Source organism: Urocitellus parryii, chromosome 11 (genome assembly GCF_045843805.1).
Source record: "Urocitellus parryii isolate mUroPar1 chromosome 11, mUroPar1.hap1, whole genome shotgun sequence".
Lineage (NCBI taxonomy): Eukaryota > Metazoa > Chordata > Mammalia > Rodentia > Sciuridae > Urocitellus > Urocitellus parryii.
Genome location: NC_135541.1, coordinates 8,009,824 through 8,081,474, shown reverse-complemented (window position 1 = coordinate 8,081,474; position 71,651 = coordinate 8,009,824). Strand labels below are relative to the sequence as shown.

Below are 71,651 nucleotides of genomic sequence, written 5' to 3'. Positions count from 1 at the left end.
CTCTGGTTATGGAAGGGGAGGCAGGGGGCTCTCTGCTGTCCCCATATGCCCCCTATTCCCCAATACTAGACTGGCTCCTCCTCCAGATCTCAGTTGGCATCACCTCAGAGGCCCTCCCTGAACACCCCGTCGACCACACCAAGGTTGTTCCATAGAAGGAGTGGATCACAGTTGGCCACATTGCACATTCTTGCTTCTTATAAGTTGCTAGCCCCAGAGACAGGGACTCACCTGCCATCTTCATCCATGTGGACCCTACCTGACCCCTGTCTAGCCACACAGGTGCTTAATACATAGTGTTATGACTGAGCTACATCCCAGTCCTTATTTTTTTTTTGAAACAGGGTCTCAAGTTGCTAAGGCTGGCCTGCAACCTGTGATCCTCGTGCCTCAGCCTCCTGAGTTGCTGGGTTTACAGCTATGTACCACAGTGCCCTCTGGTCTTCTCTGTATGTGGCCTGTTGCCCACCAGGGCCTCCCCCTGTTGGGTGCACTTATCAGCCTGGTGGTCTCAGGAGGGCTGAGCTTCCTACATGACAGTGGCTCCCAAAGGGCAAGAAGCACAGCCTGCAGGGATGTTAGGCTCCTCTCCAGGGCCCAGTTCAGCAGCACTCTGGCATATTCATATTCTATTCCTCAGAGCAGGGCTGGGGATGTAATTCATTGGCAAATGCCCCAGTCTCACTCCCTTATACCAGGCTGAATCCCTTATAAATAAATAAATAAATAAATAATAAGGAGCAGTGGGTGTGGTTGCACATGCCTGTAATCCTAATGACTGCTGAGGCTGAGACAGGAGGATCTCAAGTTCATGGCCAGCCCCAGCTATTAGCAAGGCCTTAAGCAACTTAGGGAGATCTTATCTCATTAAAAATTAAAAGGCCTGGAGACATGGCTCAGTGGTAGAGAACCCCTGGGTTCAATCCCCATTACAAAAAATGAAAAAAAAAGTCAATTTCCTGTGGATGCCAGGGAACCACTGTGAAGCTTCCTGCCTGTCCCATCCAGAGCCCTTGGACTGGCTGTGTCTCACTGGGCACATGACTTCCCGTGTGAGCACCAGTGTCCACGAGGGAAAAGCAGCTAGTAGGACCACTCTGGCGTGGAGATTTGAAAACCAGGGAAAGTACTTGGCCTGTGCTAGGAGCTCACCAGGTCACCGGGTCACCGGGTCATCGTCAGCCTGACTCTCTTCATCCTCCATTGTTTCCAAGGTTGGAAAGACCCCAGGGCACATCTGTAGTCAGTTTCCTTGAAGAAGCACAGGGTCCAAAGCCATCTGGGTGACACAAGTGCAGAGACCAGGATCTTACGCCCACTCCATGTGGACTTGTAACACTGGGCCCAGGGACTCTGCTGCCTTGCAACCTAAGGCTGGGGGTGTTCTTGGAGGAATCTGAACTCATGGCTGATCACTAGTGACTACCCCCCTCTCCTGGGGAAACTCAGCCCACTCACTTCCAATGGTTAGAAATACCTAGAATTAGTCTGCCCCACCTTGTGAGTGGGGAGGGGGAAGGGGCTGGAGATGGAGCCTGGGCCTTATGCAGGCTAGGCAGGTGCAACACCCCTGAACTCCGCCTGCAGACCGGAGCCCTCATTTGCTACTTTTGGTTCTATTCTAATTTGTCTTCTGTGTCAATATGTCTTTTTCTTTTTTTTTTTTCTTTTGAGGTGCTGGGGCATACATGTCGCTGCTGGACTCTCTGTGTGTGTGTGTGTGTGTGTGTGTGTGTGTGTGTAGTACCAGGGATTATGTACCTGGGGCACTTTACTACTTAGCTACACCCCAACACCTTTTATATTTTTATTTGAGACAGGGTCTGACTATGTTGCCCTGACTGGCTTGGAATCTCTGATCTTCCTGCCTCAGCCTCCCAAGTTACTGGGATTGTAAGTGTGCACCTCGGTACCTGGCCTTAGAGCATTTAAATCCCTCAAGAGATTACATTGCACCGGGAGCAAGTGACATAACTAAAAGGAGAATGATAGCCTCAGACTGCAAAATTCCTCTGGATGAATGTTATACCAATACCGAGACCCTCAAATAACTCTCAGACCACACATTGCCATTCCAATTAAGCCTTTATTGCTGGCCAGCAGCAGACACTCTACTGTCTAAAAGCAAGATGGTCAGAGTAGCACACCACCTTCAGTGATGCCTCATATTTAAGCCAAAAACCACAAAAGGGAGATTTGGGGTCTAGCCAATGTAAGCAAGCACATTGGGTATGAAAAGAAGAGCAAGGCACTATAATTTTATTGATGTTTTTATACTAACCAAGTTTTAGACTCTGTAAGGTGGAACAATGCTCTAAAATAACAGTTGCTGTTTCACCAGAGATGTCCAAACCTTCATTTGTCCAGTTAGTTGCTCTAGAGAGTAAAACTTAACAGACACAATGTAATTAATATTTTAAGAAGTGTTTGTCATTTTAATATGTAAATAAACTTTGGTTTATATCAGCACATTAATATTTGCTCTTAGGGAATAACCATGAGTACTTTTAACCATTTGTGTTACATATATAAACAACTTAGTTATAAAGAAACATTTTAATATTTAACCTTTATTTATAGATGTTTATATTCCTTACTTAGACCCTATTGTTTACTTAGATGTATTATAATTATATTTTACCACACAAAGACTTTCTTACCTGGAAACATGATTTTTAATAAATATATTTTTATATTTAGAATCTTTTAATAATTTTTAATCCATGGATCCCTCTTTTTGTTTATGCCTTAAAATAACCCTTATCAATTTCTGGATTTAGATAAATTAATCCATTTTAATAAGAAGAAATGTATTTACAGTACTCTAATTGAAATGAGTTGAAACCTCTTTACTTTTTGTATATAGAATTATCCCCGCTGGGACTTTTAACTTTTAGTAACCTTGTTTTTGTGATAACATAAAGTAATTTTAAATTTTTAAAATTTATCAATATATGAAAACACCAACAGTGCTTAAATATTTTACCTTATGGAATTTAATGAGTTAAGATTACTTGATATTATATTTAACAGTTGACATTTAAACTTTGTAAACCAATCAGATGTCTCTAACAAACACATTCATGATTAATTTCATGTAGGTCGGATCTAATTTACATTTTTTTAAAAAAAAGGTATAAGACAAGGGCATTGAATAGCATTTGTAATTTTTTAGAATTGAAGAAAAACCCAAGAGATAATAAATATTAGTACTTTGTAGACATTAACATTTTATTAAGAACTGTTTGACGACTTAGAAACAAATCTGTGCATTAGTAACTTTAAAGACACTTTTACTTTTATTTACTTACCCAATTTCAATTGGATGTTTTAAAACATATGAAGCAAATGTATTTGGATCCATTTTTTAAATTTTAATTTATGAGCTCATAGGTCAATTTTTAGTACCAAATATGTGTAGACACTGAGACACTGAGTGACTCCATTTTTGAAAATAAATAAATAACAGCAGCTTCTACCTCAAGGCCTGCCCAAGGAAGGGGGCATGACCCTTGTCCTTGGAAAGACCCACAGAGCACTCCTAGGCACATACCCACAATGCTGAGTTGTTTCTCTGCAAATAACAGGAGAGATCTGAGGCACCAGGTGTCCCTGACTCAGTTAGGCTAGGTGAGGACCCATAGCAACCCCCTAGAAACCTCCAATCAGCATGAGACAGGGAAAATACCTGGGATGCCAGATGACCCCCCAGTAGTTTATGGGGGTTGATAACATGTTGGGAAACCATGTAGTTCAGCACGTTCAACCCTCACAACTTAATCCAATCAATTTAAAGGAATCCTGCAAACCCACCTTTCTTCTCAAATGTGGCTCAATGGGCTTCAACAAATATTCCTACTCATCCATTAATTCCCTCCAGGGGGATGGGACCAAGCAGAACAGGTCCAATCTGGCACTGAGATCCAATCAACCCACAGGAAAGAATGGTTGATCCCTGATGCTTCAGGAGAAAAGATCTTCATCAGAACTGGGATATATAAATGGTGTCCAAATCAACAGGCAGTAACTTGTGTCAAATCCTGATGAAGGGGAGCCAGGGGGCCATGGGGGGAAGGTCCCTGGGCAGCACTGCCTGGCAGCAGGAACGATGACAAGTGAGTCAGCCACAACCTCAGCTGTGCATAAAATCTACCCCAACCTGTACCCCCATGTTTTCTAGGAGCACACCTGGCCAGTCGCTGCCTGTTGTCCTTGAACTCAGGCCACCCTTGGTACTGAATCTGTGGAGCCAGTGGTAATTGACTCAAAGCTGCCTTTGACACCCTGTCTCCCTTTGCCTCCTGGATGGGGCTCTGACTCATCTTTCTTTGGGAGTCCTGCATTCCTGCCCTATTATGTCTGACTACACTTGTTCTTTGGAGAGCCACTGTCTGTTGTGACTTAGGTTGACAGAAACATCTACCTGCCTCCTGCACCAAGTCAAGGGTGGTAAGAGAAGGCAGGGCTGTGGCGTGAAGTCACCCTTTCAGCTGGCTACACACAGACAAATGGCAGAGAAATTTAGAATTCAGTCAGAGACTAGATTTCAATTGTTGTGGAGCCTAAAAAGCAATGAGTTCTCTGAAATGGCCTTAGCCCTACTTCACTGCACACATAGGAGATTAAATGTGGGTCATTTGTGGTAAGTCATTATGTGAAACAGAATCCAAAGATAACCTCAGCCAATTGTAAATATCCAACTAACAAGCGATTATGAGATGCAAGCAGGGATATTTTCCAACAAGATATGCAAGAAGACCATAATGGTTACATGCTGTGTCTCCCAACAGCTCACCTGTGAGACAATGGTTTTGGAGGAGACATGATTGGTTTATAGCCTTAACCTTGTCAGTAAATTAATTCCCAATGGGACTAACTGAGTAATTCCAGGAGACAGGTGGGGTGTGGCTGGAGGAAGCTGATCATTGTGGGTGTGAATATGGTGTGTATATTTTGTATCTGGCAAGGTGTCATCTCCCTCTCTGTTCTCTAATAATGTGAGCACCTTTCTTCTGCCACAATCTCCCACCATAATGGTCAGCCTCACCTTGAAGTGAGGGTCCAAGGAATGGAATCTGTTGTGTGTGCATTGAGACCTCTGAAACCATGAGTCCGAAAATAAACGTTTCCTCCTCTGTAGTTGTTGGGGTTGGGTATTTTAGTCACAGCATGAAAAAGCTTACACAAAAACAGAACAACAAAGCAGAAATGCAGTTCTGTAACTGCTGCCAATCAAACCATTCCTTCTACATTTGCCCTGTAAGTCCTCCCCTCAGATGGCTCATCATCCAAGCACTCCTTCTCTCTCTGTCCCTCCTTCCTCAATTCCTGAATTACTTTATACTCAGGCTCTTCAAATTTTCCTTTTCCTGTGAACTTCTCACACTCTAAAGAGCCCTGGAAACTGCCTGGAGCAAAAGTGGCCTGGGAAATATGCAATTGGGTCCCTGATTCTTCGGGAAGACTCTCCAATTGGTGGCCAACCTGATGTCAGGAACACCTGCTGTCCAACCCTGTGTCTTTCTCTCCCATTCCCAAGTTGCCCACAGTTTTCACCCTTGGTGGATTTCAGACTTTTCCAAGTCCCCATCAGGGGCATGTTGGCCCATGCCTGTAATCACAGCAACTCAGGAGACTGAGGCAGGAGGATGGCAAATTTGAGGCCAGCCTCAGCAACTTAGTGAGGACCTAAGCAATTTAGAGAGAAACTATCTCCAAATAAAAGCAAAAAATAAAAAGGACAGGAGATGTGATTCAGTGGTAGAGAACCAATGGGTTCAATCCCCAGTACAGACAGACAAACAGGAGAAGTCTTGCCCTAAGTCTCGAAGACTGATTCCACCCTCCTTGTCTGCTCTTCCTCTCTGAGTGTGCCCAGATTTGCTGCAAGGTAACTTGACATTTGTGTGACTGTTGTTAACATGGTTCCCATTCTGTGGTCTTCGTGGATGACACTACTGTCTTCAAAAAGCTCTTTTTACTATGGAATTTTTGGAAAAAAAAATTGAAATAATTTTGATATGGCCAAAGACCCCTTTGAAAGATATTTTCAAGTGTTGTTTTTTCTTAGGGATTCAGTGCTTTTCTGTCTCATGGGAGGAACAGGAGGGTCACATATGGACAAAATTGAGTCCATGGTGTGGAGTGCATGGAGGGACGCATCCCTGACTGTCACACTCTCCCGGATTCTGCGCACTTTCATGAGATGGGATTCAATCAACCAATCTGGAGGAAGAAAATCGGATCAGGATTAAATGGGTGGAGACTGGAGAACCTGATCAGATACTGCTTTCTGATTGGATGGCAGCCAATTAGATGGAGGTGGGGGCGTGGTCAGAGAGGTCCATAAAAGCTTCTGTGGAGCCAGAGGAGAAACACAGAGTCCTGGAGCCCAAGGAGAACCAGCCTGGCCTGCTGAGGCTCCGAGAACCCTGCACACCTGGACCGATCCCGTAAGTCCCTCACCGCCCTGAGCACCACCCCGTTCCCGCCTCACCTGTGCAGATTCAGGAACAGTTTTTTCCAGACTTTTCTCATGAACCAATTTAGAACGTCGATTTTGCCTCTCAGTGTAGTTTTACCTTGACCCTGAACACTGGGATTTCCACTTTGGTTTATGTCACTTTCAATTTTCTTTCTTTTTTTCTTTGGTTCGAACTATTGAACCTGGGGGCACTCAACCACTGAGCCATATCCCCACATCTAAATATAGAGACAAGGTCTCACTTAGTTGCTTAGCGCCTGTTCTTGCTGAGGCTGACTGATCCCATGATCCTCCTGTCTCAGGCTCAGGAGACCCTGGGATTACAGGCTTGTACACGCACGCCCGGCACTTTTTCTTTTTTTCAATTCTTGTTTTTTTTAAAGTTTATATGGACAATATAATTTATTTATTTTTTCATTTATTTATTTGGTGATATGGTGATTGACCCAGTCTTATGCATGGGAGGCAAGCACTCTATCAACAGAGGTATGTCCTCAGCCCATCATTTAATAATTTTTACCTGCTGCTGAGGATCAAGCCCAGTGCCTCACATGTCCGAGGAAAGTGCTCTTCCACTGAGCTCCAGGCAAAGCCAATTTAAAATTATTTAACCAAGGAAGTAGATTGCAATCCTATTTCATTCTAATTGATTGGAATACTATTTTCTGATAATAAAAATATTTATTTTGTGTGCCCTTAAAATTATACTGTTTTGTTGGGCGTGGTGGCACACACCTGTAATCCCAACACCTCCAGAGTTTTAGGAGGCCAGAGAATTAGAGTTCAAAGCCAGCCACAGCAGCACGAGGTGATAACAAATCAGTGTGATCCTGTCTCCAACTAATATCCAAAATACGGCTGGAGCAGTGACTTACTGGTTGAGTGTCCTGAATTCAATCTTCAATATTGCCTCATCACCCAGATTATACTTTATGTCTTATGTAGTTTTGTAATTTTATTATTTGTTTCAACAAACAGCTTCAAACTATCTCATGCAACAGTTCACAGACTCTGTTCTGATCTGTTTGTTCTCTTCAACTCCCACTAAGGTGGCAGAATCTCACATGGGTAACAGATATCCATGAGACTCTGTTGTAATTTCCAAGTGTTTTATAATATGGGCACATGCTTTATAATTGCTCATTTAATTTTTTGATATTAAAAATACCATCCTCCATGTGAGAGCAACTCCTCTCTGAGCCTCTGTAGTTACTGAAATAGAGGAACATACTGCATTAAGTCACATGACACCCCAATTCCCATTTTATATGGACAAAGTAATAAGCAAAGGCTTTCCCCCATTAAGGTTGGGATGAGTTTTGACTCCCCAGTACCCCCTTCCCAATGGCTGGCAATGGATGGGATAGTGGCCTTTTCTCTGGACCATTTTCCAGGATCCTTCTTCTTTCAGACTCCCCAGGATGAGCATCCAGTCCCCACCCACGCTACTGGAGCTGGCAGGGCGCAGCCTGCTGAGCAACCAGTCCAGGGCCAACCTGGATCTGGAGGACCTGCCCATAGAGCTCTTCCCACCACTCTTTGTGGAGGCCTTCAGCAGGGGACACACTGAGGTCCTGAAGAAAATGGTGCAGGCCTGGCCCTTCACCTGCCTGCCCCTGGGGGCCCTGATGAGGCAGCCACAGCCTGAGATGCTCCGAGTGGCACTGGATGGGCTGGACATGCTGCTTGCCCAGCAGGATCGCCCCAGGTGAGGGGGACCCAGGTGGCCTGGAAGGGAGCACCCTCGGTGCCAGGGAAGGGATGGGTATAGGCAGGGAGAGTGGGTGCTGAAGTGTGCTCCACAGGCTTCCTGTGCTGCCAGCAAGGAGGGTTGGAGAGACCTTGGCCATGCTGAGCCCCATCTGGGAAAGGCTTCCAGATGTGAAGGTGCTTGTGGCAGCTGTGCTGACCCCTGAATGAGGCTGTACCTGCCCCTGCCTCAGACTGTACAAGTTGGGCCCAAGGCTGGATTGGAGGGAGGTAGCTGGAGAATACTGAGACAGAAGGAAGAGGTGGATCAGGGAGCAGCAGCTGAGAGGGGAAGGAAGGGGCCTCAGGGCTGAGACTCTTCTGTGGTCTCCGCAGGAGGTGGAAACTGCAGGTGCTGGATTTGCGGAGGGCTCCACGGAACTTCTGGAGGACGTGGTCTGGATCCGTGGTGGATGCCTGCTCACCAGAGGGCATTAAGAAGAATCAAACATTGAAACTTGGTCCAGCAACAGCAGCTAAGCCCTTGAAGATATTCATAGACTTGTGCCTCACAGAAGGGCCCCTGAATGAATTCCTGACTCTCTTGTTCCTGTGGGTCACACAGAGAAGGGACAGGCTGCACCTCTGTTGCAAGAAGCTGAAGATCTTTGGGGAACCCACCAACCAAACCAGGAAATTCCTGAGACTCCTACAGCTGGACTCTGTCCAGAAGGTGGAAGTGAACTGCACCTGGGTGCCCTCCACCTTGGTTGCTTGTGCTCCTTTCTTGGGCCAGATGAGGAACCTGAGGAAGCTGCTTGTCTCCAAGTTCTGCGTGCCTGCCCACACCTCCCCAGAGGAGCAGAAGCGGCTGCTCGCCAAACTCACCTCACAGTTCCGCAGGATGGACTGCCTGAGGAAGTTCTGTGTGGATGCTGTCCTCCTCCTCGAGGGCCACCTGGAGCAGGTGCTGGGGTGAGTAAGGGGGTGTGCATCCTTTGCAGACCAGTATCATTAAATCTGAAAGTGCACCTACTGTGTGCCAGCCAGTGACTCTCTCATGGTGAACAACACACTGGAAGGTAAATAACCCATCATCTGTTCCTATTGTATCCTGAAGCTCCATCTCCTAACCTGTGTTAGAGCAAAGGGATAAACCAGGATTCATGGTCTGGGAAGTGACATCATGCTGGGAAGTCAGCAGATGAGGACAGGAGCTAGTGAGGTGGGTGTGAGGTTCCTTCCCTGGGACCCCTGTCCAGCGACAGGGGAACAAATCAGGGTAGAGGTGAGGACTTTAAAGGAGGGAAGCCCCCACACCTGTACCTGTTCAACAAGGAAGCCCTGTTGTCCTCCCTCTGGGAGCAGAGGAGCCCACTTCTAATGCCCTCCTGGGGAAGGCAGGTCTGAGCTCCAGGTGAGGACTCAGGGGTTGTGAGTGAAGAGCAGGGAGTGAGACCTTGCTGAGGGGCAGGAAGTGAGCCCTGCAAGGGTTAACCCCAGTGTGTTTGGACACATCTTTCCTGGATTTGCCTTTGGCACATGACTCTTCCTGACTTCCTGGGGCTAGATATGTGGCTTTCTGCTTGTCATTGAGGGTGACATTCATAGAGATGGAGGACCCACCTGGTCACACAAGTAGTGGTGAAAGTCTCAGGTTGAAATGGAGTGACCCGAATGAGCAGATTCTACAAAATGTCAACCATGTTCAGATGGTCACAGTGACCTTGGGTTTGGGCCAATTCATCTTCTCCCTCAGAACTAACTGGCTGGTTCCTCCTTAGGCACCTGAAGACACCTCTGGAGACCCTCTCAATATCCAACTGTCCACTCTCAGATTCGGACTGGAATTATCTTTCCCGATGCCCAAATACCAGCCAGCTCAGACGGCTGGATCTAAGGGGCATCAAACTGACCAATTTTAGTCTGGAGCCCCTCAAAATTCTGCTGGAATCTGTTGCAGCCACCCTGAAGAGCCTGGACTTGGAAGACTGTGAGATCACAGACTCCCAGCTCCAAGCCATCCTGCCTGCCCTGAGCCGCTGCTCCCAGCTCAGGGCCTTGTGCTTTTTCCAGAATCGCATCTCCATGTCGGTACTCAGGGATCTGCTCTGTCACACTGCCACGCTGAGCAAGTTGTGCATAGAGCTATACCCTGCCCCTCTGGAAAGCTATGATACCCAGGGTGCCATCCACCCAGGGAGATGTTCCCAGCTCTGTGCTGAGCTCACAGAACTTTTGAAGGACTTTAGGCAGCCACAGGTCCTTATTTTCTATGCTTTGCCCTGTCCTCAATGTGGCCACATGTGCATCTACAACCGGGGCCTCAATCATTGTTTCTGTCCAACAGCTGCCTAGTTGGGTGTGTATAAAAACTGCCCTCTACACAATTGGATGTATAACCAGAATGTAGAGGGATCATGAAGGAAAGTCAGAGCCCAGCATTTCAGACACTGCCTGAAGTGTGGATGGGGAAAGGAATCAGATGCTGGGGGCAACATTGTAAGGAAGCCCCTGAAGATTGGACCTTCTGTATAGAGCCATATGTGTCTGTATAGAGTCATCACAAGGGACCTGGATTTTTAGAATGGGATTTAGGCTTCAAGCACATATGAAGAAACTATTCATAAACTGTGAGGATCTGTGTGCCTCACACCTCTTTATGCCACTTCCTTTCTTCTGGCTCTACATCTAAAAATAATCCGAAAAGAACAGGATCTCAAGATTAGTCCTCTGACATCTTCCATGATGGTTTTACCTAGTTTTCTGATTTTGACACTGGAATTCTCCAGGGGCGGATGGAGAAATACCACTAAGTACTTGGTGATCAATGAGGTTCATTCCCAGGAACTCAAAGCATCCAACTGAAATCAGGTCATTATCTGTGGCTACACTGTAGCATAACCCATCTAGGGGAACACAGGAGGCATGGAGCATTCTAAGTGGACAGTAAAATTTCAAAAAAGCCCTTCTCCGGTGACCTCAGTGCCACCCAGACAGTCAAGGTTCGCCCATCCTTGTGGGTCTCCACATAGACCTAGAAACTTGGTGTCTTGGTCTTTGGATGCAATGAGAATAAAATAGGGTCTCTAGGCCTCACAAAACCTTGCCCATCATGCTGCTACAAAGTCTTTCCTGAAACATGTAATCATGGCCAATGAAACCATCCAAATTAGCTTTCATCAAAATAGTAGAATTATATAGGTAGATCCCACTTGCAAATGTGTCTAAATTAAACTTTATAAATTACCATGTTCCGGTGGGGGAGAAGGCTGCCCATAACTGACAGATCTTCCACTAACACTTCCCATCTCTCCCTACCCAGGGACACAAGATTTTCAATCATCAGATGATCAGAGGATGAGGAAGGATGAGGTGGCTGTGGGCAAAAGGGTGGCCCAGCCTGTGCTGCCTGGTCCTAGACCAAGATCCCCTAAATGAGGACTCCTGCTGAGGACTAGGCTGGTGGGATTATGCAGTGACCTTAGCCTTAGCTTCCCATCCAAGGAGGAGAAGGAGGTCCACCCAATCTTCTTTTGAGTTATCCTAAAGCTGCCTGTGTACGTGTTCTCATTTGGGCCTGAAGGCTTCTCCATACACAGTGAACTAGAACCCAGTTGGATATGTAAGAATACTGCAGCTCACTCTTGGAACAGGTAGCAGAGTCCAGGTCCTACACAGCCAGCCCATCTGTCCCCCACACAGGGATCTGTGTGCCTCACCCCTCTTTATGACACTTCCTTTCCTCTGGCTCTATGTCTAACTTGCATGTGTGGTGGGTGGGGTGGGGAGTTCTGAACAGCATTCATTCTGCTCTGCTGCTGGATTCTATGATCAAATAAAGGCAAGGAAGATCTACAATATGAGATGTGTCAGCACTGGTTGTTTTAAGGGTTTTCATGACCAAAAAGGGACTTGAAGATATTCTGGTGTGTCCAGACTCCTTGGATTGTATAAGGACTGAGAGCCGCATGTGTCCCCACACAGCCCTAGGGATAAAGCACCCAGACTGCTCTTTGAATTCCTCATCTTTTGACTCTAGGTTCATTTGTGCTGTGAGACAGCCCACAACTGTAGGATGTCATGACAAACAGGACCGGGTGTGTAAGCCGGGTCAGAAGGGGACTGGGTTCCACTCTCTGGAGTGTTACTGAAAGGTGCACATTCCTTTGTGCATCTGCATCAAAAGAGTCTAGATCCCCTTCTGGAACACTGGCCAATTTCACCTGTACAATCTAGGGACTCAGAACCCATGCTTTTCTACAGAAATTAATGAACTTCATAAAAATTAACTGAGGGCCTGGGGACATAGCTCAGCTGTAGACACTTGCCTAGCATGTGGACGGACCTGGGTTCCATCCCCAGAACCACAAAAGCACGTAAACAAATAAATGAATAAATCCAATATTGATGTGACTCCAGGGGGATGTTTTAATTTGAAGAAAATTGTCTCTGTGAGGAGTACTTAACAAAGAACCAGAACCCAAATGAAAACAATTGAATACATTTTTTAATTGGTATGCACAGGCATGTAAAATTGATGTCCTTAAAGATTCTTTTTCAAAAACAACAGAAAACCCAGATTGGGAGTTAGGCAAAGTGAGGAAAGAGAGACAGATAAGCAAGTAATGAAAGACAGAGACCAGGCAGAGATACACATGAGAGTTGATTTTTCACACTTGACAAGTAAAGGCCATCTCTCTATAGGAGAGAGGGGCAGAACAGGCTTCAGTTCTGGGACTTTTATGGGGGAGGATCAGGAATCAGAGCCCAGTGAGTCCTCATGCAGATGGTTAAGTGTTGGGTTGGTATGAAGGTGTGGTGAGACTTTCTCAATGCCCTTGGGCAGGAAAGTGAAATGTTCTCCTTAATATGTCAGGTGTCATTCAGTATGGCCATCCAGGTGCTAAGCAAGGACCTTACAGTGAGAAATTGATATGACTCCATTTTTGAAATAACCAGCCTCTACTTCAGAGCAGGGCCTGTCCAAAGCAGGGTGGTGATGGGAGGGGGGAAGAATGATCCAGCATTGCTAGGCGCATAGCTACCCCTAACTGCAGTGACCAGAGAGCCTTGACTCAGCAATGCAAGACCAAAGAATGCTTGAGACCTAATTTCAAACCATTGCAACAACCAATCAGAGTGAGACAGGGAACACATCTGAAATGCCAGGTGACCCTCACAGTAGTTTTGGTGATTGATAACATGTTAGAAACCATGTAGTTTAGTGCATACATGCCTCACAGCTTAAACCAATCAGTTCAAATGTATCCACCTCTTGAACTAACCAATCACCCTTACCCAACTTGTTCCCACCAGAGAATATGGTAATCAATGTTAAGAGCTTTTGTTTTATTTTCCCATGGTGTGAAATGATTTGCTGTGTGATGTTGTGATGCATAGAGTATCCCCCAGAAAACTAAATCATCACTGAATTAAGGGCCAGGACTCACTCCCTGGGACTGCTTCATCCTAAATGGTTCTGAGTCCAGGCTCCAGCTTGTAATAAAGACTCCTGTGTGATTGCATCAGATTTGGCTCCTGGAGGTCTAGTGGGGTCCAATGAATCTGGCATTATAATAGGTACTAAAATGAAAAGAAACATTGGAAGGGAGTTGTTAGAGACACAGCAGAGACTCCCCAAACCTTATACTACCCTTGGGGACAGGGACAGAGAAGCAGGCTTTGGTTCCCCTACAAGGTAAAGGGTGTTGGGGGGGATTGGCTCAGCAAACACGCTTGAGAAGTATAAGATTCTTGCTTAGTATCTGGATGGCCATTTCAAGTGTCAGAAGCCATTTTAAGGAAGGACTTTTGCTTTCCCACCCAACCCTAACTACCCATATTAGGACCCACCTGGCTCTGATTCCTGAGCCTCCCAAGATTGGGTTCCCTGGTGTGCCTAATCTCCCCTTTGAGGTTCACTGAGTTTCCCCGGGGCCCCGATCTGGATTCCATCATGGAATCCGCTTCTCCATTCTGCCAAAGGCCCTCATTGCCCCCAACACCAGACATTTCATCTCCAGTCAACCTAAAGGACCTATAGTTCCCAGGAAGTGACGGTTGATCATCTGACACTCTATGTGGTTCGGGGGACCCCCAGGCACAACATTCACAGCTACTGCTGATCCCTCCTATTGACTCAGTGTATAAATGGTCATTTATTTGGGTCCTGGGTTTTGAGACAAAAACACCTAGGATGATTGGGAGCTGTTACTGGTGAGATGACCTCTCAACCTTGGGTTAATCTCTATGTACTTTTCCCCCATCTATGGATATCTGTAACTTATATGGGCTTTTGCGCCTACTACATTGTCCTGGCTGGGTCCCAAGTACCTCTCTAGGATCCTGGTCTTACGATTACCCAGCGGGGTTGACAACCACTTGAGCATAACCATGCTCTCAACTAGGTGATACTCGAGACTGGGGGATGGCCCACGTTTAAATTCACATCATATGTTTCATGGGTGGCTCCTCATCCATTCCATCCCAGAGTCCTCTAGGCTACCTCCTGGCTAACCCATGGTCTCTCTCACCCCAGATCTAAACCCCACAAAACTTATCTGCTTGTGCAATCAGATCTGGCTTCAATATCCTTTGAATAATGACTCTTAATTGCCACTTGAGGGCACTCTAGAGCCCAATGTTATCAGGGAACTCTTCAACTCACTCTTGTGAGTGTTCCGGAAAATGGAAAGAAATGTCATATGCTCAGACCTTCTCCTTTCCATGTCCTAATCCTTCCCTATCCAGCTCCTGCTTTTCCACACAAGTCCTCTCAGCCCTCATCTCCCATACACCTTCTTCCAAAGGGACAGAAGATTCTCCCCAGGACTCCTCCTCCTTTGACCCAGTGGGTGAGACACCCACCTTGCCACAGTTTTCTTTCTGATGAAGCTATCACAACAGCTGGCCCCTTGGCCCCTCCAGCTTCTCTCCTCCTGCACATGCTCTGAGGCTGCCACTGGTCAACCCACATCTCTGTGTCTGATACATGAGGTGGCTGGGGTAGATGGTATAACCTGGGTTCATGTGTCTTTCCTTTTTCAGATCTTTCCCAGACAGAAAAGTGGGTTGGTTCATATTTCAAGCCACACCACACATATCAAAGGGTTTCAATATCTGACTCAATCATGGTGTCCATATGATCTTGTCCATATGATCTTCCATGGTGTCCATATGATCTTGTCGAACACCTTCCTGCCTGAGAACCATTGGCGAGTTTAGGAGGTAGCTAGAAATTATGCTGATGAGGTACATCAGACCTCCCCTGCCCATCTGATTGACATTGAAGCAGTCCTGACCAAGACCCCAACTGGGATTAGAATTTTCCTGAGGAATAACTAGTAGAAGTGCATTATTTGCTGCATGACAGGTCTTAGAAAGGCAGCCCATAAGGTTATCAATTCTGAAACAATCCAAGAAGAAATCCAAGATTGCTAGGAGCCACAGCAAAATATGATGCATGGCACCTTTGGTTAAGGTGACTGCCAGCTAGCCATTGAGATGATATGATTATGTTAAGATTTACATTCATATGGAAATTTGACTCCTGCTGTTCACCTCGGCCTGCTACGGGACTCATGTTACAGGACTCCCGGAGAGTTCCCATTGGTTGGGGAAGGATAGTAGGCGGGAATTCCGGGGGAGGTCCGGGCCCCCGGTTCCGGTAGACGCACACACGTGTGTGGACCAACTTGCTAGCCGGGCACGCACGGGGTTTTGGCGGCTTTTTTAAAAAATAAAGTTTTGTTCCTGCTTGAGTGGCTTGTGATTCTGTGCCCAGCCGGATTGCGGCAAATTGGTGGCCCGGACGGGGAATGCCCAAAGCTTAGAGGTGAGTAATATCGCTCGCCCCTGAGGGAAGGCGACAGAATGGGCATTCTTGTTTTGATTTATTTTGTTTTTATTTCAAGCTCCCTAGCCCTAGAATTTTCTCAGGTGAACTGGGAAAAATGGTTGGCTCAAGGTTTGAAGTTATTCGGCCCTGAGAAAGAGAAAATTGATATAACCATTCTCTTCTCCGTTTTTGTTTCATTCTGTTTTGGCTTTGTTCTATCCTATCTTATTGGGTTACGTTACCTTTATAGTAGATTAGAATCCAGTAAAAAACAAACCGAAAGACTGTTAAGTAAATTGTTAGAGGTCCAGGCTATGGTAGAAAACATATTAGGTCAAGCAAAAGAGAAGGTCTCTCAAGCTAGTCAGACAGAGGAAGATTTGAAGAAAGCAAGCTCAGAGGAAAAACAGCTATCAGATAGGGAGGCTGCTACTAACTCCGTTCTATCACCAGAGGGCATAATTCAACCAACAGCTCCATCTGCAGCTGAGCGGCCCTCAACTTCCTTAGTTGATGGACGGAATCCTGAGGCAGGACCCCAAAAGTTAGCATGCCCTGTACTTGAGTGGGCAGAAGGGCAACGAGTTTACCGTGCTTTAGATTTCAAAACAATAAAGCAATTAAAGGAAGCTGTAACAACCTACGGTCCGCATGCACCCTACACAATAAGTATGGTTGAATCTATTACCAACTTGGACTTGACACCAGCAGATTGAGCTAACGTGTGTCAGTCTGTGCTAAATGGAGGACAATATTTGTTATGGAAGGTTGCCAATGAGGAATTTTGCATGGAGACAGCTAGGCGAAATGCAGCAGCCAGTTACCCTCAAAGAAATCTAGAAATGTTATTAGGAAAGGGACCTTATGAGGGTCAGAGACAGCAGATTGAATATGACCATGGCGTATAAGCACAAATTGCTGTAGATGCAGTTAGGGCATGGAAAACTTTGCAGGGGCAAGGAGATTTACAAGGTCAACTATCTAAGGTAATACAAGGAACTAATGAACCTTACGCTGAATTTGTAGATAGGCTTATTCAGACAGCCTCTAGAATATTTGGAAATACAGAACAGGCAATGCCATTTATAAAACAACTGGCTTATGACCAAGCAAATTGTTGCTGTAGAGAGGTCATTAGACCATGGAAACATGAAGATTTAAACACATACATTAAATTATGTAGAGACATTAACGAACAAGGGCAAGTCTTAGCAGCAGTACAATAGGCTTTAGATGCCAGGCCAAAAACATGCTATAATTGTAATCAAACAGGACATTTTAAAAGGAATTGCCCCATAGGAGGAGGGTTTAACAAAGCTAGGTATCAAAGGAATAGAATTCTGGGTATTTGCCCACGATGCCATAGAGGGAGACATTGGGCTAATGAATGCCGTTCTCAAACGACCATAGAGGGTATTCCGTTATCAAAAAATGGACAAGGACCAAGTGTTTACCCACAATATCATGGAGAAAGATATCAGGCTCCATTGCCAAAAAACGGATTGGAGGGCCCAATGCCCCGGGGCCCAAAACCACAAATATATGGGGCAATGGAGGAATCCAGCAGCACCATCAAGGTAGTGCCCAGGACGCATTATCCATTAAATCCCTCATCAGACAAACTAGAGGGAGCGCAGGGTTGGACATCTGTGCCTCTGCCAGAGCAGTATTAACTCCAGAGATGGGAGTTCAAATCATTCCCACAGGAGTAAAAGGACCTCTTCCCCAGGGAACAGTAGGCTTATTATTAGGATGCAGTTCTACTACACTAAAAGGACTTATGATAAGTCCTGGGGTAATTGATCCTGATTATGAGGGTAAAATAAAAATTACAGCTAGTTCTCCAAGAGGTATATCAGTAATTTCATCAGGAGATAGAATAGCACAGTTATTAATAATACCCAGCCTACATGATAAATTTTCCAGTCGTAATGTAGAAAGAGGTTCCAAGGGATTAGGCTCCACAGGTGTGGATTGGGCTATGCTGTCTTTTAATTTATATTCTCACCCAATGCTAAAATTAAATATTCAAGGACATGACTTTAATGGACTGCTGGACACAGGTGCTGACCTCAGCATCATATCTTGTCAAGAATGGCCAAAACATTGGCCATTACAACAAGCCACTCAAATGCTTCGAGGCCTAGGAGTGGCAACAAGTCCCCATAGAAGTGCTATGGTATTAGATTGGAGGGATCCTGAAGGATGTGAAGGAACTATACAGCCCTATGTATTAGACCATCTTCCCATAAATTTATGGGGATGAGATGTCCTAGATCAATTAGGATTGACATTAACAAATAACATCAATCCTAACGTGCCCACTACTAGGGCTAGACAAGGCTTTAGGAAAGAAAAAAGATTAAGAGAACAAGAACAAGGTATGACAGCACCAATTCAAATAGATCAAGAAATAAATAAACATGGATTGGGTTTTCAAAAAGGGACACTGAGACAATCAAAATTACTTGGAAATCAGAAAGACCAGTGTGGGTTCCTCAGTGGACCCTAACTAAAGAAAAGATACAAGTAGCCCATGACCTGGTCAAACAGCAATTAGCGGAAGGACATATACAACCTTCCGTATCTCCCCATTATACTCCCATTTTTGTCATTAAAAAGAAATATGGTAAATGGAGATTATTACAAGATTTAAGAGCCATTAATAATGAGATGGTTATTATGGGACCTGCTCAATCAGGGATTCCCCAATTGTCTGCTTTACCAAAAACCTGGTATGTTTTAGCTATAGATATTAAAGATTGTTTCTTTTCAATTCCAATTCATCCCGAGGATAGTCCACATTTTGCATTTACTATCCCTGCACTAAATCATGAAGGTCCTGATCAGAGACATGAGTGGAAAGTACTCCCTCAGGGGATGGCTAATAGTCCGACTATGTGTCAAATTTATGTTAATAAAGCAATCCAGCCACTTAGAAATTAAAATCCTGAACTACAAATATTACACTATATGGATGATGTGTTATTGGGACATAAAGATAAAAACACATTGCTAGAATGTTATGCCAGACTTACAAACTTATTAAAAAATTATAATCTAGAGATAGCAATAGATAAAGTATAATTAAATCTTCCAATTAATTATTTAGGAGTTCTAATTATCCTCAACCATGGTCCGTCCACCAAAAATTCAAATACGAGTAGATCAACTCAAATCACTTAATGACTTTCAAAAGTTATTGGGAGACATAAATTGGATAAGGCCTTATCTAGGCATACCAACAGGAGATTTGGGACCTTTATTTGATATTCTAAAAGGTCCAGCAGATCCAAATTCACCCCGCATGTTAACGCCTGAAGCAAGAAAAGCATTAAAAATCATTGAAACATATATGGAAAATATGCATTTGGATAGAATTGATATAAGTTTGCCTTTATTATTTATTGTACTACCAACAAAAAATATTCCTACAGGAGTATTTTGGCAAGAAGGTCCATTATTGTGGATACATTTATCTTATTCTCCTAACACTATTCTTACTAGATATCCTGAGGCTGTAGGACAATTAATACTCAAAGGAATAAAAGCAGCAAAGGGAGTGTTTGGGATTTCTCCCAATAAAATTATTACTCCATACACTATGGATCAAATTGATGAGTTAGCTAATGAGTTAAATACTTGGGCAATAATCATGTGTAAATCTAGTGCTTCATTTGATAATCACTTGCCATCTAATCCTTTGTTGTCTTTTTGGTCTTCGCATCCTGTAGTTTTTCCAAAAATGACAAGAAAAACCCCTATCATGAATGCTCCAAATATATTCACTGATGGGTCAAACAATGGTACAGCAGCAGTAGTTACTCCTGATCAAACTTTTACATTTTTAGTACCTAAACAATCAGCTCAAAAGGTAGAGCTTAATGCAGTATTACAAGCTTTTATGATGTTTAAAGATTCTGTATTCAATTTATTTTCTGATAGTCAGTATGTAGTTAATGCTATAGTATTCCTTGAAGATGCTGGTAGGATTTCACCTTCCTCTACTGTTTTCTCTTTGTTTTCTGCTATACAAAGTCTAATCTGGGACAGAAAAGATCCATTCTTTATAGGACATATCAGGGCACATACAGGATTGCCTGGAGCCCTTAGTTTGGGTAATGAACTAGCAGATAAATCTACACATGACATACATATTTTCTCCACAATAGAAGAAACAATAGATTTTCATAAAAGGTTCCATGTCAATGCTAATACTTTACAAAAGCATTTTAAAATAACTAAAGAACAAGCCAGACATATAATAAAACAATGTCAAAATTGTGTGACATTTTTACCACAAGTTAATCTTGGAGTCAATCCTAGAGGACTGATACCTAACCATATTTGGCAAATGGACGTCACACACTTGCCAGAATTTGGAAAATTAAAATATTTACATGTTACAGTTGATACTTCTCCTTGATTTTTGATGGGCTCCCTTCATGCTGGAGAAAAAACTAAAGATGTTATAGCTCATTACTTACAAAATTTTGCCACTGTGGGCGTTCCAAAACAGTTAAAAATGAACAATGGTCCTGGTTACACTTCTACCTCTTTTAAACAATTTTGCTCATCATTTTGCATTACTCATATAACAGGAATCCCATACAATCCACAGGGACATGGCATAGTTGAAAGAGCTCATCAAACTATTAAAATGTACTTATTAAAACAAAAGGAGGGATTTGGAAAGGGGTATATATCCCCCAAAGATAAACTTAAAATAACCCTTTTTACTCTAAACTTTCTAAATTTGGATTCATCAGGATTTAGTGCTGCGGAAAGACATATGTATCCGAAAAATGTACATAAGCCTAAGGTACTTTGGAAAGATATTCTAACAGGACAATGGAGAGGTCCTGACCCAGTAATAGTCTGGAGTCGGGGCTCTGTCTGTGTTTTTCCACAGGGAGAACAGCAGCCAATTTGGATTCCAGAGAGATTAACTAAAGCAATTTCTACAGAAAAAGAAGATGATTTGACTGAAATCCATAACAGCTGATATCCAGAGCTCCAGCTTGGCTATTCTTACATCTTCGACAGTGACTAACCACGGTGCCTTTTCAATATCTATTTTATTATTGCATTTTTCCCACATTTCCATCTCCATCCCAGTGCCGGTGAAGACTAAGATAAAACCAAACTACAGCTTCTATGATAGCTATCACAGTAAACTGTATAAACTGATGCATCAATGAATATAACTCAACAAGTAATGCTCAATCAAGGACTTGATTTACTTTGGGAGGAAATGGACATATTGATAGACTCCTCCACGTTGAACTGCTTACAGAACTTGCCTGGACTATGTATCACTTGTATGCATTGTGCTCTCTTTGTTGATACAGCGAATTATGGTAGTGCTGGAGTATCTTAGCTGATGTGTCACCAGTGTTACTATTTTTCCTAAGGAGCCATCAATTGACTTGATGTCGGGGCATTTCTGTATCCTCCTCCCTTCTACTAGTGATGGTCTAATTTTGGGGGCCTACTGAGGTGAGGCAAAGAACCTCACCCCCCCCCCACCGGCATCAAGGCCAAATTTGGGGGCCAACAGAGGTGAGGCAAAGAACCTCACCCCCCCCACTGGTGCATAGGCCTATCCACAGGTATGGCTATATACTGGACGGGTAGTCAGTGAGGGGTATGATTCGGTTGCAGTGGTATCAACCTAAGACAGGAGGCTGACGCCTAGAGGTCAGTTTTCCGATGATGGGTAAGAACCATATGTTGAATTGGACATACCTAACAGGCACGGTCCCTAGCCACATTGCCTGTTGCTTAATTAAACAGAAGGGGGAAGATGCTAGGAGCCACAGCAAAGTATTATGATGCATGGCACCTTTGGTTAAGGTGACTGCCAGCTAGCCATTGAGATGATATGATAATGTTAAGATTTACATTCATATGGAAATTGGACTCCTGCTGTTCACCTCGGCCTGCTAGGGGACTCATGTTATGGGACTCCCGGAGAGTTCCCATTGGTTGGGGAAGGATAATAGGCGGGAATTCTGGGGGAGGTCCGGGCCCCCGGTTCCGATAGACACACACACGTGTGTGGACCAGCTTGCTAGCTGGGCGCACACGGCGTATTGGCGGCTTTTTTAAAAAATAAAGTTTTGTTCCTGCTTGAGTGGCTTGTGATTCTGTGCCCAGCCGGGTTGCGGCACAAGATAATAATGAAAACACTTCAGCATTTTTAGATTGCTGACTAAGGCTTTATTACACTATATTAATCTGGACCCTGAGGTTCCAGATGGGAGACAACTACTGAGGACATAATTTTTCTCCCAGATATTCCCTGATATTAAGGCCAAACTAAGACATATTGAGAGGAGGCCCCTAACTCCCCACATGAGGTTCTGGAAGTGACCCTTAAGGTGTATAATGAGGGAAACGAGAAGGCCTGAAAGCAGAGATATCAGATGCTCGCTCAAGCCATCTACCTGGTCTCAGCATCTATGCTTGGTCCCACTGGCCCAAGGAAGTGTCCCTCAGGTTTGCTCAGACCCTGTTTTAAATGTGGTCAGATGGGTCCTTGGGCTTGTACATGTCTTAAGCCTTGTAAGCTTCTGGGTCCTTGTCCTAAATGCCACCAGAGGAACACTGGGCCATTGACTATCCCCAAGCTCATAGGAGGCCCCAGACATCTAGCCCTCCTTGAGTGGTAGCAGAGGATTGCAAGACCCAGGTCCCCATCACTCAACCACTAGTATCACTCCATGGAAACTCAGGGCACTCTAGATTCCAATGTTATCAGGGATCTCTTCAACTACTGTGTGTTGAAGAGATAACTTCAGGGTAACTCTGTGTATTTCAGGTAGGCCCTTCTCCTTCCTCCTAGACACTGGGGCTACATATTCAGTCCTCAAGGTGTTCTGGGGGCTGACTACCAACACTTACAGACACCTAGCCTTGTTTGTGCTTTTGGCTTTGTAATTATTACACATTCCTGTTTGGTCAATCCACAGTGTCCTGTGCCCCTTATGGGAAGGGACATCCTCACAAAGCTGGGGGTATGCTATCATTCTCCCCTCATAGTTGCTTCCATGCAGACTCACCTGCTGGTCCCCTGACCCTCACCCTTACCTTACGACCATTCCCTACTCTGTTGGCCAGTGCCTTCCCATGACCCACTTCTGAAGTGGACATTTCCAGTCCTTAAACCATGAGCCCTTTCACATTCATCTCAAAACCTCCTCCATTTTCTGCCAGATCACAACACCAGCTCTACCTCCTTGCTAATGCTGTCCCTCTCTTTGCAGAGCAGACTTGATCACATTCTTTCAACAGCTTTGCTCTTTCATCCAGGTATTTGGGCTGCTTTGTTCTCTGGCCTGAGGACCCAGGACAATGACCACACACATTCTTCCAATCACCTAGGGCTCTTCTATATCAAACACTGGCCTCCCTTGGGGAATTGACTTTGCTCTTCTTCAACCTTCCTTCTCAAAAGTTTACTTCCTAGAGATGGCAGTGACAAGTCTCCACTATAGAGACAAAAGTTAACTTAGATCTTGGCCCAGCACCAAGATTCTCGACATTCCCATCCCTTCCCCTTGGCGAGTTCACTCTTGGGTCTTGGTTCTCAGCTCCTCTGCAGAGCTCATGAAATCCCTGGCTAGGCACCAAGACTCTCTATGGCAAAACTTGGAACTAGGGAAGTAGCGGGTGAGGACTCCCTTCTCTCAGTCCCAGGAAGGCTTCAGCTCTGGGGCCAGAGAATTGTGTGGTGGTGACCCCTTTTCACTCTGTCCCCGCTCTCACTCTGGTTTTTCCTAGAGCTGGGACACCTCCCTGTAGCCACTCCAGCAATCCAACTTGCCATGGGAAACTCCCAGTCCAGAATCCCATCTGAATCACCTCTCTGCTGCCCCCTCACACACGTAGCCCGACTCCATATGGCTCCTGAATAACTGAACTTTCCATTCAGTCTTGGCCCTTTTATGACTTGGACAATGATAACCTAATGACATTTTGGAGCCCAATATTTTATGGAATCTTTATAACTTTTGAAAGCACTCAGGAAAATGGAAGGAAATCCCTTCTATGCAGGTTTCTCCTCTGTTTAATCTAAGCCTTCCCGGGCTCCTCTTGCTTCCCTGCCCAGCTTCTACTTGCCACAAAAGCACTGGATTCCTCCAGAGACCCCCCTTCTAGACAAACAAGGACCCAGAACCCTCCTCCCTTCTTCTATTGGCATTGAACATTGTAAAGCCCTGGGCTGCAATGTCCTTGGCCAAAGCCACACTGCAGATAACATTGAAATAGAAAGCACAGACTCTGCTGGCTGGATAAGAGGCCTAAGACTAAAAAAAAAATAAGTGTCAATCTAACTTTTCCCTTGGCTACAATACAGAAGAAAACTTTCTCTCTCTCCTCATCTCCCTGACCTCACACGCCCTTTTCACCTTTATGTGGTTGAAAAGCAAGGGTTTGCTCTACATGTCCTTGGAAAATGCTGGGGCCAATCTTTGCCCTGGGTCATTTATCTATTGAAGGGTCTTGACCCTACTGTTCAGAGATGGGCTCCTTGTGGCTGCAGCCTCGGGACTCATTAAGGAGACAAAGAAACTCATCTTTGGGGCCCCACTCAGCATCCTGGCTCCCTCTAACCTAACGGAAATCCCCACCTACAAGGGCTTACATTCCTTGCCCCTTGTTGCCTTTAATCTCTACAGGTTTTTCTGGTGGAAGATCCTACTCTTAATTTCCCCTCCTGCTCACCATTTAACCTTGTGACTCTCATTTCTGCTCCTCAGGACCCTTCTACCTCTTTTCTTCTTACCCATTCATGCTTAGAAACTCTGGAGGAGCTTCTTCCCCACCCCTCCCACACACAGGAAGGCACCTCACTCCAGGCAACATACACATGGTTCCCAGATGGCTCCTCCATCTTTCAGGAGGGAATTCACGGGCAGGGTAGGTAATTGTGTCTCTAGCCTCGGTTGTGTAGGAGCCTCCACTCCCAATATCAGCAGGCTGAACTTGTGGCCCTCATCAGAGCCTTCACTTTGGCAAAGGTAGCTTCCCTCAATGTCTACTGCCCCTTGAATTACATTTAGACTGAACTAAACTCCTTTCTTGGCTCTTCCTCTGTCACAGGCCCTCCCAAAGAAGCCACTCGACACCACCCCTTTGAGCTTCTATATGGACAGCCCACCTCCCTGCTCAGCTCACCACCCTGATTCTCCACTACCCCTTGCTCCTCATCTCTTCTGGCCCCTTCTTGCATACACTAGGATCCTTATTTGGCAACACAGGGATGTTGTCCTGCCAAAGACAATTCTGCCACTTCTCTTTCTCCCACTCTGTCTCCTGGTGACCTGGTACTTTTACCACACCCAATAAGCTCCCCTCCTTCTCTCAATTCTCTGAAAAATGGACTGGACTCTATCGGATCATTCTTACCACTTGTTTGGTGGCACACCTTGAGGGCATCCCATATCAAGTTCCTAACCCCCATTTAATACATTCCTCTCTGCCCTTTTACACTGTCAGACCTACAGGCCCTCTCAAGCTGCGTCTCTCCAAGGTTGAAACCCCCATCTTCCTTTACTCTCTGAGGACCACAAGGACACTGCAGAACCATGAGTGCCAACCTTCCCTTTTTCATTTTTACCTCCTCCCTCACTCTGCACTCACCTCCCAGGGTTGCCGCCACCAGGGATTACCATTCCAGTGTCCAGGAGACTTATAGCAACTTGCTCAAACCATACTAGCCATACAATGCCAGCTTGATTCTTTAGCTGCTGTGGCTCTGCAGAATCCAAGGGGCCTTGACCTTTTTGGGGCCAAGAAAGGTGGATTTGTCTGAACCTACAGGAGGAATGCTACTAACATGGCAATCAATCTGGTAAGTAAAGGACAAGATAAAACAACTCCAACAAGACCTTGAACATAGGAAAACACAGCCCTCCTCTGCTGAAGGAATACCAATCCCTCACCAAAACTGGGCCCCCTGGACAGCATTCCACCACCACTCAACCTCCCTCATTGTCCACATGATTCAAACACTGCCCCTTCCCAGCAGGAAGCAGTTAGAAAAGATTGACCTACATCCCTGTTCCCTAAGGGGCCCAACAAAAAACAAACAAAAAAGAGGGAATATAAGGTCCTTCCTTAGCACCTCCATGGCCATCTTAACTGACAGCTGCCATTTAAGGAAAAAGCTTCCCTTTCCCACCCAAGGGTGTTTCTGAGAAAGGCTCACCACCCCCTCACACCAACCCAACCCTTAACCACCAGCTTTGGGACTCGCTCAGCTCTGATTTCCTGAGCCTCCCCAATAAAGGACCCAGAACTCAAGGCTATTTTGCCCTCTCTTCATAGAGAGATGGCCTTTCCTTGTCAAGTCTGAATAGTAAACTTTCTTATGTATCTCTGCCTGGTCTCCGTGTTTCACTTCTAACTTACCCTTCAATCTCTTCCATTAGGTTGTATTTACTGAATTGACAAAGCCTAGAAATATGTTTAAGTGGTTAACTGTCCCTGGGTTCACCCCTGGTACCAAAAAAAAAAAAAAAGAAAAAAAAGAAAAAGAAAGAAAAAAGTGACTTGTGAGCTGGGGATGTGGCTCAAGAGGTAGCATGCTCACCTGGCATGTGCGGGGCTCTGGGTTCGGTCCTCAGCATCACATAAAAATAAAATAAAGATGTTTTTGTCACCAAAAACTAAAAAAATAAATATTCAAAAATTCTCTCTCTCTCTCTCTCTCTCTCTCTCTCTCTCTCTCTCTCTCTCTCTCTTCTCTCTCCTCTCTCTCTCTCTCTCTCTCTCTCTCTCTTAAAAAAAGTGACGTGTGTTATATTCTTTTACTGAATAAAATTTGGTGGTGGGTGTTTAAAAAAGTGGTTGTAGTGGACACAGTGGCACACACTGTAATTCCACCAATTCAGGATTTGGGGCAGGAGGATTGCAATTTAAGGACAGCTTGGGCAAGTTAGTGAGACTTTGTCTCATAATAAAAAACATAAAGGACTGGGGATGTGGTCAGTGATCAAACAACCCTGCATTCAATCCTCAGTTCCTCCAAAAAATAGGGGGTTGGAAATGTGTAACAGGGGTTCGCTCTTTTATTATTGTTATGCTCCAGTTCGGGACCCCCAAAAGACCACCAGAGACTGAGATCAATGTAAGCAGCAAAGAGGCGTTTATTGCGAGCTAGCTGGGTTCTCTGTGTACACAGCAATTGGTAACACTGAGAGGTCCTGAGCCCAGGGTTAGAGCAGTTTTGTACACTCTTTGGGGAAGGCAGGGACTTCACATACATTATAGGATCTTTTAGCATATCATCACACACCACGGGAAAATCATAAAACAACTCTAAAACATAATTACCACATTCACTGGTGGGAACAAGTTGGGTAGGGGTGATTGGTTACTACAAGAAGGGGATTCCTTTGAACTGATTGCTTTAAGCCACAAGGGGAGTACTGCTGAACTACATGGTTTCCCAACACCTTGTTATCAACCACCATAAACTACTGGGAGGGTCATCTGGCATCCCAGGTACTTTTTCTGTCTCATGCTGATTGGTGGTTGCTAGGGGGTTGCTGTGGGTTCTCACCTAGGCTAACTGAGTCAGAGACACCTGGTGCCTCAGATCTCTCCTGTTATTTGTACGTAAACAACTCAGCAGGGTGGGTATGTGCCTAGGACTGCTCTGTGTGTTTTTCCAATGACTAGGGTCATGCCTCCTTCCTTAGACAGGCTTTGCTCTGAGGTAGAGGCTGGTTTCTCAATAATGGAGTCACATCAGCTTCTCACTATATCCCCTGTGGCTTTGAAATTTACATTTTTTCCCCAAAAACTTCTCCCTAACCTTCTCCTCCCTGAACTTCCTTTCCCTGATCTTCTCCTTCCTGTTTTCTCCTCTTTAATCTCATTTTCTCTGAAACACCTCTTTAAAAACAACCTGTTCCTGCTGAGGGGCAGAATCACAGCCTTTGGGACAGGAGTCCCCTGGGTTCTTCCTGTGCTAGCAAAGTAACAAACATTCTTTTTCCTTTTTCTGAAACCTGTGTCCTGTTTATTGGATTGACACTGGGGAGATGGACCTTTTACTAACCCTTATATAGTGCCCCTAGGTTCAATCTTCAATACTAAAAATAAATAAATAATCAGGCAAGCAAGCAGGATGAGCATACCTATCTCTCCATCATTGGCGATTATTCCTTTTATAGTCCCCATGCTTGCCTTCCTGGCTTTAAAGGGTTTTAAACACTTTCCTACAACCACAAGCACTCCAAACTGTTGCCATCAGTTTCAGACAACTCAAGGAAACTGGTTGAGTCCTTGCTGAGGATGTCTATCAGCCGTGAACTCCTGTGCACTTACAGGTGGAGCTAATGTTGAAAGTTTTCCATCAAAATGACACCACTCCATGTCAAACTCTGACAAAACAGGGCTGAGGGAGGTGCTAGGAAGAGGGCATCTTGAACTACCCAAGTAGCTGGGATTACAGGGGCAGGCCACCAAACCTGGTACTACACAATATTTTTAATAGGCTGGACTCTTCTGATGTATTTCTTTCCCTGGATTGACTCCACAGTGGCACACTGCCATGTGTACAAGATACACATGACAATGGAGCCTCATCTCAGAATTAGCATTTTCCATCTCTTATTTCCAAATGCTCTCAAATGCTATATGTGGCTTTTAGCATTGCTTACATTTAAACTGAGCATGGTGGTACCTGTCTATAATCCAGCTATTCAAGAGGCTGAGCGGGAGGATCATGAGGTTCAGGCTAGTCTGGAAAACTTAGTGAGATCCTGTCTCAAAATAAAATATGTCTGGGAGACAAAAGTGGTGGCAAGTGTCTGTAATCCCAGTGGCTTGAGAGGCTCTGGCAGAAGGATAGTGAGTTCAAACCCAGGCTCAGCGACTTATCATGGCCCTAAGAAGCTTAGTGAGAACCTGCTTCAGTAAAAAATAAAAAGAGCTGGGGATGTGGCTTTGTGCTTAAGCACCCCTGAGTTCAATGGCCAGTATGAAGAAAGAAGGAGATGAAGAAGGAGGAGGAGAAAGGGTGGCAAAAAGACAATAAGGAGGAGGAGGAAGAGAAGAAAGGACAGAAAAATAAACCAGCTAATGGCAAATGGACAACCCAGACCTGAGGCAGAGTCCACCCTCCAGCTGACCATTCCCTCTACTGGGCACAATGAAATGTGGCTCTAGAACCCAGCAGTGGAAAATTGCTTGGGGGAGATGGGACACACTGGAACAAGCCTGCTCCCTAGTGGCTGATTTACAGGTGGCTCTGGCTTCAGATTTCATTTTTCTGTGTTTGGTGCTCACTCTGGAGAGCAACCTTAAATAATAAATCAAAACTAGATCTCCCTCAACCCAGAAAGTGATTTTCTGTTTGTTTATTTTTTTATTAGACACAGTGGTGGGGGAAGAAGCACTGTTGGTGCACCTGGGTAGTGTCCTGATGCTTGGAGAGCTTGAACTTGAATGCAATATAATGTTGGCCTTCGAGTCTTTTAGGGCTCACTTGAGGTCTCTGTAAGCTAGATATGAAGGTGCTGGCCCAAATGCCTTGTTTTCTGCAGCTGAGATATGGGGCATCTTGGAGGTCGCTGGGTAGATGAAGCTGGAAAACTGGATCCTATATGCTGGTGAATCTAGCTTTCCTGCTGGGTTTTGCTTTTCCTGGACTAGAGATCCCGTGACTCCTGCTGCAGGCAGAGCCTGGCCTCATGTCCTCTATGAGAACCAAGGGCCTCAACTCCCCATCTGCCTGCATGGCCAGTCTTGATACCCTTGTCACTACAGAAATATCCCTGACCCAAGAGAAGCTTTACTCCTCTGTGGAGTGCAAAGCATCAGCCTCCAGTCAAGTTGCCCAGGGTGCCAAGCTTCCCGAGGTCACTCAAGGGCAAGCCAGTCTTTCCCACCTGGTGCCATGGAGTCCTCTTATAGTGTCCCTATTTCTTGTTAATTCATCCTGGGGAACTTGGTCCTCTCAACAGCCTTCTGGAAATGAAAACAAACTCAGGCCATGTTGCAACATTATGCAAGCCTGCCAACTGGCTCTTGGCAAGATCTGCCCTGGGGGCACCTCTCCAACCCCACCTCCCTGCTCTCCCTAGTTCAAGGTGATGAGTTGATGTTACCCCACCTAAAACCAGTCTTGTCAGAGGACCTTAGCAGGCAAAGAGTCCAGTCTCTATAATCCACTGAGGGTAGAAGCTATAATCTTTTTGAGAAGCTGGAGAGAAATGGACATGGGTCAAAGGCATGTGTCCCAGTCATGGTGTGGATATGAGGTGTCCTTTAAAAGCTGCTGTATTAAGAAGGGTTACTCAGCCTTTACGTGGCAAGGATGGAGTCACTGAGAAAGCTAAGAGGCCCCATTAAGTCACCACCCCACCACCACCCCCACTCCCACCCCCCACCCCCCCACAGCCCCACCACCCCCAGCAACTTCAGAGTTTAGTAGGGAAGGATTCGCAGCCTCTCCCTGCCTGGACAGAGGATTTAGGAGCCTGTAGGTGCTTTCTATGGCCCAGCCCCTCGGCGAGATGCCTTGGTCCCCTAAACTTTAGCATGCCTGGCAAGCCACCAAGGAAATTGGTCAACAAAGATTCCTGGGTCCCACTCTCACAGGCTCTGGGTAGGAGACCTAGAATTCGCGTCTCCAGCAGCTCCTAGACGCTGGGATCTGTCAGCATTGATTGCTCCACGGATGACATGGCCCTGTCTGCTCTTGGGGCCCTACTTCCTTCCAGGTGAGGGGCCATTAGCATAAAGCAATGCAGGAGCCGCCTCATCACAAGATCTTTTTGTGCATTGTGATTTCTGGAACAAGACCTTAGAAGGGCCCTGGATCCCTCGGACTAGGGAAGCATGGAAAAAGTTGGAGAAGCTGGCGGGGTGGGGGAGGGGTCGGAGCAAACCAGGTGGAAAGCCAGGAAGTGCCCTTCTGTCCAGATGGGGAAGCTGTCTGTCCTTGCAGGAGACACAGACTTCCTCAGCTGCCCCAGAAAGCCACCTCTGACCTCATAATGCCCAGGTCTGCAGGGAGAGCTGGTGGGGAACCCAAGGGCACACCACAGAGAGCGCCCCTGGGAGGAAAGCTACCTGCAAGGACTGGCATCTGCTCCCACTGTGCTTTGGGTGTTCCCCTCAAGTCCTTGCTCACTTTGCTCCATTAGAAAAAATTTACAGGAAATTTACTTACAATTTTAGGGGCCATTAGCAAAAAGCAAACGTTTTGGAGTCAGAAGTCCTGGTTGCCCTCCCCTTGCCTCCACGAGGTTGGGAGTAATCCGGTAGGAAATGGTGGAAAGGCTGGGGGCCTTCTCCTAGTCTGTTTCTTCATGGTTGATGGCTGCACAGGGCTGTTGATGCGGATCAGTGATAGAATATGTGCGCACGGTAGCCCCAGCACACCAGGCCGCTGTTAAGTAGCCTCCAGCAGAAAGAAAATGCTTCAAATCATTTAGGCTTTTTTCCCCCCACGGTGGAATTCTCTTCCTTCCTGGTTGTTTTTATGGAGCCAAACCTGGCCTTCCTCCCCCGTTTTCCTGCACAATGTCTCTGGTACAATATTGGCACATCCACCTGAATTCTTTAAGTAAATGCATAGAAACTTGAGAATTCAAGGGATGAACTCTTTGGTTTCCTATTGTCAACAATTTCCGAAGTGGCATATCCCAGTAAAGCAGCCCTTGTCCTGTATCCTCAGGGGACACTTTAAGACCCCAGTGGATGCTTGAAACCACAGATAGTAACAACCCCGAGTTCTTTCCTGAACAATTGTACCCATGAGGAAGTATGATTCATACATTAGTCACCCTAAGAAAACAACAGTAACCAAAAATAGAACAATTTATTACAGTATATAAGTATGTAAAAATACACTGTAATAAAAGTTTTTTTAAACTTAAAAAAAACAGCTGCTGTATTAATACAATAGGAGAAATGATCAAATCATGAGGACTGTAATCTAATCAGTGGATTAAACCATCCAATGGATTAATTAGTCATTTTCCAAGAACACTCAAGTATTTAATGAGTATATTCTGATAATTAGCATTTCTCCCTCATATTTAACAATACAAATAAAATCAGAACAGAACCATGATATTGTCAACCACACATAAGAAAACTAACAACTAGACATTGGTTCAAAGGAAATTCTAGAGGCAAATAGAATTTCTCTCTATAAGATAAATTATACTTTTCTGTATGGGATGGATAGTGATGAACCCAGCCTGATTCCATTTTAAGATTGAGAACCATCTTGTCATAAAGCCATGAAAAGTTCATTTCTGTTTTACTATAAATTACTGTGATTCCTAACTTGTTTGCAATTCCTGCCTTTGCCTTGAACCCACCCATGCCTGGGCTTCCCTGACCAGATAACAACCATCTCTGAAACCTCAGTGGCACCTCAGAAATTCTAATATTGGGATTTAAATTTACTCCCTACTTTGAAATATCACACCCTGTAGATCACTAACCTAATATCCGCCTTTGTATTATACTTGTCAAAATATTGTTACCCATAAGTTCTCAAGACATCCCCTTTGCAACTTTTTGAGCTATAAAACCTTGTTCCTGGAGTTCTGGGGGGCTGGTCTTCAGCCTGTGTTGGGAGAGACAGCCGCTGATCAGTCTCATCATGTACACAAACACAAGCTTGCTTTAATTTAATTTAATTTAAAATTGGAGTTGGTCGTCTTTTCTTTGCTTCAGGGTTCAAAATAAATGCTCAGGGTATATTTTTAGAGGAACTCAATTATGCTTAATTGGAGATGATATATGTTTGGGGTTTACTTTATCAAATTCATGAAAAATTTTTTGTTTTTATCTAACTTAAACTGCACACTCCTCCTGTCAATGTGCAGAGGCAGGTGTGGTAAAGGACTGTGACATCCTACCACCACCAAGGGTTGGATAATGGGATTTACTTTGACCCTTTCTCTCCTGAATGCTAGATGATTCTCCTTGTGTGACAACAACAACAAAATTAAAATAAAATTTTCCACCTAAGTGGGCTGATCCCAGTAGCTCAGCCTGTCTCCTACCTGAAAAGGCTAGAGATGCCTCTTAAAAAGCTGGTGACATCCCTAACTGAAGGTCCTACATAAATTGACCTCTGATTAGTCTGTCATGTGTTCCCAAGCCCAACTGCTTTTTGCTCCAGAGAAATGTGCCCCTGTACTACACTCCAGGACCCCTGTGACCCTTGGTAATTGTCTCAAAGCAACTTATATAACCTTCCAAACGCAGGTGGGGCCATGAGACCAATGCTAGGGACAGATAGACCCAGGATTGCATCCAGTGCTATTTATTGGATACAAAAGGACAGAAGCATGTCTCAGGCACCAGCAAGATGCTGGACTTCCACTGGGATGATACCTGGACATTCTCAGGGGACCATACAGTAGAAGGTCCTTAAGCTTGATAGTTTGATCAAAAGAACTTTCAGGAGGACTCTGCCAAAACCACCACCTTATACAAAAGAAATTCTTCCAAACCCCTGACTTTCCAAACAAGATCATAAGATTTTATCTTTGGTTCTCAAGAGATTAATAAAACACAGAATGGGACCCACAAATTCCAAGGAACTCCAGAAAAGACTTTCTTCTGCACTGCAGCTGAGACTATTATGGTTCATTCTCAAGCACATTTTGAAATTGGTGGGCAAATGACAACAACCATAATTAAAAATTGTGATGGCTTTCATGTGAATGTTCCAGATGAACAGCTGTCAAAGAGCTGCACTCTAAGAAGTGCCTTTCAAGACAGGGAAGTGGGCCATGCCTGTAATTCCAGTTTCCCGGGAGGCTGAGGCAGGAGGATGGCAAGATTCAGATGAGACTTGGCAATTTGTCAAGCCTGTTTCAAAATAAAACCAAAATGACTCGGCACATGGCTTAGTGGTAGTGTGCCCCTGGTTCAATGCTCAGTACTCGGGAGAGGTAACATTTTATGCTTCAGATTAGACTTTTTGGGGGGAGGGTGGGGCACAAACTGAAGATTAAACTCAGAAGTGTACTCGACCACTGAGCCCTATCCCCAGAGCTATTTTGTATTTTCTTCAGAGACAAGGTCTCACTGAGTTTCTTAGTGCCTTGCTTTTGCTGAGGCTGCCTTTGAACCTTCAGCCTCTGGAGTTTTACATTGGTTTTAACAAGGTCTCTGTTTGCTTGAAAAAAAGGAAAGCTTAGTCATCTCAGATAAAAGTTGAAGTACTATTTCCTATGACATAACTTTCTGTATTAGCTTTCAAAATCTTTCATCACTCTGCCTAAATGACTTATCTTTTAGAATGATCTAAGACCCTACTTTCACTAAGTGCTTTAAACCTTTTGAGATTGTTGACTAACTTCTCTAGGATCAAATTCTACATTGTCACTTGACCTTGAGCTAACATTGAGATATTATGGAGGGCTCCAGAAATTCTCAAGGGATTTCTAGAAGAGAGACATTAACCCAATTAGCCTGATTTGATATGATCAGAAACCCTGTCAAATAAGACATAACTTTTTCAAGTTATATTTATTTGGCTGTTTATTAATATTTGCTTCAAAATTGCAATAAATTAATTTAAAAAACTAACATGTTTTCACATATAGTTCTGGACACTATATTAAAAAAACCAAATCACCTTGTTAATAGATGGTTACAGCATATTACCAACAGATTTTTAATCATGGCTCTTCTAAGTATTTATGATATGAGTCACCATTTGGATTTTTTCCTAAAAGTAACTACAAACAGATTCATGGAAAAAACAAACAAACAACCTCTAACAACTATACTTGAACACAGGTTTTGGATTTATAGGTTTATTTATTTTTGGTGGTATGGATCAAACCCAGGGCCTTGTACATGCTAGACAAATGCTGTACCTTTTGAAACTTTTAATTTGAAATGGGGTGTGATGGTGTACACTTGTTATCCCATCTACTTAGGAGGCTAAGGCCAGAAGACCTCAAATTCGAGGCCAGTGCCAGCAATTTAGCAAGAACCTGTCTCAAAATAAAAAAATAAAAAATAAAAATAAAATAGGCTGGCAGTGTAGCTCAGTGGTACAGTGCCCGTGGGTTCAATCCTCAGTATCAAAACTACATAAATGAATAATTTAATTAATTGAAATGAAATGCAAAGGACTGGGGATGTAGCCCAGTGGTTTAGCTCCCCTAGGTTCCATCCCTAGTGCCAAATAAAAAGAAAAATAAAGTCAATACCTACATTGTTTTAAAATATTAAAAGGAGACTGAGGCAGGAGGATGGCAAGTTTGAGGCCAGCCTCAGCAATTTAGTGAGGAACTAAGCAATTCAGTGAGAACCTGTCTTTAAATTAAAAAAAAATAGAAAGGGCTGGTGATGTGGTTCAGTGGAAGAGCACCAATGGGTTTAATCCCCAGTACAAAGAGACAAACTAAAGAAGTCTTTTCCTAAGCCTTGAAGACTGACTCAACCATCCTTGTGCATGCCTCCTCTCTGAGAGGGCCTAGATGTGCTGTAAGGTAACAGGATACCTACGTGACTGTTGGCAGTTGGATATTTGGTAGCCGTTCTGTTTTCTTCACTGGTGATGCTACTGTCTTCAAAAACCTGTTTTCTCTCTGGAATTTTTTAAAATTATTTTTTAAATAATTTTGATAGGGCTAAGGTTTCCCTTACAATATATTTTGGAGTTTTAGTTTTTCTTAGTTTAGGAATTAAGGGCTTTTCTGACTCACAGGCAGAAACAAGAGGGTCATATATGGGTAAAATTCAGTCCATGGCATGGACAGAGGCATCCCTGACCCTCATTCTCCCTGATTTTGTGCTCATGCATGAAAATTTGACTCAATCAATCAGTTAATCTGGAGAAAGGAAAATCCAATCAGGGTTACATGAGTGGAGATTGGGAATGTGATCAGATACTGCTTTCTGATTGCATGCTAGTCAAACCCAGGGCCTCACAAAGGCTAGGCGACCACTTCACCACTGAGCTCCAGCCAAAGCCGCTTTAATATTTCTTACCCAAGGAGAATGATTGGAATTCTATATCATTCTAATTGATTGGAATTCTGTTATTTGACATTTAAGATATTTACTTTGTGTGCCCTTAAAATGAGTCTTTATTGCCAGGTGAGATGGCATGTGCCTGTAATCCAGTCTTCTCAGGAGGCTGAGGAGGCAGGAGGATTGGAGTTCAAAGCCAGCCTCAGCAACAGTGAGGCCCTAAGCAACTCAGTGAGGCCCTGTAGCTAACTAAAATACAAAATATGGCTGGAGATGTGGCTCAGTGGTTGAGTGCTCTGAGTTCAATACCCAGTCCCAGTCCCCAAAATTATACCTTATGGCCTATGTGGTTTTGACATTTTAGTGTTTAAACAAATTACACAAAAGCTTAAAACTATTTCATGCAACACTTCACAGACTCTGTTCTGATCTATTTGTTCTCTTCAACTCCCCCCTAAGGTGGCAGAATCTCTCATAGGTAACAGATATCCATGGGACTCTGTTGTAATTTCCAAATATTTTATAATATGGGCACGTGCTATTACAATTGCTCATTTAATGATTTTAAAATTAAAACTAATGTCACCCAGGCTAAGATTGTGGCTCATCAGTACAGTACTTGCCTAGCACATGTGGGACCTGGGTTCAATTCTTAGCACCACACACACACACACACACACACACACACACACAAAGGCATTGTGTTGTGTCCATCTATGAACAAAACAAACAAACAATCAAACAAACAAACTAATGTCATCCATGTGAGGACATGTCCTTTTCTAGCCATGGTAGTCCCTGAATCTGAGGACCCTACCACTGCATTAGGTCACATGACACTCCAACTCCCTATGTATTAGGACAAAATAATAATCAAAGGCTTTCCCCCATGAGGGTGATGTGAGCTTTTAGATTCCCCAATAACCCCTTCCCAGTGGCTGGAAATGGATGGGATAGTGGCCTTTTCTCTGGACCATTTTCCAGGATCCTTCTTCTTTCAGACTCCCCAGGATGAGCATCCAGTCCCCACTCACGATGCTGGAGCTGGCAGGGCGCAGCCTGCTGAGGGACAAGTCCAGGGCCATCCTGGATCTGGCGGACCTGCCCATAGAGCTCTTCCCACCACTCTTTGTGGAAGCCTTCAGCAGGGGACACACTGAGGTCCTGAAGAAAATGGTGTAGGCCTGGCCCTTCACCTGCCTGCCCCTGGGGGCCCTGATGAGGCAGCCACAGCCTGAGATGCTCCAAGTGGCCCTGGATGGGCTGGACATGCTGCTTGCCCAGCAGTATCGCCCCAGATGAGGGGGACCCATGTGGCCTGGAAGGGAGCACCCTCGGTGCCAGGGAAGGGATGGGTATAGGCAGGGAGAGTGGGTGCTGAAGTGTGCTCCACAGGCTTCCTGTGCTGCCAGCAAGGGGGGGTGGAGAGGCCTTGGTCATGCTGAGCCCCATCTGGAAGTGGCTTCTGGATGTGGAGGTGCTTGTGGCAGCTATGGGGACCCATGAAGGAGGCTGTACCTGCTTCTAACTCAGCTGGTACAGGTGGGGGTACCAGGCTGGATTGGAGGGAAGTGGGTGGAGAAAAGTGAGACAGAGGAAGAGGTGGAGCAGGGAGCAGCAGCTGAGAGGAGAAGGAAGGGGCCTCAGGGTCGAGACTCTGCTGTCCTCCCTGCAGGACGTGGAAACTGCAGGTGCTGAATTTGGAAATGTTCCCCACAACTTCTGGAGGACGTGGTCTGGATCCGTGGTCGATGCCTGCTCACAAGAGGACATGAAGAAGAATCAAAAATTGAAATATGGTCCAGCAATGGCAGCTAAGCCGCCTTGAAGGTAGTCATAGACTTGTGCCTCACAGAAGGGCCCTTCGATGAATTCCTGACCCACTTGTTCCTGTGGGTCACACAGAGAAGGGACAGGCTGCACCTGTGTTGCAATAGGCTGAAGATCTTTGGGAAACCCACCGGCCACACCAGGAAGGTCCTGAGACTGCTGCAGCTGGACTCTGTCCAGAAGGTGGAAGTGCACTGCACCTGGGCGCCCTCCACCTTGGCTGCTTGTGCTCCTTTCTTGGGCCAGGTGAGGAACCTGAGGAAGCTGCCGGTCTCCCAGGTCTGCATGCCTGCCCACACCTCCCCAGAGGAGCAGGAGAGGCTGCTCTCCCAGCTCACCTCGCAGTTCCTCAGGATGGACTGCCTGCGGAAGTTCTGTGTGGATGCTGTCCTCCTCCTCGAGGGCCACCTGGAGCAGGTGCTGGGGTGAGTAAGGGTGTGAGCATCCTCTGCAGTATCAGTAAATATGAAAGGGCACTTACTGTGTGCCAGCCACAGGTGGACAGGGGACAGGAGCTGGTGAGGTAGGTGAGGTTCCTTTTCTGGGAGGCCTATTCAGCGAAGGTGGTGGGAGACGGGGTAGACGAGAGGGCGCTGGAGGAGGGAAGCCCCCTCACCTGCACCTTGCAACACGGAAGCTCTGTGCTCTCCAGAGGGGAGCAGAGGAGCTGCCTCCAATGCCCCCCTGGGGAAGGCTGCTCTGAGCCTCATGTGGTGATTCTGGGGTTGAGGGTGAGGAGCAGGGATGGAGGGTACAGGGTGCGAGCCTCACAGGTGGCCAATTCCAGTGGGTTTCCTTCAGCTTGCCTGAGTTTATCCTTTGTAGATGACTCCCCCTGACCTTCTGTGGAGAGAGCTGGGCCCTTCTGCTTTGCAGTGAGGAGGGGAGCCATAGAGATGTGCACCATCTGGTCACAGGAGTGATGGTGAACCTCGCCCTGACATGGGGGATGTGAATGACCAGATTCTGCAAAAGGCAGAATTGCCTTTTGACATTGCTCCTCAGAACTAACTGTCTGGTTTCTCCTTAGGCACCTGAAGACCCCCCTGGAGACTCTCTCAATAACCAGCTGCCGGCTGTCAAATTCCGACTGGAATTATCTTTCCTGATTTCCAAACACCAGAAAGCTCAGACACCTGGAACTGAGGGGCATCAAACTGACCAATTTCAGTCCAGAGCCCCTCAAAATTCTGCTGGAGACTATTGCAGCCACCCTGAAGAGCCTGGACTTGGAAACTTGTAGGATCACTGACTCCCAGCTCCAGGCCCTGCTGCCTGCCCTGAGCCGCTGCTCCCAGCTCAGGGCCTTGTGCTTTTTCCAGAATCGCATCTCCATGTCGGTACTCAGGGATCTGCTCTGTCACACTGCCACACTGAGCAAGTTGTGCATAGAGCTATACCCTGCCCCTCTGGAAAGCTATGATGCCCAGGGTGCCATCCACCCAGGGAGATGTTCCCAACTCTGTGCCGAGCTCACAGCAATAGTGAGGGACTTTAGGCAGCCAAAGGTCCTTGTGTTCTGTACTGTCCCATGTCCTCAATGTGGCCACATGTTCCTCTACAACCAGGGCCTCCTTCACTGCTCCTGTCCAACAGCTGCCTACTTGGGTGTGTTTTAAAAGCGTACTTCTAGGCAATTGGAGGTATAACCAGGATGTAGGGTCACCTTGGAGGGAACACAGAACCCACCATTTCAGACTGAGGTATGGATGGGAAAGGAAAGTGCAGCAGGGGACTCCATTGGAGGGAAGACCCCCGAGGACAGGACCTTCAGGACATGTGTCTTCATAGACACATACATAGGGACCTGGATCTCTAGAATGGGATTTGGGCTTGATGGGCACAGGAAGAAGCTATTGTGTTTCATGGCTGGTCTGTAAATAGTCAGAAATGAAGGGAATCTCAGGGTTAGTCTTCTGACGTCCTCTATGATGGATTTCCCTGGCTTTCTGATGAAACCTTGGGATTCTCCAGGTGCTGATGGAGAAAGACTGCCCTGGGTACTTGGTGAACAATGAGGTTCAGCCCCAGGAAGTCAAGGGATCAAACTGAAATCTGGTCATGATGTGTGGCTACTCTGTGGCTTAACACATGCGGGTGCACACAGGTGGCCTGGAACATTCTATGTAGGCACTGACCATGAGCCAAGGCAAGAAAACCTCTTCTCAGGGGACCTCAGTGCCACCCAGACATTTGACACTGCCCCTTCCTCGTAGTCTCCATGTAGACCCAGAAACCTCAGGTCCCTGTCTCTGGATGCGCTGGGCAAGGGCATCTGTGCATACGACAGGCCCCAGTGTCCGGCTCCCAGTGCCTGCAGGAGGTGTCTATGCTGTGCTTTGATCAGAGCCTCTGGGCCTCACCAGATGTTGCCTGTCATCCACCTATGTAGTCTGTCCTCAAACTATTGGTGCCCATTGAAGGTATCCAAATTCTCTTTCAGCAAAATAGTAGAATCATATAGGTAGATAACACTTGCAAATATTTCAAAATGAAACTGAGTAAATTACAAGCTCTGGTGGGGCGGGGGTTGCACATAACTGACAGACCTTCCCCTAACACTTCCCTCCACTGAGGACTGGGCTGATGGGGTTGTGCAGTGACCTTGGCCTTAGCTTCCCATCCAAGGATGAGAACGAGGTCTCCCCAGTCTTCATTTGAGGTGTTCTAAAGCTGCCTGTGGACGTGTTTCAATTATGGCTTGAATAACTCTCCACACATAGTGAACTGGAACCCACTTGGATGTGTAAGCAGACTGCAGCTCACTCTTGGAACTGGTAGCAGAGTCTGGGCCATGCACACCAGCTCATCTGTACCCCAAACAGCGAACTATGGGCCTCACCCTCTCTTCATGGAAGTTCCATTTCTGTGGCTCTAAGTCTAACTTGCACACGTGGCGGGAGGAAGGTTCTGAGCGGCATTTGTTCTTCCCTGCTGCTGGACTCTAGGTTCAAATAAAGCCAAAGATCTGCAAAATGAGATCTGTCATCATTTGTTCTTTTAAGAATTAGCATGACTAAAAAGGGACTTGAAGATATCCTGGTGTCTCCACACCCCTTGAACACTGGAAGGGCTGTGAGGGCTCTTAGTCTTCCCAGAGCCCTGGGGATAAAGCACTCACCTCTCTTTGAGCTGCTCATTTTTGACTCTAGGTTCATTTGTGCTGTGAGACAGCACACAAATGTAGGATGTCAGGACAAACAGGACCGGGTGTTTAGGCGTGGTCGGGTCAGGCAGATGGGACTGGGTTCCACTCCTTGTGTGATAATCCAGCCAAAGTGATTCCATATTGTTTTGTGACTCCATCTTGTAAAACAACCATGCCAAGTACAAGGCTCATGACCAAGGCAAGATGTTCTTTTCTTTGGCTATAGAAACCTTTAAGAACATGGAACTACCTAATGGGGCATTGTTTCTGTAACTAGGAAAATGAGACTCTGTTTCTGTAACTGGGGTGACTGGGCTAATTGTGATTGGCTGAGCATCTCTCCACCTGACTGCACTTTCCCGCTTCTGTAACTTGGCTTGCTTGCATTGGCTGGACCCCCAAACACCCCTTTTGTGGTTTTCAGGCTTATAAGGAGCAACCTTGCAATTGTTCGGGGCTGATCAGGGGAACAGCTTTATGTCGTGGTCAGTGGCCATCTGTGTGCTTCAATAAAGGCTTGATTCAATTACATGTGAGTGGTCTAGAAGTCAATCTGTGAAACCCCAGGGGGATTCTTTAACTATAACACTTGGAGCGGCTACTGAAAGATGCAGAGTCCTTTGTGCATCTGCATCAAAACAGTATAGAACCCCTTCTGGAACACTGGCCAATTTCACCTGTACAGTCTAGGAACCCAGAACCCATGCTTTTCTAGAGAAATGAGTGAACTTCATCAAAGCTAATTCAGGGGGCTGGCAACATTGCTCTGTGGTAGAGCACTTACTAGCATGTGGAAGGGCCTGGGTTCCATCCAAGGCATCACAGAAATAAGTAAACAAATAAATAAGTCCAAAAATGATGTGAACACATTGGGAAGGTTTAATTGGAATAGAGCTATCCACCTGGTAGCAATATTCAAAAAGAAAGAACCAGAATCCACATGAAAACAATGGAATGCATTCTTTAATTGGTCTGGACAGGTGGGTCAAATTGATGTCCTCAAAGATTCTTTTCCAAAAACAACTGCAAAAGCCAGCTTGGTGGTACTCAGCTGTATTCCCAGCAGCCCAGGAGGCTGAGGCAGGAGGGTGGTGAGTTCAAAGCCAGCCTCATCAATTTAGTGAGGCTGTAAGCAAGTTTCTGAGACCCTGTCTCAAAATGCCTTCTGAGGGTGTGGCTCAGTGGCAAAGCACCCTTGGGTGCAATGCCTGGTCCCCAAGACAATAACAAGTAGGAAAATCTGGTTCGAGTGGCACATGTCTGGATTTCAGCTACTTGTAAAGTTAATTAACTCATATCTTATCCCAATTTTACTAATTGGGGGCATAGTCCATGCTTATTTTTTCCAATCCCTTGACATGCAGTACTGGGCCATTTATTTGAGATTTTTTTTCCTAATGTAGGTATTTCTTGCTGGAAACTTCCCACTTAGAATTACTTTTGTTGTGTCCACACATTTGAATATCTTGTGTGGCCCTGTTCATTGGTATGCAGGCATTTTACACTTTCTTTTTGATTTCCTCAATGACCCATTGGTTGTTGGGGAGCACGCTGAAGAATCCCCATGCTTTGTAACTGCCCAGGGGTTCCTGCTATGGACCTAACCTATGCACATGCTCCTGTGTGCTTTAAGTCACCTCAGCCTTCCTTATGTCACTGCATACAATGGGCACATTACATATTGGTTTACAATGTGCTGCTTAGAGAATAATGACAAGAAAAAGTCTCTACACATTCAGCCCAGATGCACTTATTTTCAACCATGTTCAATGCAAGGCTGATTGAGTCCAAGTATGCAGACCCTACAGCCTCAGAGCCCAGAAGAGAGACGCAGTAGCACAGAAGTGTGAGCAGAGGCAGAAGCAAACAGAGACATCAGTTACAGAAGACGACAAAGAACCAGGAAGAGCAGCCTCGAGAATTAGAAGCACCACAGCTCTGCCATTTGCTTGGTGTTGGCAAAGAGAGACCTACACCCCTGGGGCCACTAAGGACATTTCTGAGAAATAAGTTAGTAAGAATGAAGCTGGTAAAGTTCATTCGGTGCCTAGGGTTCAGTAATGCAGGGAATTGTGTCTCTATTAATTTTTCAATGGATCAGTCCAATGTTTCATCTTACCTCAAAGCAATAAGCTTCAGAAATCAGGGGACTGAATAATAGGAGAGGCCTAATTGCCTATCACACTCTATAATTAAACTATTCTTTTCCTTTAGGTTGTATTTATTGAATGAAAAGAAAGAAAGAAAGAATGAAAGAAAAAGGCTGGAAATGTGGCTCAGCAGTTCACTGTCCCTGGGTTCATCACCTGGTACCAAAAAAAAAGAAAAACTGATGAGTGGTACTTTGTTCTTTTACTGAACAAAATTTGTGGGGGGTTAAAAAATGTGGATTGTAGTGGACACAGTGGCACACACCCTAAATCCACCAACTCAGGAGCTGAGCAGGTGGATTGCAAGTTCAAGGACGGCCTGGGCAAGTTAGTGAGACACTGTCTGAAATTAAAACATGCAAAGGGCTGGGGATGTGGCTCAGTGGTCCAACAACCCTGCATCCAACCTCCAGTTCCTCCAAAACGTGGGGTTTGGAGATGTGGTTCTGTGTGGAACAGGGGTTCCCTTAATGCTTTGACTATATCCCTTGTGGCTTTGAAACTTATATATTTTTTCCCAAAATCTCCTCCCTAACCTTCTCCTCCCTGATCTTCTTTTCCCTGATCTCCTTCCTGGTTTCTCTCTAATCTCATTATCTCTGAAAAACCTCTTTAAAAACAACCTGTTCCTGCTGATGGTCAGAATCACAGCCTTTAGGACAGGTCCCCTGGGTTCCTCCTTTGTGAGCAAAGTAATAAACATACTTTTTTGTTTTTCTCAAAACTGTGTCCTTGTTACTGGACTGTTATCAGGGACAAGGACATAACTTTTGGCATCCAGTGGTAGAGCACCCCTGGGTTCAATCTTTGGTACAAAAAATAAATAAATAAGCAAGAAAGCAGGATGAGCATACCTATCCCTAGGCCACTGGCCAATGGTCCTTTTATAGTCCCCATGCTTGTTTCCTGGTTTTAAAGAGTTTTAAACACTTTCCTACAACCATACACACTCCAAACTACTGCCATCAGTTCCAGACAACTCAAGGAAACCAACACTGTTTTGTCCTTGCTGAGGATGTCTATCAGCCGTGAACTCCTGTGTACTTACAGGTGAAGCTAATGGCGAAAGTTTTCGATCAAAATGACACCATTCCAACACAACAGGCTGACAGGATGCTAGGAAGTGGGCATCCTGAACCACAACTGCCTGCTAACTGGAGCCATCACAAAAGACTCACAGAACTACAGCCTTATGCAAAATCTAAGTTGCTCAGACTGGCTTTGAACTTGCAATCCTCCTGCCTCTGCCTCCCGAGGATTTGAGATTTTAGACATGCACCACTGTGTCCTGCTCATAATTATTTTTTTCTGAGGAGAAACCCACACAGCAGGTCCCTGTCATCTTGGACCAAGGCCACCCTTGTTCCTGAATCCTTGCAGCCAATGATAATGTTTTCAAAGCACCTTATGTGGCCTTTGAAACCCTGTCTTCCTTTGCCTCCAGGATGGGCCTGACTTTACTTGGGATCCTGCATTTTCTGTCTCTTCTAAAGTCAGTTTTTGGAGAGCCACTCTATTGTTACCTGGGTGGCAGAAACACCTACCTGTCTCTAGTCCCAAGCACCAAGTCAAGGGTGGCAGCCGAGAGTGACACCTTGCCATTTCAACCCTCTTTCTCAGCTGCCAAAAGACATGCCCCAAAGCAAGAAAAAGGTAAGACAAGTCAAATTTGAAGGCTGGGCTTCAAATATTTCTCATCAAAAACCCCCATTATGTCTTAAAAATAATCCTAAGCAGGCTTCAACTGCAAACATAAGTGAAGTGAACATGGGTAATTTCTGCTAAACACTTAAGAAAAAGGCACAGCCCAAACCAACAAAAACAAAAAGAGCAACTATCTGGGTGTGGTGGTGCACACTTGTAATCCCAGCAACTCAGGAGGCTGAGGCAGGAGGATGCCAAGTTCCAGGCCAGCCTTGGCAACTTATCGAGGGCTAGCTCAAATTTTAAAAAGGGCTGGGGACACATATGACTGCAACATACATTGTGTACAACCAGAGAAATAAAAAGTTGTGCTGCAATTGTGTACAATGAATCAAAATGAATTCTGCTGTCATATAGGCCTAATGAGAATAAGTAAATAAATGGGTAGATACTTAAAGAAAGAAAGTTCTAGGTAGTTGAGGTTCATTATAGAGACTGTCATTTAACTGAGACAACAGAGAGTGGAGATATGGGGAACAGGAAAGAATGTTTTGGTGATTTGAGTTTTACAATATGAGATGGTTTGTCAATTTTCAAAGAGTTAGAAAAAAATTTCACTGAAAGTAAAATAAATAGATAGATAGATAGATAGATAGATATAGATAGATAGATAGATAGATAGATAGATAGATAGATAGATAGATAGATAAAAAGGGCTGGGGTGGAGCTCGGTGGACAGCACCTTAGATTCAATCCCTGGAGCTGCAACACCTACACACACCAACAAAGATCCCTTTTGCATTTTCCCATAGGCACTTGCGTCTGACAGGTTGCATGAACGTGCTCAACTTTTTAACTCTGATGCTCCCCAACTGCTGATTGGCTGTTTCTCAAACTCTCTCCTTTCATTATGCTACAGAGAATTCCCTTATGGGCTCAAGAGACATAGAAACTGATTAGGGTTGATGCAGCCTGGGAAATACCCCACTTTGGGAGGAACCAAAAGGCTCCAGATGACAGCCACCATGGAGACAGGGACAGGTGCCTTTGGCCCTGTTTCTATCTCTCGTGTCCCTAAGAGCCCAACATTCACTCCTGGTGTTCACACAGGTCTATCTTTCTTTCTTTCCTTCCTTCCTTCCTGTCTGTCTCAGTACAGGGGATGGAACCCAGGATCTCTAGGTGAGTGCTCTACCACTGAGCTCCATGCCCAGTCCTTTTCATTTTTTATCTTGAGGCACGGCCTTGCTAAGCTGCCCAGGCTGGCCTCAAACACAATTCTCCTGTCTCGGCCTCCTGAGTTGCTGGAATTATATGTGTGGGTCACTCTGCCTGGCTCTCAGTTTTTTTTTTTTTTGTTTTTTGTTTTTTGTTTTTGTTTTTGTTTTTGTTTTTTATCTAGACTCTCTTCCCCTGCTTCTGACCATGAACCTGCTCTCTGGCTTTCTGTGTCAATTCACTTTTTTGGAGGTAATCTTGTCCAGCAGGTTGACTATGCTGATCCCAGATGGAGACTCCCCTTTTCTTTCTTGGGGAATCAAAGAAGGCATCTCCCTCCCTGACTTCAAGGACAGCATTGAGATTGAAGGGTCTCTGTTTTCCCTCTTGTAGCTACTTTCCTTCTGACCTCTAAACTCCTTCTAAAACAGATATTTTAATCTTTTAAAAACAGATATTTTAATCTTTTCACGCTCACCACCCAAGAAAACTGCACCACGTCAAAACATTGAGACCCTACTCTTCAGGTATTCCCTTTCAGGTATGGACTTTTGATTAAATCAGTTAATAAAAAAAAAAAGAAGAAGTTCAGTGGGATTAAGTGGGTGGAGATTCAACTATTTAACCAGATAACTCTGATTGGAGCTAGGAGTTGAAAAGAGGAGGGGGAATTAGAAAGACCCCATAAAAGCTTCAAGGAGCCATAGAAGCACAGAAGCCTGGAACCTGTGTCACTGTCTGGCACTGCTAGGATTCAGAACTCCCTGCCAATCGTCCAGCTCTGGTAAGTCACCAAACCCCATGGAGACCCCATTCAGGCTGCCTGGTGGCATACACCTTTAGTCCCAGCTACTCGGGAGGCTGAGGTAGGAGGATTGCTTGAGCCCATGAGTTCAAGACCAGCTTGGGCAACTGAACTCAAAACAGAACCTCTATGGGGTCTACTCTCAGCCAGTCTTACCCAGTGACCTAGAGCGTAGGAGAGGTAGCACATGTCTGTAAACCCAGCAACTCTGGAGGCTGAGGCAAGAGAAGCACAAGTTGGAGACCAGCCTCAGCAATTAAGCAAGATCCTGTCTCCAAATAAAAATTAAAAGGAGCTGGAGATGTAGCTTGGTGTTAGAGCACCACGGGGTTCAGTCCCCAATACCAAAAAAGAAACAAAAAATGGTGACACGAAGTTTGTGATGGTAAAAACAATATCATATTCTGTCTCTCCAAAGGACCAGATGTCTGCATTTCTTATCTCTAAATGCAGTTTTGCCTTCATCCCAATAATTTTGATTTCTGCTTTGGTTTAGGTCATATTAAATTTCTTTCCTTCTGTTTTTCTTTTTTTTAGATGAATTTCCACCTATTTATCAATTTTAATTTCAAAATACTTCTTCCTTTGCATCTTCATGGTAACTTTGATTCCAGTTAGAGAAACAGACTCAAAAAAGTAGATGGGACTCAAAGGAATGGCTACTGCTGTTTTCCAAACATAATTGTCCTTCCTTCTCTCTGGGTCTGATACTCTTAAGACAAGTCTCTTCTTAAATACTTCAACACAACATCTTCAATGGTGGCTGGACTGGAACAGGCATTTCAGTATATATCTGTTAAATGAATGAAGAGTAAGGAAAGCCTTATTCAGAGCAAAGCATTGATGTTCTTGTTTAACATTCAGCCACTCAGTACCTCAAAGTTTCTTAACACTCTCATGCTTGGCCTTAGTTGCCTTCACTTAGAATGTTTTTTTTTTTTTTTCTGGAACCACACAATATTTTTCATAGGCTGCACTCTATTCTAATCTGTTTCTTTCCCGGGACTCCACTCCAAAGTGGCATGCTGTCACGTGTACAAGATATATGTGACAATTGAGCCTCATCTCAGAGTTAGCATTTTCCATCTCTTACTTCCAAATGCTCTCAAATACTATATGTGGCTTTTAGCATTGCTTACATTTAAACTGTTCTTGGTGGTACCTGTCTGTAATCCAGCTATTCAAGAGGCTGAGGCAGGAAGATCAGGAGTTTGAGACTTATCTAGACAACTTTGTGAGATCCTGTGTCAAAATAAAACAGGGTTGGGAGCCAAATGTAGTGACGGGTGTCTGTCATACAAGTGGCTTGGGAGGCTGAGGCAGAAGGATCGCAAGTTCAAAGCCAGCCACAGCAAATTAGCAAGGCCCTAAGCAGCCTCAATATAAAAAATAAAAAGAGCTGAGGATGTGGTTCAGTGGTTAAGTACCCTGAGTTCAATCTTTGGTATCAAAAACAAACAGGGCTGGGGATGTAGCTCAGAGGCAAAGCACCCTGAGTTTAATCCTGTGCCACAAAGTGAATAAATACAAACCAAAAGGGGTAAGGGTGTAGCTCAGTGGTAAGCTACACCTTGCTTCAATACCTAGTATCACCAAAAAAAAAAAAAGGATAAATAAGCAAGTAAATTAATTTAAAAATTGCTCATTTTAAAAATGAAAACCAATGACACCCACTTTAGTTATTTATTTACTGAAGCTAGAAATTGAACTCAGGGGCATTCTAATACTGAGCTACATACCCAACCGTATTTTATTTTTCATTTTGCTACATGGTCTCACTAAGTTCTAGGCTGGCCTGGAATTTGTGATCCTCCTGCCTCAGTCTCCCAAGCCATGAGGTTATAGGCCTCAACCACCAGGCCTGGTTTGCCACCCAAAGAGTGAAATTGGATCAACCTATTGCCAAAGCATCCACTTGGCTGAGTGGTTTCCTCGGGTGGGTATAAGGTAGAGCTATGGAGCTTGGCTGTGAATGATGTGTTTGGGTGGGGCATCCCCCAGGATCCCTCCATGCAGACTCCAGAGGATGAGCAGCGGACCCCACCCACACTGCAGGAGCTGGCAGGGCGCAGCCTCCTGAAGGACAAGTTCTGGGCCATCCTAGCTCTGGAGGACCTGCCCATACAGCTCTTCCCACCACTCTTCATGGAGGCCTTCAGCAGGGGACACACTGAGGTCCTGAAGAAAATGGTGCAGGCCTGGCCCTTCACCTGCCTGCCCCTGGGGGCCCTGATGAAGAAGCCACAGCTGGGGATGATCCGAGTGGCACTGGATGGGCTGGATATGCTGGCTGCCCAACAGGATCGCCCCAGGTGAGGGGGACCCTGGAAGGCAGCGCCTGGGCGTCCAGGGAAGTGATGGCTGTGGGCAGGGAGAGTGGGTGCTGAAGTGTGCTCCACAGGCTTCCTGTGCTGCCAGCAAGGGGGAGTGGAGAGGCCTTGGATGCTCAGCCCCGCCTGGGAGGGGCTTCCAGATGTGGAGGTGCTTGTGGCACCTGCCATGATCCCTAAAGGAGGTTGTGCCTGCCCCTCCCTCAGCTGGTACAGGTGGGGGCACCAGGCTGGATTGCAGGGAAGTGGGTAGAGAAAGGTGAGACAGAAGGAAGAGGTGGAGCAGTGGGCAGCAGCTAAGAGGTGAAGGAAGGGGCCTCAGGACTGAGACTCTGCTGTGGTCCCCGCAGGAGGTGGAAACTGCAGGTGCTAGATTTGCGGAATGTTCATGGGAACTTCTGGAGGACGTGGTCTGGAGCTGTGGTCGATGCCTGCTCACCAGGAGTCATGAAGGAGAGGCAAACAGTGAAGGCCTCTCCAGACACAGGCCCCACTCTGCCTTTGAAGGTGTTAGTAAACCTGTGCTTTCAGCAAAAATCCCTGAATGCATTCCTCTCCTTCCTCTTTCGATGGGTGGATGAGAGGAAGGGTCTGATACAGCTGTGCTGCAAGAAGCTGCAGATGTGCTCTTTGCCTGTCCGTACCATTGAGAAGATCTTGGAGAGGTTGGATCTGGACTTCATCCAGCAGTTGGATGTGCAGTGTTGCTGGAGACTGTCCACCTTGGCTACTTTTGCTACCTATTGGGGCCAGATGAGCAACCTGAGGAAGCTCTTCTTCTCCCACGTCTATGTGTCTGCCTATGATTCCCAGGAGGAGTGAGATCAGTTGATGGATGACATTACCTCACAGTTTGCCAAGATGGACAGCCTCCGGAGGCTGTACCTGGATGGTGTCTTCCTCCTAGAAGGCCGTCTGTGCCAGGTGCTCAGGTGAGGAAGCAGAGGGAACTGTCCTAGGACATCAGAGCAAACTCGTTGTCACATGAAACTTCAGCAGCACCTGCTGTGTGCCAGCCATGGTGACTTAACATTGATGGAGATGTTAGAAAGTCATGAAGTGTTTGTTTCCCTCTGTCCTGAAGCCAGGTCTCACCTAAACCCCCACACAGAAGCAGAGTCCTAAACGGGTCCGTGGTCTGGGGAGCATAACTCTGCTGGGGAGCCCGTGGGGGGAGAGGATCTAGTGAGTGGGTGTGAGATTCCTTCCCTGGGAGGCCTGTCCAGCAAAGGTGGGGAGAAGCAGGGTGGAGGGGAGGGCGCTGGAGGAGGGAAGCCCCCACACCTGACCTTTCAACAGAGAAGCTCTGTGCTCTCCAGCAGGAAGCAGAGGAGCTACACATAATGCCCCCCCCTGGGGAAGGCTGCTCTGAGCTCTGGGTGGTGATTCTGGACTGGAGGGTGAGGAGCAGGGGTGGAGGGTACAGGTGTGAGCCCCGCAGGAGGGCAACCCCAGTTTGTGCGGCTCCATCTTGCCTGGGCTTGTTATTTGTGCATGTCTCCCACTGACCCCCTCTGCTACAGCTGTGGCTTTCTGCTTGGCAGTAAGGAGGGGCGCCTTAGAGATGATGGACCCACCTGATCCCTCAAGTGGGGGTGAAAGTCTCAGCATGAAACAGGGTGATGCTAAGGAGCAGATTCTGCAACAGGCAGAGTCCTGGGTGGAGACCATCATCAGAAGGTCAGGGTGACCTTGGGCCAATTTGTCTTCTCCCACCTTGACATCACTCCTCAGAACTAACTGCTTGATCTTTGCTTAGGCTCCTGAAGACGCCCCTGGAGACCCTCTCAATAACCGACTGCCAGCTCTCAGATCCAGACTGGAATGATCTGTCGGGGTCTCCAAACCTCGACCAGCTAATACACCTGACGCTGTGGGGCAGCAAATTGACGAGTTTCAGTCCTGAGCCCCTCGTAATTCTGCTAGAGAATGCTGCAGCCACCCTTGAGACCCTAAACTTGCAGGACTGTGGGATCACCAACTCCCAGCTCCAGGCCATCCTACCTGTCCTGAGCTGCTGCTCCCAGCTCAGGGTCTTGAGCTTCAATGGGAATGACATCTCCATGTCGGTCCTGAGCAACCTGCTGCTTCACACTTCCAGGCTGACCCGGTTGAGCCTAGAGAAGTACCCTGCCCCTCTGGAGAGCTATGATGCCCAGGGTGCCATCCACCCAGGGAGACTTTTCCAACTCATCGATGAGCTGATGGAGACACTGAGGGATGTGAGAGAGCCAAAGAACGTCCTTTTCTATACTAAACCCTGCCATAGATGTGGCAACTGGTTTATCTATAACCTGCCCTCCAGTCCCTGTCGCTGTTGGCTGCCTGCCTAGTGGGATGCATATATGAGAAATGTTCTGTGCACTTGAAAATAAAGGTAAGACACCAGTGTCTCTCCAAGGGGAACTAGAAACAGGATGCCAAGGCACTGCTTAACATGAGTGGGAACAGAAAAGCTGATGCATGAGGCCTGGGTCACAGAGGCTTGGTTCCCGTCGGGAGACATGGAACCAATGGGGACATGTGTCTTAGGAGTCAGAAACAGGAATCTGAATTTCTGGAAGTACATTTGTGCTGAGAGGTGCACAGGGCATGACCCCTGCATGGATGGTTGCAAAGGAGCGACTTGCAAATGAGCCACTTGGGGAACTTGTGGCAGAGCCTCTACTGTCCTCCATGGTTTTCAGCTTAAAGGTCAGGAAACTAACCCAGTGGCTGACCAGTGACAGTGGAGCCGAGGACCTCATGGCATCACAACAGTGCAGGGCCATTCTGAGTATACCCTCCATTCTTTACTTCTCTCTGAGTGCCATTCCTTCCGATGCATGTGGCTGCGGTAATGCGCCTCTATTGCCCATGGAACTGAGAACACTAACCTCCTCTCCAAAGGAGTTTATCTGGGGATAGTAGGAGACTTCCATCTGAGTTATTCAGGTCATAGTAGACCACAGACCACAGCTTTATCCACAAGGGCTGAGGTTCAGGGAAAAATAGTCTGAGTCTTTGTGTGTGTGTGTGTGTGTGTGTGTGTGTGTGTGTGTGTTGGGGATTGAACCCAAGGGTGCCCTACTACTGTAGAGAACTTCATAGAATACAACTTACAAATCCTTGTACAATTTAACAACCCATCAGTCAAGAAACCTAAAGGGAGGTTGGACATGTACACAAGAGTTAGGTGCAATAGATAAAATTAGAAATGCAAGATTTCCTGCAATTCCAAACCCCAGCACCTCTCATCTAATGGGCCTGCAGACTCCAAATGGTTCGCAGCAGACACCTTCACTCTGCTGTCTCTGGTACCCAGGTGATAAGCAGAGCCAACACTGTTGCCTTCTGAAAAATTAGCAATAAACCCAGACTGGGAATCTACACGTGTGCCCTGAAACCCCACATCACCCCTCTCAGGCATCAGGCCAAGACCTCTCAACCATACAATGTCCTAGAAATGCCTCTCACTCAATTTGTAAATGATTTGTTTTATGGTCTCCTACTGCACAGGATTCTAAAATAGTTTTTCTTCACCTTTAACAGTAGGTGGCAAATGAGAGCCATAAGACCTCCTTGGATAAACTTGAATTCTCTGCAGAAGAAATCCATTATACCTGGAGAAGTGGCACATGCCTGTAATCCCAGAGCTCGGGAGGCTGAGGCAGAGGGATTGCGGGTTCAAAGCCAGTCTCAGCAAAAAGTGAGGCACTAAGCAACTCAGTGAGACCCTGTCTCTAAATAAAATACAAAATAAGGCTGGGGATGTTGCTCAGTGGTCCAGTACCCCTGAGTGAAATCCCAGTACACCCCCCCCCCAAAAAAAACACAAAGAAATAAAGAAAAACTCCATTACTTAGGTTATGCTCTGATTATGCAGGAAATTTCCCCCTTACCTGAAGAAGAAAAGACATCCCAGGTCTCCCTAAACCCAGAACTGAGATAATTAAGAGGTTTCCCTTCCATCTCTAAGATTCAAATCCTCTATGATATTGTAACCCAGCTTTTATAATTTCTCTCTAAAAGTTTCTTTTTTCAGTACTTGGGATGGAACCCTGAGGCTTTCTAGCACTGAAATACAACCTCAGTCCTTTTAATAATTTTATTTTGATGTAGGGTCAGTTGCCTGAGCTGCTCAACACAATGGCACAGAACTAAAAGCCCAGCAACTCAGGAGGCTGAGGCAAGCGGATCATAAGTTCAAGGCCAGCTGCAACAATTTAGGGAGACCCTGCCTCAAAAAATAAAAAAGGCTGGGAATGTGACTCAGTGGTAGTGCACCCCTGGGTTCCATCCCCAGCACCATAAATGAACAAACAAATTGCACTTGTTACACCCCGGCCACTGGTGATGTCAGAGAAGGAGATGCTGGAGAGTGACCAAGGGACCTCAGGGTCTGGTCCCCTGTTTAGTCCTGAAGGATGGACTCATCACCACCCACACAGAAGCAGAGGGCTAAACAGGGGTCTGTGGTCTGCAGAACTCTGCTGGGAAGCCAGGTGGTGGGGACAGGAGCTAGTGAGGTGGGTGTGAGTTTCCTTCCCTGAGAGGCCTGTCCAGTGAAGGTGGTGAGAAGCAGGGTAGAGGGGAGGGTGCTGAAGGAGGGAAGCCCCCACACCTGCACCTTGTAACAGGGAAGCTCTGTGCTCTCCAGCAGGGAGCAGAGAGCCACCTCCGATGCCCCCCTGGGGAAGGCTGCTCTGAGCCTCAGGTGGTGAATCAAAGTTGAGGGTGAGGAGCAGGGATGGAGGCCTTGCAGATGGTGGACCTACCTGGTGTAAGGCTTACCCTGAAATGGGTGGTGTGAATGAGCAGATTCTGGAACAGGAAGAATCCTGGGTGTTGACCATCATCAGGGGTCAGGGTGACCTTGGGCTTGGGCCAGTTTGTCTTCTCCCACCTTGTCATTGCTCCTCAGAACTAACTGCCTGGTGTCTCCTTAGGCAATCCTTCCCACCAGACCCTCTCAATTACTAACTCCCTGTACTTAGAATCAGCGTTGAAGCATCTGTCCCTGGGCCTGGATATTAGTCAGCTGAATCACATGGATCTTGTTGGCATCAAAATTTAAAGCCAGGTGTGGTGGCGAACACCTCTACTCCTAGTGGCTCACAAGGCTGAGGTAGGAGGATCAGAAGTTCCAAACCAGCCCCAGTGACTTAGATCCTCAGCAACTTGGCAAGACCCTGTCTCAAATAAAAATGGAAGTGGACTAGGGTTGTAGGACTGTGTTAGAGCACCCCTGGGTTCAATTCCCAGTCCCCCTTCCTCCAAAAGTTGTCCAGTTTAAGTCTTGTGCCCCTCCAAGTTCTGCTACAGAAAGGTCGAATCTACTCTGCAGACCCTGGAATTGCAGACTGTGAGGTCATGGACTCACAGCTCCATGCCACCTTCCTTCCCTGAGCCACTGCTCCCAGCTCACCATGTTCAGGTTTTATGGCGCCTCCCCAGGTCAGTCCTGGAGAACCACCTGCTGCACTGCCAGGGGGAGCCAGTTAAGCCTAGAGCGTGTGCCCCGCCCCTCTGGAGACCAATCAGTGTCCTACTCTCCACGTTGGTGGTTTGTCCTGCTTCATGCAGGGGATACTGAGCGACATTAGGCCTCCCCTGAACATCTGGATCTGTGTCCCCTCCTGTGCTTACTGGTAGACAGGTGCCCTTTAACCTGGTGCAACTGGATGTTTCATGGCCCAGGTCCCTGTCAGGAAGCAGCTGTGCTGGTACTGTGTGCATCCCCAGTCAGGTGCATAGGCAAAGCTTTCCTTTGGGCACTTAGAGATGAAACTTAGCATGTGGCTGCAAAATTCAGAGGACACAGAACCCTGGCTTCAGGGTAGCTGGGAAAAGACTGAGGTGAGGGATTCCCTGCTTCCTGGGGTGGGAATAGAACTTGGCCTTCCTGCCTGCTAGGTAAACACACTACCCCTGAGCTGCATTCACAGCCTCAGTAAGTTAGCCAGGCCCTCAGCAACTTAGTGAGAACCTGTCTGAAAATGAAAAAAATTGAGGGCTAGGGATGTGGCTCAGTGGTAGAGCACCCCTGAGTTCCGTCCCTAGTATCAAAAATTCGTTTAAGCGGCGGGCCGGCGGGCAGGCTTGGCGTGTCCCTTCTGTGCAGCCTACGCCGGCGGGGAGGCGGAGTGACACCCGCAGGTAGCAGCCCGCCCATGGAGGCTTTTTCCTGGACGCCCTGCTCGCCCCGCGGTGGCCGCATCCCCGCGCCCGTGGCGGTCGTGCCCAGTGCCCGCTACGTGAGTGCCCAGGCTCGCTATGCTCATCACCAAGGCGGTGGACGTCGAACCGCGCTTCCTGCAGCGCCCTGGCGAGGATGGCGGTGGCGGCTCTCCGCCCTCTTCGTTGTCCTGGTCCTGTTGCTTCCCCCACAGGGGGACCGGGCCCGGGCGCTGGGGCCAGCCAACTACGACTAGGACGACGAAGACGACGACAGCGACGAGCCGGGGTCCGCGGCCTCTTCCTGGGGGCGCGCTGGAGCTCTGCGCAAGCCCCGCCGAAAATGGTCTGCTGGAGGAGCGCCTCACAGAGCTGAGCCCTCCGCGGTGCTGCTGGGCTGCGCGCCTGCCGCCGCCACCACCCGCGAGGTGGCGCCGCAAGAGGAGCGGACCCGGCGTGGGCGGCTGACCCCTACTGCAAGCTACCTCGGGGACGGCCGCCGCCCGGCTGCTCAAACCCGAGCTGCAGGTGCGTGATCTGCTGGAACAACAAGGAGGCGGTGGCTCTCCACACCACCCACATCCCGAAGGGCCCCGACGCGAGAGTGTTGTGCCCGCTTCTGCGTCGCTACACGTGCCCCCTGTGCGGCGCCAGCGGCGACAATGCGCACACCATCAAGTATTGTCTCCGCAGCGCTAGGGACAACCTGCCAGGCAGGAAGCTGCGCTGAGGGCCCAGCGTCCAGTCTGATGGCACCTGACGCTGCTGCATTCGCTGCCTGCCCTCCATTTTGTTCTGCGAAAGATCTTTCCCTGTTTACTGGGGAGATGCGGAGCTGTCAGCACAGGCTCAACCTGGAACGTCATGAAGTCGGCTGTGCGGAGTACTTCTGTCAAGCAGATTGAGACTACACGCTGATTTTTTTTTTTTTTTTTTTTTTTTTTTTTGGAGAGGGATGGATGAGGGGGACTGTGTTTCCAGTTTGCACACATCCAGGACTGCGAAGAAGGCTGGATGTGTATTTCACTAATTGAATATGGCAGCCGAGAGACGCTGTTCATTTACTGTATACATCGACCTAGAGTCGGTATGAAATTATCTCTAATCTTGGGTGTGTCGTTTTATGAATGGAAGCACTTTACTAGGTCTAGTATATTTTTTTAATAGCCTCTGAACTGAGCTTAAAACTGACGATTTTGTGGAATGTCAGCAAAATGACTATTTTATTGCTTGATGCACTATGTTAGTTGTCCTTAGTTTATATTCTAATTCCAGGCGAAGCAATTATAAGCATTATAAGAAGTGAAATTTAGTTCTTTTGGGTGGGTATTCCCTCCTTGTGGCTTGTTTCCGTCCTAACAGGAGGTGTAAAATGCAGTCTGTAGCAGGTAGAATACAGCTCCTTTTATGTACCAGATCTTTTATCACTGAACTAGCAACTAGCCTTTTCACCTTTAAGAACTGTGCCAAGTCATAATCATATTGTGTATACACTTGGAGATGGTGCTGTTATATCTAAATAAAAAAATTTTTAAAAATTGTTTAAAAGTAAAAATTAAAGGGCTGGGGATATAGATCAGTAGTAGAGAGCCTTTGGGTTCATTCCCCTGGACCACAAAAATGAATGAAAGATGAATAAATGGACTGGGCATGGTGACACATGACTGTAATCCTGGCAGCTCAGGAAGCTGAGGCAGGAAGATTCAAAGTTCAGGTCCAGCCTCAGCAACTCAGTGATGCCTTAAGAAATTTAGCAAGACCTTATCTCAAAATAAAAATTACAGAGAGCTAGGGATGTGGCTCAGTGATTAACTATCCTTGGGTTCAGTCCCCAGTACCAAAAAGGAATAAAAAAATAAAGTTTTAAGGAAAATTAGTGTTCAGCAGCCAGAAGAGGGTGGATTTGGGGAGCACTGTTTACCTGCAGTGATCTCAAGATAAACTTTTCCAAGTAGTAGATTTGACACGCCACCTGCTGGTAGCTCAGAAGTCGTGGCATGAGTTTTTATAAGCATAACTACCATTGACTATTTTTGAGTGGTATTTTTCAAAACCCAGTACTGTAAAATGATGTTTGAGTATAAACATTTGTGCTGCGATTTTAAATAATGTGCATATTAATTGATTTCAAAACTGTAAAAGAAATTTAGTACTGGGTTAGCTTTTTGTTATTGTAACCAAAACGCCTGACATAAAGAACTTAAAACAGAGAGCTGGGCAGGGTGGCACACGCCTGTAATCCCAGCAGTTCAGGAGGCTAAGACAGGAGGATCACTACTTCAAAGCCAGCCTCAGTAAAAGTGAGGCACTAAGCAACTCAGTGAGACCCTGTCTCTAAAATACAAAATAGGGCTGTGGATGTGACTCAGTGGCTGAGTGCCCCTGAGTGGAATCCCTGGAACCCCGAAAGAAAGAAAGAAAGAAAGAAAGAAAGAAAGAAAGAAAGAAAGAAAGAAAGAAGAAAGAAAGAAGAAAGAAAAAAGAAAGAAATAAAAAAAGAAAATGGGCATGAAAGTGCCCACCTGTGAACCCAGGAGGTTGAGGAAGGAGGATCACAAGTACCAGGCCAACTTGGAACCTTAGTGAAATCCTGTCTTAAAATTTGAAAATAAAATAAAAATGGACTGTGGAGTAGCTCAATGGCAGAGGAACCCCTGGGTTCAATCTTCAGTACTAGGAAAAAAAAAAAAAAAAACAAGGCAGAAGACTTCTTTTGGCTCCCAGCTGGAGAGCCTCAGCCAGGGTTAGCCACCTCCACTGTTCTGGCCCCTGAGTGAGGCAGAACAACATGGCCCAAAGGCCTGGTGGAGCAGAGCTGCTCAGCTCCTGGAAACCAGAAAGCAGAGGAAGCAAGAAAGAGGTCAGCAACAAGACACAATCCCCATGGGCCAGCCACCTAGTGACCTACCTGCTCCAGGCACGCCCCCTCCCTTTCAGTTACAGCTCAGTAACCCACTCAAATTGTTAGCTCCTCCAGTAGATTAAACACTGAGGGGTTATAGCCCTCACTGCCTAAGCCCCACCTCTGACCTTGCTGCACTGGGGATCACGTTTTTTTGTTGTTTTTTTTTTTTTTTTTTAAACGTGAGCTTTCAGGGGAACATTTCTAGATCCAAACCGTAAGAAGTCCTTTCAAATACTACAGTAGGATATTTAAAATAAATATCTAACTTGATTTGTTCTCTCAAGACAAACAAGATTTAAAAACATAATTTTAGACATAAATGAGTGAGATTTATTTCTTTAAATAAGCATTCAGTATAGTAAAATGTTACCGGGGCGTGGTGGCTCATGCCTGTCATCCCAGCAACTCCGGAGGCTGAGGCAGGGGGGATCCCAAGTTCAAAGTCAACCTCCCCAATATGGCAAGGCTCTGAACAACTTAGAGAGAACCTGTGTTAAAATTAAAATAACAACAAAAACAGGGCATAGAGGGTGGACTGGGAATGTGGTTCAAAGGTAAAATGGCCCCAATTCAATTCTCAAAAGGAGGAGACTGGGGATGTGGCTCAGTGTAAAGTGCCCCAGGGTTCAATTCCCATTACCAGAAGAAAAGAAAGAAGAGGAGGAGGAAGGGGAAGTAGAGGAAGGAGGAGGAGGAGAAGCAAAGCCAGATTTTAAGGACAGGTAGTTAGTGTAGTTAGGTAAATTGGGTCAAATATCAAGTTCCATAAAGAAAATGGAGACCATAGTGGGAATGGACAAAGAGGGTGTCTGATCTGAGCCTGGGAAACCTGAACAACACCTGGGTTATTGAATGTTAAAGTCCCCAAGGAGTGGGGCGCATCCTAGAGAGCTGTTCAGGAGGTAGCTCCCAGCAAACAGGGAGGTGCTAATCAAACCACCCCAGGCCCTTCCTGCCCAGATCACTCCTCCCCTTGCTCCTCCCTGGCCCATCCCTCCACCTATTTCCCACCTTTTGGCCCTCCCTCCTGCATCCCCCACCCCTGCAGGATGGAGGGAAACAAAGGACAGGGGTGTGGGAGGACTAAAAGAAGACCTTAGCTATAAAAAAGGGGAGACCCCCTTACACAGATTCCACCTTTCGGGTCCCCTTCTTCCTCTGGGGGGGAAGTCATTTCTGCTGTCCTTTAATAAAGCCCTCTGTTAACCACGATGCAGAGAAGATCCCTGACTCCAATTTTAAATCAACTTAAAGCAAGCTTGTATTCTGGCCGGCCTGGACTCTCTCTGGAAACCCGTGGGTTAGAGGACACTGCCCCAGCTCTCTAGGAACAAGGTTTTATAGCACAAAAAGTTGCAAAGAGGGGGGGTCTTGAAACTTACAGATTACAGGATTTTGACAAGCATAATACAAAGGCATAATACAAAGTAGGTTAATGATCTACATGGCTCAACATTTCAAGTTAGGGAGTAAATTTAGATCCCAACGCCAGAATTTATGAGGCTCCACTAAGGTTTCAGAGAGGGTTGTTATCTGGTCAGGGAAAGCCAGGCATGGGTGAGTTCCAGGCACGGGCAGGCATTCCAAGCAAGTTTAGAAATCGCAGTAATTTATAGTAAAGCAGAAATGACCTTTTCATGTCTTTGTGACAAGATGGCTCCCAATCTTAAAATGGAATAGGACTTCGCTCCCGGCAGAGAAGATGAATGTGTAATCAGCAGTGGATTGTAAGTACCTGAGGCAAAGAAAGCTCAGTCCGCCCCGCCTTTTTTTTTTAATATTTTCTATACAGGGAGAGTTAGTGGATTGGGATTGTTGGCTGGGCTGTGGTTTCAGGGCCGAAAATCCACTCCGAGGGAGCCGCCATTTGCTTTCTGCTTGCTGTCTTGATGGCTCTGTCTACATTGTACAGCAGCCGCATCTAGAGGCTGGAACTGGGCTGCATGCCGAGCCCTGTCCTCCGAAGGCTGGGCCACGGCCTCAAGCGCCTCGGTCGCCTGTTTGCCGCTGCACCTTCGAGCAGAGCCTGCTCTGGGTTCGTTCAGCATCCCCCTGTGAGGGGACCCATGCTCTGGAGGAGGGGGCCGGAGAGCCGCGGCGGCAGCCGCTTGGGCCCCGGGAGCCGGGCACCGGGCCGAGGAGCAGCGGAGGCCGTGGCAGCGCTGTTAAGGTTGCGGACAAGTGCGGCACCGTGAGCACAGCCCAGAGGTGGAGGCGACGGCAGCAGGGTTTCATTTCTAGAAAACTGGACTGGAAACAGAAGCAGCAGTTTGTATATTCCCAAGAAGCTGTAAGGGTAACATGAATATCATTGAGGAGGTCTAACATGGCAGCAGGCGCAGAGAGATCAAGTCTCTGACCTCTTCAATTGCGCCGGCGTAGGGAGCTGTAAATTATCTAAAGACTGTTTGCTCAGGATCACTAGGCAATGCTGAGCTGACGCGGATCTGGGGCGTACAGTCTGGGCCCCTCAGAAAACACACACTGAGCATGGATCAGCTGCATTCAAGCTCCAGTTTGCCTGCTTCTCGTGACTCAGGACTAACAATCCTGCTGAAATAACTGGTCGGCCCTTCTGAACTTAGAGGAGCCTTCATAGGCAGTGGCCACAGGACTGAAACGGGGATTGGGAGAGATAGTCAGGACCCACCCGTTGCATTGGTCACCCAGCATAGGGAACGAACGGTCACCATTTGCATGGGATACCACCTTGGCAGAGAAGTGACGTCACGGGCGGAGGAGATAACTGCATTGAAACCAGCGAGACAGGTGTGTAATCCCCTAGTCAACTCTCTCCACACAGCGGGGGAAACCTTAAGGGCCCCTCCCAACTCTCCTGTGAGCGCGATAGCCAGAAGAGGGAATCAGGAATGGTGCGGGGCTTGCGTTGCGAAACTCCCGGCTACCGCTCCCACCAGTGCTGACAGCTGAGGTCTCTTGCACCAGCTACCGGGGGCGTGGCTACCGGAGGGCAAGCAAATTCACTGGGGGTTCTCAGCCCCAAGCTCTACAAACTTAGGGTCTGAGGGAGGCAAATAGGGAGAGGGAGCCCAGGTGTTCATGAAAACATGGCTCCCAGGAACAGCAGACCTGGCGTGTAGCCAGTATTGTGGTGAGCGTCACAGGTGAGCAAAGCCTGGCTTGAGGAACCACAAGAGAAGGCCCTAGGCACGTAGGATTGGAGACCCGCCCAGTCTGGGAGGAAGAGCTGCTGCACAGTGATTGGTTTCCACCTATTGAGAGGAGAAGCTTGACCCAGTGGGCACAGCTCCACCTACTGGAAGAGAAGTTAATCGAACTCTAGGACTACATTTATTATTATTATTATTATTATTATTATTATTATTATTATTATCATTTTTTCTCTTTTTCTTTTTTTTCTTTTTCTTTCATTTTCAATTTTTGTTGTTGTTCTTTAATTTTTTTAATGTTTATAATTTTTTTGTTTTAAAATTTTTATTTTCTTATTATTTTTTATTTTAATTTTCATTTTTTTATTATCATTATTATTTTTGTAAAAAAAATTTTTTCTTTTCTTTCCTTATTTTCTAATTTTTGTTTATTTGTTTGTTTTTGTTTCTTTTGTCTTTTCATTTCTTTTCAATTTTCTTATTCCCCCTTCCTTGAATTCTACCTGCCTACTATCATTCTCTTTAGTGACTTCTTCCCTGCCCTTCTAATATCTTTCCTCCCAAGCATAAAATAAATTTATAAGAGTAAACAGTAACTCAGCACTCAAACAGAACAAGAAGTAACATGACCAGCATAAAAAAGCAAGGAAGAAAAGGACTACAAACAATGAAGGACAGCCTAAATATTCAGGAGGACCTAGAGTCAGCAGAAAACTGGTCACATAAAGAACTCAAGGAATACCTTAGACAGATGGAATGGAACCTTAGAGAGGATACAAGACAGCAAATCCAAACAGTGAAAGAACGCATTGAAAATGAATTACATAAACAGATAAAAGAAGAAGTTAAGCATCTTTATCAGGAGATAGAGATTATAAAAAAAATCAAACAATAATTCTAGAAATGAAGGAAATGATAAACCAAATTAAAACCTCAATTGAGAGTATCACTATCAGAGTGGAGCAAGTAGAAGCCAGAACGTCAGATAATGAAGACAAAATATATCATCTTAAAAAGAGCCTAGCCAACTCAGAAAGGCTGGTTAAAAATCACGAGAAAAACATCCAAGAGATATGGGATGCTGAGAGCCACAGCCGAGTCTGTATGGCCCCTGGCATTTTGCCAACAGTATTGATTGACAGGCAAGGTGTTAATATCCGCCTCTGCCGCTACTTTTGAGTTCTAGCGCTATTTTTGAGTTCTCGCGCTATTTTTAGTTCTCACGGGGATTCCCCGGGAGTTCCCATTGGTTGGCGAAGTGCAGGAGGAGGGATTTCCCGGGGAGATATTTCCGGCGGGGAGTTCCTGCAGGAGCCTCGTGGCTTTCGGGAGGATTCCCCAGGAGCGTGTGGGAGGTTTTTTTCTTGCAGTAAAAAAATAAAGTCTGTTCTTGCTTCAGTGGCTCGTGATTTGTGCCCAGCCAGACTGCGGCATGGGATAACATAAAAAAGCCAAATCTATGAGTCATCAGGATAGAGGAAGGTACAGAGATTCAAACCAGGGGAATGAGTAACCTGCTGAATGAAATAATTATAGAAAACTTTCCAGAAATAAAAAAGGAAACGGATATACAAATTGTAGATGCATACAGGACACCGAGCACACAAAATCACAGTAGACCATCGCTAAGACACATTGTTATGAAGATATCCAATATACAGAACAAAGAGAAAATATTAAAAGCTACAAGAGAAAGGAGGCAGATCACATTCAGGGGTAAACCAATAAGGTTAACAATGGATTTTTCATCACAGACGCTGAAAGCGAGAAGATCCTGGAACAACGTATTTCAAACACTGAAAGACAATGGATGCCACCCAAGAATTCTGTATCCAGCAAAATTAAGCTTCAGGTACGACAACGAAATAAAAATCTTTCATGATAAACAAAAGCTAAAAGAATTTGCAGCCAGAAAACCAGCATTGCAAAGCAACTTGAGCAAAACAATACATGAGGAAGAAATAAAAAACAATAACCAAAACCATCAGTGGGAAGTGCCTCTATAAAGTCAGAGGGTGGGGGGAAAGCTAACCTTGGAGAAACAAACTAAAAGAAGATAAATAATCAAACATGGCTGGAAGTACAAACCATACATCAATAGTAACTCTAAACATTAATGGCTTAAAATCTCCAATAAAGCGACATAGGCTGGTAACATGGATTAAAAAAACAAATCCAACAATATGCTGCCTCCCGAAGACACATCTGATTGGAAAAGAAATACACAGGCTGAAGGTGAAAGGTTGGGAAAAAATATACCACGCACACGGTCCTCGTAAGCAAGCAGGGGTGGCCATCCTCATATCGAATAAAATCGACTTCAAGACTAAATTAATCAAAAGGGATAAGGAAGGACGTTATATACTGTTAAAAGGAACCATTCACCAACAATACATAACAATTATCAATATTTATGCACCAAATAATGGTGCTGCGACATTCATAAAACAAATTCTCCTCAAGTTCAAGAATCAAATAGACCACAACACAATAATTATGGGTGACTTCAACACACCTCTCTCACCATTGGACAGATCTTCCAAACAAAAGTTGACTAAAGAAACTATAGAACTCAATATCACAATCAACAACCTAGACTTAACTGACATATATAGAATATATCAACCAACATCAAGTGGCTATACATTTTTCTCAGCAGCACATGGATCGTTCTCAAAAATAGACCATATACTATGCCATAGGGCATCCCTCAGTAAATATACAGGGGTGGAGATAATACCATGCATTTTATCTGATCATAATGGAATGAAACGGGAAATCAATGATAAAAGAAGGAAGGAAAAATCCTACATCACATGTAAAATGAACAATATGTTACTGAATGATCAATGGGTTACAGAAGACATAAAGGAGGAAATCAAAAAATTCTTAGAGATAAATAAAAATACAGACACAACATATCGGAATCTATGGGACACAATGAAAGCAGTTTTAAGAGGGAAATTCATCACCTGGAGGTCATTCCTCAAAAAAAGGAAAAACCAACAAATAAATGAGCTCACACTTCACCTCAAAGCCCTAGAAAAGGAAGAGCAACACAACAGCAAATGTAGCAGAAGTCAAGAAATAATTAAAATCAGAGCAGAAATCAACGAAATTGAAACAAAGGAAACTATTGAAAAAATTAACAAAACTAAAAGTTGGTTCTTTGAAAAAATAAATAAGATTGACAGACCCCTAGCCATGCTAACGAAGAGAAGTAGAGAGAGAACTCAAATTACTAACATACGGGAAGAAAAAGGCAATATCCCAACAGATGCTACAGAAATACAGAAGACAATTAGAAATTATTTTGAAAACCTATATTCCAATAAAATAGAAGATAGTGAAGACATCGAAAAATTCCTTAAGTCATATGATTTGCCCAGACGGAGTCAGGAGGATACTCACAACTTAAACAGACCAATATCAATAGATGAAATAGAAGAAGCAATCAAAAGACTTCCAACCAAGAAAAGCCCAGGACCGGATGGGTATACAGCGGAGTTTTACAAAACCTTTAAAGAAGAATTAATACCAATACTTTTGAAGTTATTTCAGGAAATAGAAAAAGAGGGAGCTCTGCCAAATTCATTCTATGAGGCCAACATCACCCTGATTCTGAAACCAGACAAAGACACCTCAAAGAAAGAAAACTACAGACCAATATCTCTGATGAACCTAGATGCAAAAATCCTCAATAAAATTCTGGCGAATCGGATACAAAGGCACATCAAAAAAATTGTACACCATGATCAAGTAGGATTCATCCCTGGGATGCAAGGATGGTTCAATATACGGAAATCAATAAATGTTATTCACCACATCAATAGACTTAAAGATAAGAACCATATGATCATCTCAATAGATGCAGAAAAAGCATTCGACAAAGTACAGCATCCCTTTATGTTCAAAACACTAGAAAAACTAGGGAGAACAGGAACTTACCTCGATATTGTAAAAGCTATCTATGCCAAGCCTCAGGCTAGCATCATTCTGAATGGAGAAAAATTGAAGGCATTCCCCCTAAAATCTGGAACAAGATAGGAATGCCCTCTATCACCACTTCTATTTAAAATAGTTCTCGAAACACTGGCCAGAGCAATTAGACAGACGAAAGAAATTAAAGGCATAAAAATAGGAAAAGAAGAATTCAAATTATCATTATTTGCGAGTGACATGATTCTATACCTAGAAGACCCAAAAGGGATTACAAAAAAACTACTAGAACTAATAAATGAATTCAGCAAAGTGGCAGGATATAAAATAAACACGCATAAATCAAAGGCATTTCTGTATATCAACGACAAAACTTCTGAAATGGAAATGAGGAAAAACACTCCATTCACAATATCCTCAAAGAAAATAAAATACTTGGGAATCAAACTAACAAAAGAGGTGAAAGATTTATACAATGAAAACTACAAAACCCTAAAAAGGGAAGTAGAAGAAGATCTTAGAAGATGGAAAAATATAAACTGCTCATGGATAGGCAGAACTAACATCATCAAAATGGCAATATTACCAAAAGTTCTCTATAGGTTTAATGCAATCCCAATCAAAATCCCAATGGCATTTCTTGTAGAAATAGATAAAGCAATCATGAAATTCATATGGAAAAATAAAAGACCCAGAATAGCAAAAGCAATTCTAAGCAGGAAGCGTGAATTAGGCAGTATAGCGATACCAGATTTCAAACTATATTACAGAGCAATAGTAACAAAGACAGCATGGTACTGGTACCAAAACAGGCGGGTGGACCAATGGTACAGAATAGAGGACACAGAGACTAATCCACAAAGCTACAACTATCTTATATTTGATAAAGGAGCTAAAAGCATGCAATGGAAGAAGGATAGCATCTTCAACAAATGGTGCTGAGAACAAAGGAAATCCATATGCAACAAAATGAAACTGAATCCCCTCCTCTCGCCATGCACAAAAGTTAACTCAAAGTGCATCAAGGAGCTAGATATCAAATCAGAGACTCTGCATCTGATAGAAGAAAAAGTTGGCTCCGATCTACATATTGTGGGGTCAGGTTCCAATTCCTTAATAGGACACCCATAGCACAAGAGTTAATAACAAGAATCAACAAATGGGACTTACTTAAACTGAAAAGTTTTTTCTCAGCAAGAGAAACAATAAGAGAGGTAAATAGGGAGCCTAAATCATGGGAACAAATTTTTACTCCTCACACTTCAGATAGAGCCCTAATATCCAGAGTATACAAAGAACTCAAAAAATTAAACAATAAGAAAACAAATAACCCAATCAACAAATGGGACAAAGATCTGAACAGACACTTCTCAGAGGAGGACATAAAATCAATCAACAAGTACATGAAAAAATGCTCACCATCTCTAGCAGTCAGAGAAATGCAAATCAAAACCACCCTAAGATACCATCTCACTCCAGTAAGATTGGCAGCCATTATGAAGTCAAACAACCAGTGCTGGCGAGGATGCAGGGGAAAAGGGTACTCTTGCACATTGCTGGTGGGGCTGCAACCTGGTGCGGCCAATTTGGAAAGCAGTATGGAGATTCCTGGGAAAGCTGGGAATGGAACCACCATTCGGCCCAGCTATTGCCCTTCTCAGACTATTCCCTGAAGACCTTAAAAGAGCATACTACAGGGATACTGCCACATCATTATTCATAGCACACAATTCACAATTGTTAGAGTGTGGAACCAACCCAGATGCCCTTCAATAGATGAATGGATAAAAAAATGTGGCATTTATACACCATGGAATATTACGCAGCACTAAAAAATGACAAAATCATGGAATTTGCAGGGAAATGGATGGCACTAGAGCAGATTATGCTTAGTGAAGCTAGGCAATCCCTAAAAAACAAATACCAAATGTCTTCTTTAATATAATGAGAACAACTAAGAACAGAGCAGGGAGGAAGAGCAGGAAGAAAAGATCAACATTAAACAGAGACATGAGGTGGGAGGGAAAGGGAGAGAAAAGGGAAATTGCATGGTAATGGAGGGAGACCCTCATTGTTATACAAAATAACACATAAGAGGTTGTGAGGGGAATGGGGAAATAAACAAGGAGAGAAATGAATTACAGTAGATGGGGTAGAGAGAGAAGATGGAAGGGGAGGGGAGGGGAGGGGGGATAGTAGAGGATAGGAAAGGTAGCAAAATACAACAGTTACTAATAGGGCATTATGTAAAAATGTGGATGTGTAACCGATGTGATTCTGCAATCTGTATATGGGGTAAAACTGGGAGTTCATAACCAACTTGAATGTACTGTATGAAATATGATATGTCAAGAGCTTTGTAATGTTTTGAACAACCAATAAATAAATAAATAAATAAATTTTTTTAAAAAAAGATGGAATTAGGTTGGGCTCATCACCTTCCTCTGTCCCCCCTCCCCTTGCATCGATGGGCCTCCCTGGAGTTATACTTCAGCATTCGGGGAAGCAAGGACTCCCTGATAAACAGAAGGAGAAACCAACATTGGACCTGGAAGCCTACCCTTATGTTTTTTTTTTTTTTTTGTTAACATAGACTGGAATTTGTTTGTTTGTTTGTTTTGTTTTAGAGTAGTTTTAAAACCACAGCAAAACTGAGCAGAAGCTCCACGCTTCCCAAGTCCCTCTGCCTACCCAGCCTCCCCCAGGACCAGCATCTCACACCAGAGTGGTACATACGCTACAATTCATGCCTCTGAGAAACTGATGTGACTCCATTTTTTAAAACAGCTTCTACCTCAAGGCCTGTCCAGAGGGAGGGGGTGTGACCCTTGTCCTTGGAAAAACCAACAGAGCACTCCTAGGCACATACCCGCCCTGCTGAGTTGTTTGTCTGCAAATAACAGGAGAGATCTGCAGCACCAGGTGTCCCTGGCTCAGTTAGGCTAGGTGAGGACCCATAGCAACCCCCTAGCAACCGCCAATCAGCATACAGGGAAAATACCTGGAATGCCAGATGACTTGCCAGTAGTCTTGGTGGTAGATAACATTGTAAAGGTAAAATTTCTAAGCTGATTCTAAGCTGCAAAAGTCTGAGTTAAAGTGTAAAAGACCGGGCATTGTAAAGTTTCTAAATGGCTAGGCCTGGGCTAAAAAGTAAAGACTAGGTATTGTTAAAATTCCTCTGCTACCCCAGAACCTGTAATCTCTGTAGCTGTTAGGACAATACTGGAACTGCCCAGTAAATATTTCTATTGATTCTCTGGTTGTTTAATAGCTAAGGGCTCCAAGTAGCTCGGCACATAAGCACCCAGGCCACAAAACCAATCAGTTTAAATGTGTACCCCACTTAGGAGTGACCAATCACCCCTGCCCAGACTGTTCCCGCCAATGAATGTACTAATCCTGTCTCAGAGTTTTTGTTCAATTTTCCCACGCCTCATGATGATTTGTTCTGATGTATGCAAAGCCCCCCGCCCTCTCCAAAAAGTGTACTTAAGCTCTGCTTGACCTCTGCTCTGGGATCTGGGCTGCTCTCCCTTCTTGAGTGGTTGAAGATTATTGCTGCTGGGAGTAGGGCGTGCCTGCTGCCTGAGTTCCCGCTGAGTTCTCCTGGAGAAAAAGTATTTAGGACGTGTATTATGCGGGAGATTGAGAATTTCCCCTGAGCATGTGTGGAGGCTGGTGTGAGATCGGGAATAAAGAATTGCTGTTTGAACCTACAAAGCTGTGTGGTGGCTCGTGATCTTGTGCCAAGCCGAGACTTTGGCATTTGGCATTTGGTGGTCCGTACGCGGAACGTCTGAAACTTGGAGGTGAGTAAAATTGCTTGCCCCTGAGGGAAGGCGAGAGAATGGGTGACCATTTCAAAAAACAATGTGTTCTTGTTTTGATTTATTTCGTTTTTTTTTTCAAGCTGCCGGTCCCTAGAAATTTCTCAGGCAAACTGGGAAAAACGGTTGGCTCAAGGTTTGAAGTTTGTCAGCCCCGTGGAAGAGAAAATTGATACAGCTAATTTTTATTCTGTTTTTGTTTCATTCAGTTGCGGTTTTGTTTTGTGTTATCTTATTGGGTTGCATTATCTTTATAGAAGATTAGAGATTAGTAAAAAAGAAACAGAAAAGATGTTAAGTAATTGTTAGAGATTCAGACCATGGAGAAAGACATTTTAGGTCAAGCAAAAGAGAAGGTCTCTCGAGCTAGTCAGAGAGAGGAAGAAAATTTAAAGGAAAAGGGGCTATTAGGAAAAAGGCCACAACAAGAGGCTGTTACTAACTCCGTTTTATTACCAGAGGGCATAATTCAACCAACAGCCCCACCGATGGAGACAGCTTAGTGGCCCTCAAACCCCATAGTTGATAAGTGGGATCCTGAGACAGGACCTCAAAGATTAGCATGCCCTGTATTTGAACAGGTAGGAGGGCAGCAAATTTACCATGCTTTAGAATTTAAAACAGTGAAGCAGTTAAAGGAGGCTGTAACAACCTATGGTCCTCAAGCCCCCTTCACGGTAAGCATGGTCGAGTCCATTTCTAACTTGGACATGACGCCAGCAGATTGGGCTAGCATGTGTAAATCTGTGCTAAATGGAGGACAATATTTGTTATGGAAGGTTGCCAATGAGGAATTTTGCATGGAGACAGCTAGGCGAAATGCAGCAGCCGGTTACCCTCAAAGAAATCTAGATATGTTGTTAGGAAAAGGACCTTATGAGGGTCAGCGGCAACAAATTGAATATGATCCTGCTGTATATGCACAGATTGCTGCGGACGCAGTTAGGGCATGGAAGACTTTACAAGGAAATGGAGATTTACAAGGTCAGCTATCTAAGGTAATACAGAGACCTAATGAACCTTACGCTGACTTTGTAGATAGGCTTATTCAAACGGCTGGCAAAATTTTGGGGGACACAGAACAAGCAATGCCATTAATAAAACAACTGGCTTATGACCAAGCTAATCATTGCTGCAGAGAGGTTATTAGACCATGGAGACATGAAGATTTAAACACATATATTAAATTATGTAGAGATGTTAATGAACAAGGGCAAGTCTTGGCAGCTGCAGTACAACAGGCTTTAGATGCCAGGCCAGAAACATGCTATAATTGTGAACAAACAGGACATTTTAAAAGGAGTTGCCCCATAAGAGGAGGGTTTAACAAAACTAGAAATCAAAGGAATAGAATACCGGGTATTTGCCCACAATGCCATAGAGGGAGACATTGGGCTAATGAATGCAGTTCTCAAACCACCATAGAAGGTACTCCCTTATCAAAAAACGGACAAGGATCAAGTATTTACCCACGATGTCATGGAGAAAGGCATCAGGCTTCATTGCCAAAAAATGGACTGGGGGGGCCCAATGCTCCGGGGCCCACAACCACAAATATACGGAGCAGTGGAGGAACCCAGCAACACCCTCAGGGTGGTTCCCAGGACACATTGTCCATTAAATCCCTCATCAGACAAACCTGAGGGAGCGCAGGGTTGGACATCTGCACCTCTGCCAGAGCAGTATTAACTCCAGAGATGGGAGTTCAAATCATTCGTACAGGAGTAAAAGGACCTCTTCCCCAAGGAACAGTAGGCTTATTATTGGGACGTAGTTCATCTACATTAAAAGGACTTATGATAAGTCCTTTGGTAATTGATCCCGATTATGTAGGTGAAATAAAAATTATAGCTAGTTCTCCAGGAGGTATATCAGTAATTTCACCTGGAGATAGAATAGCACAGTTGTTAATAATACCCAGCCTACATAATAAGTTCTCTAGTCTTAATGTAGAAAGAGGTTCCAAGGGATTAGGCTCCACAGGGGTAGATTGGGCTATGTTGTCTTTAAATTTAGATTCTCGCCCAATGCTAAAACTAAATATTCAGGGTCATGAGTTTAATGGCCTGCTGGACACAGGTGCTGACCTTAGCTTCATATCTCTTCAAGAATGGCCAAAACATTAGCCATTACAACAAGCCACTCAAACGCTTCGAGGCCTAGGAGTGGCGACTAATCCCCATAGAAGTGCTATGGTATTAGATTGGAAGGATCCTGAAGGATGTGAAGGAACTATACAGCCATATGTTTTGGATCACCTTCCTATTAATTTATGGGGACGAGATTTCCTAGATCAACTAGGTTTGATGTTAACAAATAACATCAATCCTAATGGGCCCACTACTAGGGTTAGACAAGGTATCAGGAAAGAAAAAAGATTAGGAAAACAAGAACAAGGTATAGCAGCACCAATTCAAATAGATCAAGGAACAGACAGGCATGGGTTGGATTTTCAGAAGGGGTCACTGAGACAATCAAAATTACTTGGAAATCAGAAAGACCAGTATGGGTTCCTCAGTGGTCCCTGACTAAAGAAAAGATAAAAGTAGTCCATGATCTGGTCAAACAACAA

At 45.3% G+C, this 71,651-nt stretch overlaps 2 protein-coding genes and 2 pseudogenes across 2 annotated transcripts; all 4 read left to right on the top strand.

The window, feature by feature from the left end:
* Positions 1-7,905: 7,905 nt before the first annotated feature.
* Positions 7,906-11,614, top strand: LOC144249163 (PRAME family member 5-like). The gene is made up of 4 exons (XM_077791367.1): positions 7,906-8,177; positions 8,570-9,148; positions 9,958-10,358; positions 11,499-11,614. Exons 1-4 carry the CDS (start codon positions 7,906-7,908, stop codon positions 11,612-11,614), a joined length of 1,368 nt encoding a protein of 455 aa, XP_077647493.1.
* A 25,390-nt stretch (positions 11,615-37,004) lies between these two features.
* Positions 37,005-39,442, top strand: LOC144249162 (PRAME family member 12-like; annotated as a pseudogene).
* Positions 39,443-48,798: 9,356 nt separating this feature from the next.
* Positions 48,799-54,046, top strand: LOC144249161 (PRAME family member 12-like). The gene is made up of 4 exons (XM_077791366.1): positions 48,799-49,100; positions 49,469-49,936; positions 50,878-51,243; positions 54,022-54,046. Exons 1-4 carry the CDS (start codon positions 48,799-48,801, stop codon positions 54,044-54,046), a joined length of 1,161 nt encoding a protein of 386 aa, XP_077647492.1.
* A 1,224-nt stretch (positions 54,047-55,270) lies between these two features.
* Positions 55,271-56,004, top strand: LOC144249160 (nanos homolog 1-like; annotated as a pseudogene).
* Positions 56,005-71,651: the final 15,647 nt, after the last annotated feature.

Bases quoted from the DNA above. Each gene is read 5' to 3' on its own strand.
- LOC144249163 (XM_077791367.1), top strand. From the start codon at position 7,906: ATGAGCATCCAGTCCCCACCCACGCTACTGGAGCTGGCAGGGCGCAGC. The intron at 9,149-9,957 runs GTGAGTAAGGGG...GTTCCTCCTTAG, and splicing joins CACCTGGAGCAGGTGCTGGG to GCACCTGAAGACACCTCTGG. The intron at 10,359-11,498 runs GTGCCATCCACC...CTCCCTACCCAG, and splicing joins GGAAAGCTATGATACCCAGG to GGACACAAGATTTTCAATCA.
- LOC144249161 (XM_077791366.1), top strand. From the start codon at position 48,799: ATGCAGACTCCAGAGGATGAGCAGCGGACCCCACCCACACTGCAGGAG. The intron at 49,101-49,468 runs GTGAGGGGGACC...TGGTCCCCGCAG, and splicing joins GCCCAACAGGATCGCCCCAG to GAGGTGGAAACTGCAGGTGC. The intron at 51,244-54,021 runs GTACCCTGCCCC...ATTGCTCCTCAG, and splicing joins ACCCGGTTGAGCCTAGAGAA to AACTAACTGCCTGGTGTCTC.